The 71,279-nt window shown below is 40.6% G+C and overlaps 6 protein-coding genes across 8 annotated transcripts in view; 1 reads left to right on the top strand and 5 right to left on the bottom strand.

Annotated features, from left to right (window-relative positions):
- The window catches only part of LOC115677692 (uncharacterized), an 8,880-nt gene extending 3,374 nt beyond the window's left edge, over positions 1 to 5,506 (bottom strand). Inside the window, exons 1-9 of the mRNA XM_030600893.2 lie at positions 5,283 to 5,506; positions 4,375 to 4,614; positions 3,844 to 3,907; positions 3,582 to 3,711; positions 3,368 to 3,509; positions 1,798 to 2,046; positions 1,634 to 1,721; positions 402 to 504; positions 1 to 90 (exon numbers count right to left, since the gene is read on the bottom strand). The exon at positions 1 to 90 is cut by the window's left edge and continues 36 nt beyond it. Of these exons, the coding sequence (XP_030456753.1) occupies positions 1 to 90; positions 402 to 504; positions 1,634 to 1,721; positions 1,798 to 2,046; positions 3,368 to 3,509; positions 3,582 to 3,711; positions 3,844 to 3,907; positions 4,375 to 4,614; positions 5,283 to 5,481 (1,305 nt within the window). The 5' untranslated portion in view covers positions 5,482 to 5,506. The remainder of the gene's footprint in view (positions 91 to 401; positions 505 to 1,633; positions 1,722 to 1,797; positions 2,047 to 3,367; positions 3,510 to 3,581; positions 3,712 to 3,843; positions 3,908 to 4,374; positions 4,615 to 5,282) is intronic.
- A 19,440-nt stretch (positions 5,507 to 24,946) lies between these two features.
- Positions 24,947 to 29,788, bottom strand: LOC130138203 (heat stress transcription factor A-6b-like). The gene is made up of 2 exons (XM_056311583.1): positions 28,971 to 29,788; positions 24,947 to 26,369 (listed from the first exon to the last, which is right to left on the bottom strand). Exons 1-2 carry the CDS (start codon positions 29,280 to 29,282, stop codon positions 25,548 to 25,550), a joined length of 1,134 nt encoding a protein of 377 aa, XP_056167558.1. The 5' UTR covers positions 29,283 to 29,788; the 3' UTR covers positions 24,947 to 25,547.
- An 11,180-nt stretch (positions 29,789 to 40,968) lies between these two features.
- LOC115663762 (heat stress transcription factor A-6b-like) lies at positions 40,969 to 43,695 on the bottom strand. The gene is made up of 2 exons (XM_030585739.2): positions 42,878 to 43,695; positions 40,969 to 42,391 (listed from the first exon to the last, which is right to left on the bottom strand). The coding sequence occupies exons 1-2, from the start codon at positions 43,187 to 43,189 to the stop codon at positions 41,570 to 41,572; spliced, it is 1,134 nt and encodes a 377-aa protein (XP_030441599.2). The 5' UTR covers positions 43,190 to 43,695; the 3' UTR covers positions 40,969 to 41,569.
- Positions 43,696 to 47,524: 3,829 nt separating this feature from the next.
- LOC115677728 (acireductone dioxygenase 2-like) lies at positions 47,525 to 54,761 on the bottom strand. Its single transcript, XM_030600946.2, has 7 exons — positions 54,747 to 54,761; positions 48,916 to 49,027; positions 48,721 to 48,815; positions 48,324 to 48,438; positions 48,114 to 48,238; positions 47,952 to 48,022; positions 47,525 to 47,867 (listed from the first exon to the last, which is right to left on the bottom strand). The coding sequence occupies exons 1-7, from the start codon at positions 54,759 to 54,761 to the stop codon at positions 47,801 to 47,803; spliced, it is 600 nt and encodes a 199-aa protein (XP_030456806.2). The 3' UTR covers positions 47,525 to 47,800.
- LOC115677727 (protein TIFY 4B-like) lies at positions 52,600 to 57,138 on the bottom strand. Of its 3 annotated transcripts, none has more exons than XR_008816673.1 (9): positions 56,972 to 57,138; positions 56,653 to 56,801; positions 56,328 to 56,506; positions 55,644 to 55,734; positions 55,385 to 55,550; positions 54,152 to 54,215; positions 53,892 to 54,037; positions 53,331 to 53,406; positions 52,600 to 53,141 (listed from the first exon to the last, which is right to left on the bottom strand). XR_008816673.1 is itself a non-coding variant. In XM_030600945.2 (8 exons), exons 1-8 carry the CDS (start codon positions 57,075 to 57,077, stop codon positions 53,134 to 53,136), a joined length of 909 nt encoding a protein of 302 aa, XP_030456805.1. In that variant the 5' UTR covers positions 57,078 to 57,138; the 3' UTR covers positions 52,600 to 53,133. The 3 variants fall into 3 exon arrangements, 1 of the variants encoding a protein (XP_030456805.1); XR_008816676.1 differs by having other exon boundaries at positions 53,892 to 54,031; XM_030600945.2 differs by lacking the exon at positions 53,331 to 53,406.
- Positions 57,139 to 71,177: 14,039 nt separating this feature from the next.
- Positions 71,178 to 71,279, top strand: part of LOC115677599 (EPIDERMAL PATTERNING FACTOR-like protein 4) — a 1,141-nt gene continuing 1,039 nt past the window's right edge. The window contains exon 1 of the mRNA XM_030600785.2: positions 71,178 to 71,279. This exon is cut by the window's right edge and continues 1,039 nt beyond it. The gene's annotated coding sequence lies outside the window, so the exon portion shown is untranslated.

Genomic DNA, 71,279 nt, shown 5'->3' with positions numbered 1-71,279 from the left:
ACTGAGTATGAGGAGTATGATCAGAAGCATGTAGATATGATTGGAGCTCCTCCTTGAAGCATTATATAATGTCTCCAGGATGGGCATCAACTGTTATTCCATAACGGTCCATTAAACATAAAAGACAGCTGCAGCTCTCATACATCCAAAGAAAATATAATATGCCAAATTATATGCTCATATAGGTCTTTGAACATTTCTAATCTCTAGGCAGACTTCCAAAAGCGTGTGCACTATAATATCACCAAATCAGAATGCTTTTCAAGAACACAACTACCTAAATCCTGATACACATAACACATTGCACTATTTTCAAAAGAATCTTCCATGCTACTTATAATGTCCTCTAATACACAAAAATAACATCATTCTTCCAAGGATCATCGAACTACTATTCTTACCAGTGTATCAATATCCGTTCGCACCAAAACATATTCCAGAAAGCCGGAATTCCCTTGAACCAGTGAGTATAGCAAGAGAACAGCAGTCTCATCAGCCAAGCACCTGCAAAGGCCCCAAAAAAGGTTCCCCTAAGATACTAGAAGGAAAATGACAGGCATGTGGATTTTTTTTCTTAATTTTGATTTTTCATTGGAGGGGAGTCGGGGCAAAGAGATACGGAGAACCTAGAATTTTAAGATTTATCCCACACAAACAAACTAACAGAAAGCCACCTGAGTATATTGCTTTTCAAATTCAGAACAACCTTATGGACTACTCTAATCAAGAAACAAGACCAATACAATGGAACTTCAAAGTTAGTGAGACAGAAGTAACCGCAAAAGGTAAAGATTTTACATACCAAAAGAAGATAAAACTGGTAGTCAACTTCAGGGGACCAGTGCCATTACCTCTCCTTAAATCTTCCTTAACTATGAGATTATCTTCACACTTCAACCCCATAAGAGCAGAAGCTATTTGATTGCAGTACTACCCATATTTTTTTAACATAAATTCATCAGGTCCTGTTTGCATCATTGACTCAGAGATTACAATAACGTTAATTAAACAACCAACCACTCCCCCAGGCCCCCAAAATAAAAGTAAATAAAATAAAAACACCATGGGATCCAAACCATGATGATCAACATAGGTATTTCAATTTTCGCTCCAGCACGGAAAAGCACCAATCTAGAACAATTTATCATCATAAGTGAAACCTAACTTATTGTGTTTCTAAAGAAGATCTGACAGAAGGACATGCTGCCAAAATCTTGAACTTAGAGCTGAAATAACAACTGATACATATTGAAGAAATGCAAATCACAATACAGCTCTTAACCCTCATCTATTACGAGTACCCATCAAGTGAAAAGAATGACAGTATCTTCACGGGATCAAGATGCCAGAACTCATCGCGCAATTTGATCTACTCTCAAACTAGGTTGATCATGTTGGGAACAGAAGCGGCTCAACATTTTTTTTGACTAAACAAAGCATCTAGTCGCACGAAACAAATTCAATCAGTATACTTCAGAATAACTAGCCAGCTCTACTTCCTAAAAAATAAAAACTCCCAGCCTGATAATGGGTTTAAATATTGCCGCAGAGCCAGGCTTCTAAGAATAAGGGCATCCATCTAATGCACAAGGGTGAAATTATGTGTAAGAAGGAAGAATATCAATTTACTCACATCCCAAGAGTGTCAAACAGAGAAGCAAATGGAATCCTCACGAGCGGACCATTGAATGCATTTCCCTCGACATCCACTGAGCGGTCAACTGCAAGCAAAGGTTTACTTCACCACCAACATAGATACATAACCAGCATAAAAGTACAAAAGGGGAGTACAATTACATTCCACATCTCTTGCATTTTCTAAGGCCTTGCAATAAGGGTTGTCGCATAAATACGTATTTTCCTTTGACAGAGTATCAGTCGTGGCACTGTCATCACTTCTGTCTGTTACGGACTCGTCAACCAGAAGGCATTTACGGTAATGGATGAGAACAAGGAGCACAAGGAGACTACATTCTGCCAAAGGGCTTCTTGGTACCTCATCCCTTGAAGGGACCAAATAGCTAAATGGAAACAGGACAATGTTTGCTGCAAATTGAGAATAAATGACCCATTAACTGGTTCTCACTTGTATAATAGGAAGAAAATCACCTTCACAAAAATAATATTGCAGAAATCGCAAACAACCTGACTTTCACAAAATTATGTGATGGAGACATAATTCAACGCTAGAAGTTTTAGCTCAAATAAGCGGTGCCCTCTTTGATTGTTTTCCACTCCCAAAGCAGAGTCAACAAGGGCAGATATACCCGGACGCTTGGCACCATGAAGTTTAAGTAAATGTTATGCTCAACCAGCTGAGGCAAAACTTTCCTCCACAAACGGTTTTTTTAGACATACAGTAACATATCAGACACCTAGAGTGTAAGTTGCGTTGACAATATCAAACAAAACTTACGGTCTACAATCCAAGTGGAAGCATATAAAGAAATTTTGATAGACAAGTTCATGGTGGGATCAACCCGTGCACACTCTATTTAGCATATCCAATCTATCCGCCTGTTTACCACTGTCAATTAGGTTGCTTGTGCACTTTCTAGGATACTATACACTGTCCAATCCGTCTGCCTGTTTACCACTCTCCTCCTTTCTTAGATTTGGAGTAGTCCAATCTTCTATAGAAATAGGTACAAAAAGGCACTGCCGAATGGTGCCCTAGTCCCCTAGCTACATGAATATATCACACGGTCTCTGCAGCGACTGCTTAAAATAATTGGCATATAATGATCATAAATCATAAAAGAGGAAATTAAAATCATGAAATTAAAAGGATATTGTAATAGTTAGAGCACAATGGTGCAAAAGCAACCCAAATACTAACATCATTTGGTGGAAAAATGCCTACTTCTTCTTGTATTATGGCCACAAATCACATTAATTACCCACAAACTAATTATCTCATGCTGTTAGAATAATTAAATATTAAACCACGTCTTCGTCTAATAGCTTAAGCTTTTAGAACAGTGGGCAGTGGTCCAACAAAATCTCACACATGCACATGCATGGTTCTTTTCTAATGACAAGGAAGCCCACCTAAGTAGGCAAGCGCTAGGATCATGAACATGTGTGGTTCTTCTTGAAGCTTAAAATATGCTAAGTTATTAAGTACATTAATAAAAAAGATGCATTCTAGCAAAATTAAAAAAACATGACCAGACTAGCAAGAATAGAGCCAACCAAGGGGGCACACTTGTTTAAAAGAGAAAATTAGCTACTTAAAAGAGAAAATGTTAAAACACACCTCATAGAATGAAAATTATGCAAACAAATAAGCACTTTAATGAGCATATGAGGCATGTGAATAAAACAAAGATTAAATCCATGAATTAGCATGGCCAAACAACTATACCAGCTGCAGAGCCAACCCTCTGAAGAACGCCAGCCTGGCTATCATCAGATGTTGGATAAGATGCTCCACCAAAGGGAACACGTGGCCATATCATGTAGTTGAGTAGCAGTCTTTGGACCACCAATGAAACTAAAGATTTTTCCTGCAAATTGAGAAATGAATATGTATGTAATATGAAGAATGCAGACAATTGACCTATGCAATATTTACTAACCTGAGCCATTGCTGCGTCAATGAATGGGTTTGCATCTTTTGGTCCTGGAGACGGTCCGGCAAGAAGTTGAGTTGACATTGCAGCCAGCATGAACCTTAGCAGCTCCTGGTGTAAGAGGTATGTGCTGGGACTGGGACATAAATACAGAGTAAGACGACGGTGACGACAAGAAAAAAAAAAAAGCAGCAGCAGCAGCAGTGGCCAAAAAAGATGTAAATGATTACAGTTTGCACATGCATTGTCTCCAGCAGTCAGAACATACCTTACATCCACTGAGCCAATGAAACTGAGCACACTATGCATGACAAGACTTTCTATGTTTTGATCTGCAAAGAGCCAAGATAGTTCATTCACTTCTCTAACGATTGTAAAGCAGCAACCAAAATCACCACTGCCAACCACCCAGCAAAGATAGTCAAGTAAGTAGGCCTTGGGACAACTTGAATTACATCTGGATTTACACAAAGATTAGCCCCCTGTTCTGGACTGGTAGAATGTGAACTTAAAAGGAATTATTCACCAAGTCAGATTCCTTTGAATTTGGAGGTTCCCAATAACCCAAACATCATATGCAGACATTTCAAAAGAGATGTACAACAAGCACCACTCATCTAAAATCCAACCTCAAAGAAACTCCAGAGAAGCACTTAACTAAGCTTAGAAGAGGATTAGACAATTTAAAACATTCATAAAAGCCCTTAGTAGACTATGCATACAAGACCGAACATAGAACTATCAGTTCCAGAGAATCCATTATACAGGAAGAAAAGTCATATGAGCTCAGAATTTATACCTCTGGTAAATTGCAATGGAATAGGTTCACTTTCATCAAGTGATAGACAAAGCTCCTCAAGATTGTCACTTTTAGCATTTTCAATCAAGTGTTTCAAGAAAACTGATGAAATGAACAGCACATTGGTGGCCTTTAGAGAAACTGAGGACGTTATTCCAGAAGTGGATGTACGCTCTTGCAAACACCATGCCAGATGAATCAAAATCTTCGCCAGATGCCTGGTATAGCAATTGTTTTGCGCTGCACAAATAAAGAAAACAGGAAGAAAGCACAATGTATAGAGTCAAATACCGAAACTTATGGGGAAAAGAACCTGCCTTTGACAACATTTAAGAAGTAGAACTTGGAATGAGAAGCAAGAGCACGGCATAGGCGAAACTGTACCAGGTGCCACATTACCGCGACTTCAAGTATTGAGACATAAAAAAAACGGTTATACATGTACTCGCAAGCTCCTTTCGCGCCACACGTCGCGGTTGCTTTCTTCCTTAACTACTTCTTTGTCATCTCTAGGGGAAAACATCCGATGAAGTTTACTAACGGATAATTTCAGAACAGAGATCCACGACGAAGTGAATTGCTAAAATATTCATGCCCATGAAGCTAGAGGCATCCACGAATCATGTAATTCCATTCGCCAAATCCATAGTCGGCGGAAGACTCTTATCATCACAAATTAGCACGACAACAGTGTGTGGATTTCACAGATTGCAAGAAATCTAGATACCGAGAATCGTGCACGGAATCGACAATTCAAAACCGGGCAACACTTAATTACCTAAAGCCACCGCAAGAACTGAATCGTCGTTCGTTAAACGAAAAACAAAAAATCGCAGCGAACACCACATAATCCGCAAATCAAGCAACTCGAACGACCATTCCACGAATCAGCGTACGGCGCCACTCACCCAAGAGCTCGCAAGCTTGATTGACGCGCTGAGCAGGCCACCTGAGATCGAGCGGGAGCTCCAGAAGCTTCTGCCAGAAGTCGGAGCCCAGCGGGAACGACTTCTCGCCGACGAGCGTCCCGATCAGGTACTCCGCCGTCTCCCGCGGCGGCCGGGCTGTGGCGGCGCCGCTCCGCGGCGTCGAGGGGACAGCTCCCATTTGCTGCCGGAGGGGGAGGAGGAGGGGGAGGATGGGGGGGAGGGGCGTCGCGTCGTCGGGCGGGGTCAACTCCGATCAGGGGGCCGGGCTCGACCGGCTGTGGCGCGGCGGCGGCGGCGGCGGCGGCATTGCGGGGGCGGGATCTGCGCGGGGGAATGCTGCCGGGGGGTGGCGGAAGGGAAATCGGGGGGGGATTGGGGGGCTTTTGGAGTGCGAAAGTGGAGAGAGAGAGAGAGAGAGAGAGAGAGAGAGGGAGCTTAGAGATGAAGGTTTCAAGGAGTCCAGCAGAGAGAGAGAGAGAGAGAGAGAGGGAGGGAGGGCGACAAATGTGTCCGTTGAAGCGTCGTTTTTGCTCGTTTCCCTTTCGGACGGAATTGCCCCTCTGGATTTGCCCCCTCCGTTTTTTTTGTTTCACTCGTCATTTTTTTCCTTGCACCGAACGATCTCTTCGCTTTGGGACGACGCGCAACGCGGTCCTTAGGTCTCGGCCCGATGTGTAATATCATTCGTTAACTTTTAATTTATTCAGCACGATCTCTCGGGCTTTTGGTACTTATTTAATTTGGCTCCCGGACCCGTTACTTCAATTTGCTGGCAGGATTTCGGACCAAAAAAAAATATGATGGAAGGGACAACATTGAACATCTTAATACAGTTCGAGGACTGAATTGAACATGCACCGAAAAGTTCATGGACCATATTGAACAAATTAAAAGTTCAGGGGCGACGTTGCACATTGTCTTAAAGTTTGGGGACCACATTGAATAGATTTAAAATTGAGGGACCACGTTACACATTTAACAAAAGTTCATGAACCGTTTATATCATTATTCCTGTGTATTTTTTTTTTCTTTCTCTTTTTTTTTCATTTTTTTAGCTTGGAATTTTTATGTTTTGATAGGACGGTTTGTACTTTTTTTTTTTGTTTGTTCGTTTTTGTTTTCTGGCAAGAGGATGGATTGCGATATGTTTGTTCTTTAATCATCCTATTCATTCGTCTGCAAGCAAAAAGTTATGAGTTCGTCCTTGATCATACCAATCATCGTATACGTTTATAATTTCGCTTTTATGTACTAAGCTGAGAAACGAGACGGTATTGAAGCACCTCTTTTCAATCGAGAGTATAGGCAATGAATGTAGCTTTTTCGTAGTGTACCAAAAGAACGAGACGCTTAATAAAAGTGCCCACGACATGCCTATCTGTTGCGACACAATGTCGGTGCGTAAAGATGCTCCAGTCGAGAGAAAACGGACCTAATACGGGTGATTCGTACACAAGGAAGAAATTCGTAAAAAGGAGTACCACATCGGAACCCATGAGCCGTGAGTAATGGGGATCTGTTAATATATCAAAAGTCTAACTGAATAAGTCAATCGGTTCGGACCTCAGACTTTATCTCAGCGATCTCTTCAAAGAAAGGTATCGAATTTCTAACGCGTCGATCCATCACTCTTCGATGTCGAAGGTTACTAAAAACCGTCAAATTGTTCAATTGGCAGATGCTGACTTGGTCAAAATTGGACGTGTTGCCCGGGTTGGGAGAAACTATGGGGACTTAGTTGGGTTGAGCCTTGAAAAATCCACTAAATGGCAACATCCGGTGGCACTTGGTTGGAATTCGGCAACAAAACATTAATGACTATGAAGGAAACAGAAATAAGTTCACATGAAACCACATGTTTTGAAATTAAGCTGGTGCCAATATTGAAGTAGGGAAAATTATCGAAGATATCGTAAACTTATTATACGGATATCAATCAATGATAAATCTATCAATTTGATTAATTTAGTTTTAAATCTTTTGACGATTTGCCAATGTAGTCTTTTTGGCCAATTTTGACCGGAAATCGCTGATGTGGACACCCGCCGTCCTATGTGGCCACAAAGACTACAATGGCAAATCGTTATTAGGACTACATTGGTCAAATTTATAAATTTAGGACCGATTAGGCATCCGTACGATAGATTTAAGACTTTTATGGTAAATATCGCCGGGGGAGTGCAATCCGCAATTGGTATCTAATCAAAACTTTTACCGTGGCAGAGATAAGGCTTGAAACCCTAATTGTTCTTGTCAGTCGGGTTCCGAGCCCAAATCGACACCGCGTTTTAGGTGCCGAATGTTAATCACCATAGAACTAGAGTTTCCAATTGCCATTTTATGCGTGATTAGGGTTGTGAAATATTAATCCAGGCGATGGTCCCGAATGAGGCTATTGGATAAGAACTTGTAGCGGCGATTTCATAACCCTAGTTGTTGCCGAACATGATTTTTTTAACTCCGAGACGTAAATGAGAAGGTCAAGTGAATATCGACCCTCCAAGAAAATCACCAAGAGATATTCGGCTTTTCCAAGAGTTCGAATACAATGCGAAACTTTGGAAAGGTTCCAAGAGAATTTGATGTTCAAGTTCGACATCCTCAACCTCGTGATCTTAATTCCAACATCTAAGCCAAACCCGAAATGAATCAAGCTGAGCTCGACCCGTTATATGGGTATCATCCCGCCGTGCACCAGTCTTCTCTCTACTCTTTCGGCTTTAGATACAATCTCAATTCTCTGTCTTCCTCTCAATCGATAACTTTAGGTAAAACCTCATGGAGTGCTTCTGCAATGTATTATGCGAATCACAGCGCTAGACCCATCACTGTCGGCACTGAAATTGAAAACATCAAGTGGTCTAAAACCCTCACCGACACTTCATGTGTCAGCATGACAATCTTGCCCATAGCTTCTTCAATGTCCACTTTATGTGTATGGAGAAAAAGTCAGATTAGTGCTTATCTGCTGGCTTCTTGACGACTTCAAGTCGTCGCTAATGTTGAGTTAATCACCATCCAGAAATTGACTCAACTGCGATTGATTACCATTACCATAATATTGCGTTAGGCGCTAGTTTCGTGCGTTCAAGTCAGTTGCTTCGGCTCTCGCCAATCGAATGAGGTCAAAGCCCGATTTCTAAAGCAAACCCACCTTTTCTTCGACTCAAAGAAAATCTCTCTACTTCCATGAGTGTGTGACATTCTTCAATTGCATCCTGATTTAATCAGTCAATAATCATTCACTCGCTGTGGATATGATGTGTTCCTTATTTCTCCCTTCAAATTGGGGAAAAAATTCGAAAACACGCCGGTGCACGTGAGCCCGTCGAGGGAGGAGCGGTCCTCGTCGGATCATATGGATTCGAGGGATAGATCGAGTCGAGCCGAGCCATCGCCTCGGTCCTCTGGTCACTTGAAAATCGGGGCAAATCCTTCCATTGTGTCCTTTATAAGCGAGCTCGGAATGATTTCGTCCGTCACATACAATGTCAACATTTTAGTGGTCTTTTTGTGTTGAAATTTCTCCAATCATATGAAGCTTGGTGTTTGGATATAAAGCTATAATTTGAATGAGTTCTACTTCATTGTATTAAGCTTAATTATGTCTTGGTAGCCAGGGCTAGTTTGTGTGGAAATTTCTCGTTTATGTTAGCTGCTACAGCTTGATTTTGTTTGCAATAGTTTCAATGGGCTTGTAAATTGCAATGGAGTGTTTTTTGGACTTGTATTGGACTTTGATGGGCTTGTATTGGGTTTAGTCCACCCATTTCCTTGGTTTTGATTTAATTAAACCTTGCTTTGATCTTCTAATCTTCTTCTTAAGTAGCTTCACAAGCAACTCACCCACTTAAAAACAGTAACCACTCTTATGTTGCACTCGTGCACTTCTCGTATGGCAAAATCTTCATGTTAATGTCACTTTATTGGAGTACTATCAATAGGAATTTGTGAATGTCGACTAGGGAGATTGTAAGTTCATTGGACAACCAATAGAACGACCCACGATAACATTACATTGATAAAAAGAGATCTAGCGAGAAATTTCAACAATTATGCTACATCGAAACCGAGAATGTGGACACGAACAGTTCTTTTTGTAGGACAAGTATAAATGAGACAACTTAAGACAAAACGAAATAAATTCTTATACTCTTCAAAATGACACAGAAAAATGGTGATTAAGACCATCGTGGGGTTGGCAAAGTCTGATTGTGGGAAGAGAAGCTATAGAAAAGGAAGCCAGATGGAGAGTCGGGGATGGTAGGAAAATTAAAACTAGAGAGGATGTATGGCTCCCTATAGGGAAGATTGGAGGTCCAGCAAGGCAGAATGAACCACAACAGGTGGCTGACCTTATCAACCAGGAAACCCACGAATGGAAAGAACAAGAATTGAAAGAAATCTTTCAAGAGGAAGTGGTGAATCAGATATTGCTAATCCCTATCAGCACAACTCCAGTAGAGGATAAATTGATATGGGCAGGCACCAACTCAGGAGATTATACAGTCAAAGGGGGCTACAACCGCATCCGAATGACAGATAGCATGCAAGATAATAACAACCAGGCCTCATCATCATACCAGCCACCTAGAAACCTATGGACTTCAATTTGGCAGCTACCAGTTTACCCAAAGATACGTTTCTTCCTATGGAGCTTATGTCAAAATGCTCTCCCAACTCGGGAAAACCTCTATAAACGCAAGTGCGTACCTGACCCTCTTTGTCCCATCTGTCGCAACCATCCTGAAACCACAGAGCACCTATTCCTGCTATGTAAATGGACAACCCAAGTTTGGTCAGATTACAGAATTTGCATCAACATACAGCCGGCCCAAATTACCCGTATCGAAGCATGGCTAGCAACGTACCTCGCAATTGGTCTGAACAGTGAAACGTCCTCCCCACTGGCACGCATAGCGGACTGCTTATGGCAGATCTGGAAAGGGCGAAACGCCCTGATTTTTCGCAAGCGGAAGCCGAACCCATGGCTGGTGGTAGAGGAAGCCATTAATACCGGGAATAGCTACACAAAGTTCGCCATCATCAAAGAGAAAACACGAGGGCAGAAACTAAAGGAAGCCCCCGAAGTTTGGAAGCCACCGGAGAAGGGGAGCCGTAAATGGAACGTAGACGCGGCCTGGAGCGCCGAGTCGGGGAACGGATCTGTTGCGGGACTATGTCAAGATCACGAAGGGAGGATGATCGACGGGTTCGCCAAGGGTATCTGGGCACCGGACTACTCCGCAGCCGAAACCCTAGCCGTTCGAGAGTGCCTGCAACACGAGCTTAAGAAGGCGAAGCACAGAGACGTCCACGAACTAAAGAGCGGGAGGGCTAGTGGTGATGTGGTGTGAAGAAATCCAATTGGAGATCTTGGAGTGCTCGGCTGATTTTATAGATGTATCTTGTCAAGAGCCAATGAGTGGACAACACATGAGGATTGGCTTTGTGTATGCTTCAACAAACTATCAGGAAAGACTTACTTTATAGCAAAGGATGCAAAGAATTCATACTGAAAACGTCTATCCATGGGTTTGTATGGGAGATTTCAATGAGATCTTATACCACTGGGAGAAGATAGGGAAGAGAGAAGCGGACTACTACCGGCTAGTAGCATTTCGAAGGATGATGACAGACTGTGAGCTCATGGATGTGGAAAGTAAGGGTTGTGCTTTTACCTGGACAAATAATAGAGAAGGGGAAGAACTAATCCGAAAGCGGCTAGATAGAGTTGTGTGCAATATGAACTGGCGTGTCATGTTCGCGGAGGCGGAAGCTATTGCACTACCGGCTATTGGCTCGGACCATAGCCCTATCTTGCTATCGATACACCCCCAAAGAAGAAATCAGAAAAAAATTGTTCAGGTTTGAGGCTTTCTGGCTTGAAGATCCGGAATGTGATGAAATTGTTAAAAAAGCCTGGAGAGGCCACAGAACGAGCAACCAAAACATGGCAAGCAAATCAGATGCAGTGAGGAGGGCATTAATTGAATGGAGTAGGAGGAAGTTCTCGAATGCACATCTTCAGATTACCAACCTTATGGGCAGGCTCACTATGCTTACTAATAAACCAGAAGGGGAAGCCAAAAGAGAGGATATTCAGGAGACAAAAGAGAAAATTGAGATGCTGTGGAGACAAGAGGAAATGTACTGGAGCATGAGATCTAGAATTAAATGGCTGAAATGGGGCGATAAGAATACGAGATATTTTCATGCTACCACAATCCAGAGAAGGCAGAGAAACAGAATCACTACCTTAAAGATTGGGGAGGACCAATGGACCCGAGACTATCGAGAATTAAAAGAACATATACAGGCCTTTTATCTATCGTTGTTTTCCACTGAAGGGCCTACAAATATACATCCAGTGTTGAATCAGTGTCCGAATCTAGCTAAGGAAGGAATGAATGAGGCTCTAATGGCTAAGGTTACAATGGAAGAGATTAAAGCAGCGGTGTTTCAAATGGGGGCCACAAAAGCACCGGGACCAGATGGGCTAAATGGACAATTCTTCCAAAAACATTGGGAGCATGTGAACCAAGATGTGTATGGAATGGTGGAAAGTTTCTTTAATACTGGTCTTCTTGACAGGACACTAAATCGCACACACATAGTAGTGATCCCTAAAGTTATGAACCCGGAGAGCATCAACCAATACAGGCCGATCAGCTTGTGCAATTTCAGCTATAAGATTATTTCTAAAGTTATGGCTAATAGGCTTAAACAGTGGCTTCCCGACCTTATTTCCCCTGAGCAAAGTGCATTTGTCAGTGGCCGGCAAATACAAGATAACATCTTAATTGTACAGGAAGTCTTACATCAGCTAAGAGTGCGGAAAAGGGTAAAGAAGTTCCAAGCAGTCCTGAAGTTAGATATGCAAAAGGCCTACGATAGGGTGGATTGGGACTTCCTCTGTTCCAGTATGATTCAGATGGGATTTTGTGAGAGGTGGGTGAATCTTGTTAGACAGATCATATCCACAGTCTCCTACGGAGTTAGAGTAAACGGAGAAACTCTACCATATTTCAATCCTACTCGGGGCATTCGACAAGGTGATCCTCTTTCCCCTTACTTATTCATCATTATGGCTAACGCTCTGTCATCGTTAATGCACAAAGCAGTGGAGGACGGTACAATTAAAGGAATCAAACTCAATAGGTGGTGCCCGACCTTCCAATCGGTCGTCCAAGACTGCCAAAGCTTATTAGTCCAATTACCGCACGGATCAATCTCTTTTTGCGGCCGAGAAACGAATCAAGCCGCCGATTGCCTAGCCCGGGCCCATCAAAAAGGCCTTCTCAAACCAAACTGGCTCTTGCACCCCCCTTCTTTCCTTTTATCAATACTTTGTTCGGATATCATGATCTCTTGTAACGAACTATCTTTTAAGTAAATATAATTACAAGAGCTTTATGACCAAAAAAAAAAAAAAAGGTCCTCGAAAATAAATTTGGCATAAGGACGAAAATTTACTCCCTATAAGTACTTACTACTTTTATTTAATTTATGATTTTAAAATTGATGACTTGTCAACCCATTATTGGTCCTCAATAAAAAAAATTACAATACACACCTTTCCATGTTCATTACCCACTTCTGGAATGTGGTGGATCCTAACCAAACATGATCAATGGTTCGACAAGACATATTTGGTCGTTGACCCAACCCACAATTCTTTGGAAATGATTAGAAGGTGACAGTCTCCAAAAGTGTAAAAGCAACAGTGATGCATGATAGTGTATGTCAATCTAGGAGCCAAGCCCATAAATAAAAAATTATTATAAAAAAAAATCACCAAAAATCTCAAATTATACCCATTATAATATATTTACCTTAAATTTTTTTCAGTGACACAAAAAATCCCAAACCTGTCCTGTATGACACATTTCCCTATGTCAATATTTTGTCAATGAGTATCATTAAAAAATCTATTTACATAGACGTCGAAAGGCAAACGGTATTGATATGGCACCCACGTGGATTAAATAAAATAAATACGACGTTGTTTTGGCTGGAAAATCATCTAACCGAACCTTGATAGAGGTAAATGTGTCACATAGATATAAGTTTCGGGTTTTTTATGTCACAAGAAAAAGTTTAGGATAAATGTGCAATAATAGTCATAGTTTGGGGTTTTTGTTATTAAAAAATTCAAGATAAATGTGGCACAGTGGATATAATTTTAGGTTTTTTGTGGCTTTTCTAGATTACTATTATGTCCAGCGAAAATTAAAAAAAAGTCATGTTCATGTGGGATGCAAAGATTTCGACTGTTGGTCTTTCGAAATCTACTTTTTTAATAATTACATTTCAAGTAAATAATCAGATCATAAGAGTACTTGTGCAAATCATTTTTTTCACCAAGAGGACATAATATTTACTCAAAAGTGCAATATTCTAGAGAAAAGTGCAATGCCATGAAAGTTAAATTCGAATTGCCAATGCAACCCGGTTACAATTTATCAAATGTTTGCTTCAAAAAACACATATGACAAATTCTAATAGCTCAAGTCCAACAAAGAATGTATATATTATATCTTGCGTGATACCCACAAAAGTGACGTTTATGTGCGATACAGAGATTCGGGGACATTTGTTCAATCGAAATTTACTTACAAAATAATTACATTTCACGATATTAATCAGATCTTAGAGGGACTTGTGCAAATCAATTTTTCTCACTAAGGGGACTTAATATTTACTCAAAAAAGTGCCGCATTTTAGAGATCGATACAATGCCACGAAAGTTTAATTCTAATTTCCAATAGAATCCCGTTGCAATGTCTCTACTGAGTCCTACTCCAACAAACATATCCAGCATATTCTAACAGCTTGAACTTTCAGAGAAGATAGATGCACATTCAACTCTAAATTGACTTCGAAACCATAGGTCTCAATTTGATATGAGATTGTATGCTTATCGGATTGCATTCGCACTCAAATCTAAGAGATATGTCAGTTGTAATTTGCTGAAAACCGTACATACCTAAGATTACTATAAATGGGGCAGTATGCTCAAGATAAATCACGGAACAACACAATGAAATTTAGGTAACAAGTTGCAACTACAGCTTGCATGCTCAGTTGAAAAAAGTCAGATGATGGAACAACGTTGGTGCAGAAAAAATAACGATAAACTTAACCAATTCCCGTTGCGGGTGGGACCATAGTGAGTCGACAGCAAGCCGACACTCGTGCAGTTTTTCATGAACTTGGACCATTTAAGGCCGATCTCGTCCTTAAATTGTAATAGACTCCGCCCACCTTGTTTTTTATTACTGAGGATCTTGTGTAAAGAGTAACTCGGTGGTATGAGCACTGCAAAAACTAGGTGATATGAACACTGCAGTAACCAAGTGGAATCAGCACTGCCTACTTTGCGTACACTTTGGAAGCTCATCTACGAAGTTTGTCAGTAATCTCCGGTCAATAACAAGAATTGACACTTCCAACGAAAGGTCCTTGTAGCTGTATCCAATGGAAAGCTAAGGACTCAGTGTGCGTGATTCTTCGACAGATACTCGATCCATACAGCCCAAGAGAATGCAAACCATCCGCATATGCACTGCACCGACAATGTAAAAGCCGGCATGCATCTTGGTTTCCTCGAGTCGGGTAAATCGTCAATGCTAGGTTCACTCGTGAACAAAAGCTTAAGCTTCGCAAGCTCAAGCTATGGAGTAGAGCTTGAGTATCCCGCTTGCTCAGCCCAGACATCCACGTCGTCTCCATCCTCTTCACCTCCAACACCATGGAAACCGGTTTGTTCAATGCCCTCATTCCACAAATCTGTTGGAATTTTGGGTACAAATCCCTTGTAAAGTGAATAAGAGGTGTGGATGGAGGAGTCCCACATTGAATAGAAGAGATATGGAAGATGAGTTTAAATAGTTAAGCATCTCAAATGGGTTTGGGCCCCAAGGGGTACCCTACTTTTGTGGAAGAGAGAGGACCTATGCCAAACTGGATCGGTTTCCCCCCGTGCGCGAGCCGCCGGCTCGGATCAGGCCGGGCCCGGGTTCCCGTCAGTTTTATTTTTTCCTGAATTTATTATTTTTGTTTCGAACAAATATGTCTGTTCGTAGGTTCGGGTTCTACCATCTGTCCGAGAGTGAGAGTAACCGAACCGAACGAAATTGTTCGCTTGGTGACTCTTCATTTTCGTCCTTCTATATCCGAAATTCGCTTGGTGACTATTCATTCGCACATGACCGAACGAAACTCTTCGGTTATTACCAACTGTTCATTCCGGCTCTTTATTTTAAAAAATAAAATCCGTCAGAGAAAAATTCTCAGGTTTTTTTTTTTCTGCGAGTCATATTGCTGCACTCTCATTCTTCATCATTGTCATTTATTGTGCGATTATTTTGCGAAGTTGCATTCGAAGGAGTCCTCTGAATACGTACCACTTCAGAGGAACGAGATCCGTTCTATCCTGGGAGACGATTGTCCAATATCCTCGGGTACTGATTGAGGGGCCAAATTCGTCTTAAGGACACGACGTTACTTCGTTGGGCTCGGATCAACATTCTGTTTATTTATTTGTACTGCTTTCAGGTTAGTTTTCCTGATGTTTGATTTCAATTTCTGGTATACGAACTTAGCCGACAACAATCTTAAGACGAATTTGATTGAAATGTTATTCTGTTTTCAATTATCTTCGGTTCTGTTCGTATAATGATTTGCATGGTCTGCGTATTCTTATGCGTTGTTCATTGAGTTTTTCTATCGAATATCTAGATTGCCGTTCCTTTAAGTCGAACCTTTGTTGTTCGTATACTTCTGAGTTAATACAAGTATTTTGTATAGTTCGTATGTTCCTTGTCATAGTCGTATAGTATTTTTGTTGGGATTATTTTGTTATGTAGTTCGCTTAGTTTTTGACGAATTTCTATCACATCGTTCAATTCTGCTTGTGTCGAAATTCTATTACAATATTCAGAAACTTCGTATTCAGAATACGATTCTGTTCATACATTCTGCTCCTGTTACAATTTTTCAATTCTGTTCGAAACAAAATTTTCGTTTCTGTTCATATTAAAAAAATTTCAATTCTGTTCGTAGTCATATAATTCCGATTCTGTTCGTGAATATGTTCTGTTTTTGTATTTCAGAAATGGCTTTGGCTTCGACTCCGATCAACCCTATTCCGAATCACGGAGAAAAGCCAAAAAAGTTCAATGGTACGGATTTCAAGAGATGGCAACAAAAGATGTTGTTCTATCTCACGACCTTGAACTTGGCTAGATTCCTCAATGAGGATGGTCCTAAATTGGACGTTGGAGAGACAAATAAAGAAAAGGTTGCTGCTGTGGATGCATGGAAGCATTCTGACTTCCTGTGTCGCAATTATGTCCTCAACGGTCTGGACAATATTCTCTATAACGTCTATAGTTCACTGAAAACGGCTAATGAGTTATGGGATAGTCTGGACAAGAAATACAAAACCGAAGATACCGGATTGAAGAAATTCATTGTCGGTAAATTTCTGGACTTCAAGATGGTTGATTCAAAGACCGTCTTAAGTCAGATTCAAGAGCTTCAAGTGATTATGCATGATATTCATGCTGAAGGAATGACTTTAAGTGAGTCATTTCAAGTGGCTGCCTTCATTGAAAAACTGCCACCACCCTGGAGAGATTTCAAAATTATCTCAAACACAAGAGAAAGGAGTTGTCACTTGAAGACTTGATTGTTCGGTTGAGGATTGAGGAAGACAATAGGCTCTCTGAGAAGAAAGTTGGGAAGAACCTAGAGGTTTCAAAGGCCAATGTTGTTGAAGAAGGATCGAAACCCAACAAGAAGAGGAAAATGCCTAGCAAGTCTGGAGAGGGATTCACCCAAGGCCTGAAGAAGTTCGTTGGCAAGTGCTTCAACTGTGGCAAGTCTGGACATCGAGCCAAAGACTGCAGAGCCAAGAAAAGACAGAAAACTCAGGCTAATGTGGTGCAAGAGATTTCCAATGGTGTTGATGATATCAATCTGACTACTATGATATCCGAGTGTAATATGGTGGGAAACCCCAAGGAGTGGTGGATTGATACTGGAGCAACTCGTCATATCTGTGCAAACAGATCGATGTTCTGGTCCTACACAACTGTGGGGGGTGATGAAAAACTTTATATGGGTAATTCATCAACCTCTAAGGTTGAAGGTGTCGGAAAGATTGCTCTAAAGATGACATCTGGAAAGATTGTGACACTATATAATGTTTTGCATGTGGCAAATGTTCGCAAGAATTTAGTATCTGGATCTCTCCTTAGCAAGAATGGCTTCAAGTTGATTTTTGTATCTGATAAGTTTGTACTCTCCAAAAATGAGATGTATGTAGGAAAGGGTTATCTGAGTGATGGTTTGTTCAAGCTAAATGTAATGACTGTTGTAACCAAGGATGATTTGAATAAAGTTGCTTCTATTTATGTGCTTGAGTCTTCTAATATTTGGCATGCTAGACTAGGACACGTTAACTATAAGTCGATAAAGAAATTAATGAATATGGGACTATTGCCGAAGTTTGACTGTCCAAGTGAGAAATGCCAAGTGTGTGTTGAATCTAAATTTTCTAAGCCTCCTTTCCATTCTGTAGATAATAGAGTTACAGAACCTTTAGATTTAATTCACCGAGATATATGCGATATGAAATCAATATCGTCAAGAGGTGGTAATAAGTATCTTATCACTTTTATAGATGACTGCTCGAGGTATTGTTATATTTATTTGCTTAGCAGCAAAGATAAGGCTGTGAATGCTTTTAGAACTTATAAGTCCGAAGTTGAAACTCAGTTGAATAAGAAAATTAAAATAATAAGGAGTGATAGAGGAGGTGAATATGAATTTCCTTTTGAGGAAATTTGTACTGAGTTTGGTATCGTTCACCAAAGAACTGCTCCTTATACACCACAATCAAATGGTGTGGCGGAAAGGAAAAATCGATCCCTAAAGGAAACAATGAATGCATTGTTGAACAGTTCTGGTTTACCGCAAAATTTGTGGGGGGAAGCTGTTTTGACGGCGAATTGTATTTTAAATAGAGTACCCCACAAAAGGACATAACAAACTCCCCATGAGAAATGGAAAGACAGAATGCCTAACTTGAATTATCTCAAAGTGTGGGGGTGTTTGGCTAAGGTTGCGGTTTCTAAGCCTAAAAAGGTTAAGATAGGACCAAAGACTGTTAACTGTATTTTTATCGGATATGCTCAAAATAGCAATGCATATCGTTTTCTTGTTCACAAGTCAGAGATCCCAGATATACATGTTAATACGATCATTGAATCAAGGGACGCTTCGTTCTTTGAAAATATATTTCCGTATAACATAGTATATGAGCCAATTGATAATAATAAGAGGCCTCGAGATACTATATCTAGAAGCGATCCAATGGAGGATGAACCTAGACGTAGTAAAAGACAAAGGACTTCCACGTCTTTTGGACCTGATTTCTTAACGTATCTGTTAGAGAATGAGCCTCGGACATTCAAAGAAGCTGTGACATCGCAAGAAGCCCCGTTCTGGAAAGAAGCTATCAATAGTGAAGTTGAATCCATCTTGTCAAACCATACATGGGAATTGGTTGACCTTCCTCTCGGTAATAAACCACTACAATGTAAGTAGATTTTCAAGAGGAAAATGAAAGCGGATGGTACTATTGATAAATATAAGGCTAGGCTTGTAGTAAAAGGATACAAGTAACGAGAAGGTCTTGATTATTTCGATACTTATTCACCTGTTACTAGAATTACATCTATAAGGATGCTAATTGCCATAGCAGCGGTGAATAGGCTTGAAATCCATCAAATGGATGTGAAACGGCTTTCTTAAATGGGGATTTGGAAGAAGAAATATATTTGGAACAACCCGAAGGGTTCATTGTTCCAGGACAAGAGAAGAAAGTAGGCCGGCTTATCAAGTCACTCTATGGATTGAAACAAGCACCAAAACAATGGCATGCTAAATTCGACCAAGTCATGTTGTCAAATGGTTTTAAGATTAATGAGTGTGATAAATGTGTATATGTTAAGAACACTCATAATGATTTTGCCATTTTGTGCTTATATGTAGACGACATGCTTATAATGGGCAGCGATAGTGAGGTTGTTAAGGCGACCAAACGCATGCTCACAAGTAAATTTGATATGAAAGATATGGGAGTTGCAGATGTTATTTTAGGAGTTAAAATCCATAAGACATCTGGAGGATTAGCTCTATCACAGTCCCATTATATAGAGACGATTCTGAAAAAAGCAAGAATTTAGGCATACCACCAGTAAGTACCCCGATAGATGTTAATTTACATCTTTCAAAGAATACTGGTGAAAGTAAGGCTCAAAATGAGTATGCTAGTATACTAGGCAGTTTAATGTATGTCATGAACTGTACTAGGCCGGACATAGCTTGTGCGATTAGCAAGCTAAGTCGATTTACAGTTAGTCCAAATGAAAATCATTGGAAAGCTATGAAACGTTTATTGGGCTACTTAAAGCATACTCAAGATTATGCTTTGCATTACACAGAATATCCAGCGGTACTTGAAGGATACTGTGATGCAAATTGGATAATCGGCACTAAAGACACAAAATCGACAAGTGGATATGTATTCACACTTGGTGGGACGGCAGTGTCTTGGAAATCATCCAAACAAACTTGTATTGCTAGATCCACTATGGAATCAGAATTTATTGCTTTGAATAAAGCCGGTGAAGAAGCAGAGTGGCTTCGAAATTTCTTGGAAGATATTCCTAATTGGCCTAAACCAGTGCCCGCTGTTTGTATACATTGTGACAGTCAAGCGGCAATAGGAAGGGCAAGGAATGTCATGTATAACGGTAAGTCTCGACACATACATCGAAGACATGACACAGTAAGACAACTTCTTTCTAGTAGAATTATCACCATTGACTATGTGAAGTCAAAAGATAATGTTGCGGATCCATTGACAAAAAGCCTAACTAGAGAGATGGTTGCGAAAACATCAAGGGGAATGGGTTTAAGGCCTATAAACAAGTTATCATAGCGGAAACCCTACCTAGTTGACTGGAGATCCCAAGATCTAGGTTCAAAGGGACAACTAAGTTATGAAGACAGTGTAGAGTACTGTCAAATTTTTGACTCATTCCCGGATGAAGACAGTACTAATATGTGAATGTTAAGCAAAAGCTTTTAATGATTCTGAATTGAGTATATGATATACTACATGTTCAGAAATCTCGTATGTGAGTGTGAAGTGAGGGCCGCTTCTGTGAGAATTGAAAAGGCCGAATTCTCTAAAACACTCATGAGACCAGACGGTGTTCATGGCCAAAACGAACACAACAATGAGAACCAATTTTGTTCGAGAAACAGTTGTGTGATTTCTATTGTCTAGGCTTACACCAAAGGTCGACAGTTCAAAGACATCAAGTCTACTGATTGACCGAGTAAGTCCGATAGGTTTCACTAAGGAAAGTTCAAAGTCTCAGACTACTTATCCTGATGCAACGTTTTCTCATGGAATAATCGCACATTGCATCTTATGCATATATGAAGAGTCAGGAAAAACTGAATCTCTTATTCATGTTGGGGATTGTTGGAATTTTGGGTACAAATCCCTTGTAAAGTGAATAAGAGGTGTGGATGGAGGAGTCCCACATTGAATAGAAGAGAGATGGGAGATGAGTTTAAATAGTTGAGCCTCTCAAATGGGTTTGGGCCCCAAGGGGTACCCTACTTTTGTGGAAGAGAGAGGACATACGCCAAGTTGGGTCGGTTTCCCCCCGCCCCCTACGCGCCGCGGCCGGCCGTCCGGCCGGCTCTGCTCGGATCGGGCCGGGCACGGGTTCCCGTCGGTTTTATTTTTTCCCGAATTTATTCTTTTTGTTTCGAACAGATATGTCTGTTCGTAGGTTCGGGTTCTACCATCTGTCCGAGAGTGAGAGTAACCGAAACGAACGAAATTGTTCTCTTGGTGACTCTTCATTTTCGTCCTTCTATATTCGAAATTCGCTTGGTGACTATTCATTCGCACATGACCGAACGAAACTCTTCGGTTATTACCAATTGTTCATTCCGGCTCGTTATTTTAAAAATAACATCCGTTAGAGAAAAATTCTCTGATTTTTTTTTTCTTCTGCGAGTCATATTGCTGCACTCTCATTCTTCATCATTGTCATTTATTGTGCGATTATTCTGCGAAGTTGCGTTCGAAGGAGTCCTCTGAATACGTACCACTTCAGAGGAACGAGATCCGTTCTATCCTGAGAGACGATTGTCCAATATCCTCGGGTACTGATTGAGGGGCCAAATTCATCTTAACGACACGACGTTACTTCATTGGACTCGGATCAATATTCCGTTTATTTATTTATACTGCTTTCAGGTTAGTTTTCCTGATGTTTGATTTCAATTTCTGGTATACGAACTTAGCCGACAACAAAATCTTCCCAAAAGACCTCATCAAGTGCTCTGTGATTCTAAGGTATTTGGGACTGGAAATGCATATGGCTTCGGTTGGGGTTTCCAAGGATTACAAGCAAAGACAATACGTTTGGCATAAGTAGGAAAATGCACTCCCAAATTTCAAATTGGAGCGCATTCCCATGTTTATTGAGGACATGTTTCGTTGGGGACCAATAATGGGAGACATTGCAAAAGTGACGTTTCTGTGCGGTACAGAGATTCGGGGACATTTGTTCAATCGAAATTTACTTACAAAATAATTACATTTCAAGATATTAATCAGATCTTAGAGGGACTTGTGCAAATCAATTTTTCTCACTAAGGGGACTTAATATTTACTCAAAAAAGTGCCGCATTTTAGAGATCGATACAATGCCACGAAAGTTTAATTCTAATTTCCAATAGAATCCCGTTGCAATGTCTCTACTGAGTCCTACTCCAACAAACATATCCAGCATATTCTAACAGCTTGAGCTTTCAGAGAAGATAGATGCACATTCAACTCTAAATTGACTTCGAAACCATAGGTCTCAATTTGATATGAGATTGTATGCTTATCGGATTGCATTCGCACTCAAATCTAAGAGATATGTCAGTTGTAATTTGCTGAAAACCGTACATACCTAAGATTACTATAAATGGGGCAGTATGCTCAAGATAAATCACGGAACAACACAATGAAATTTAGGTAACAAGTTGCAACTACAGCTTGCATGCTCAGTTGAAAAAAGTCAGATGATGGAACAACGTTGGTGCAGAAAAAATAACGATAAACTTAACCAATTCCCGTTGCAGGCGGGACCATAGTGAGTCGACAGCAAGCCGACACTCGTGCAGTTTTTCATGAACTTGGACCATTTAAGGCCGATCTCGTCCTTAAATTGTAATAGACTCCGCCCACCTTGTTTTTTTATTACTGAGGATCTTGTGTAAAGAGTAACTCGGTGGTATGAGCACTGCAGAAACTAAGTGATATGAACACTGCAGTAACCAAGTGGAATCAGCACTGCCTACTTTGCGTACACTCTGGAAGCTCATCTACGAAGTTTGTCAGTATCAGTAATCTCCAGTCAATAACAAGAATTGACACTTCCAACGAAAGGTCCTTGTAGCTGTATCCAATGGAAAGTTGAGGACTCAGTGCGCGTGATTCTTCGACAGATACTCGATCCATACAGCCCAAGAGAATGCAAACCATCCGCAAATGCACTACATCGACAATGTAAAAGCCGGCATACATCTTGGTTTCCTCGAGTCGGGTAAATCGTCAATGCTAGGATCACTCATGAACAAAAGCTTTAAGCTTCGCAAGCTCAAGCTATGGAGTAGAGCTCGAGTATCCTGCTTGCTCAGCCCAGACATCCACGTCGTCTCCATCCTCTTCACCTCCAACACCATGGAAACCGGTTTGTTCAATGCCCTCATTCCACAAATCTTCCCAAAAGACCTCATCAAGTGCTCTGTGATTCTAAGGTATTTGGGACTGGAAATGCGTATGGCTTCGGTTGGGGTTTCCCAGGATTAGAAGCAAAGACAATACGTTTGGCATAAGTAGGAAAATGTGTTGGAAATATGGGATAAATTGATGGGTGAATGAGTGAGAAATTGATGCTCAAAGAACACCTTTGAGTTGGAAGTGGGATGTGGAAAAATACTAGTCCCACATCGAAAAAGAAAGAAGGCTATGGAGTGTTTTATATACAGTTACACTTATTTGAAGTGATAACTATCATAGCAGAAACTCTCTGCCTCGCGCGCAGGCGCAGGGGAGTGCAAAGCCCGACAAGATGTAACTTGGGCGCGAGCGCACATCCCGCGTACACGATTCCAGGATCGAAAAGTGGGCCTCGCGACGGGCCCAATTTTGCCTTCTGATTTATTTTTTTTCAACTGGAACAGTTACGAATTAATCGTTCGTTACTCGGTTATTACAATTTCGTTTCTTTACAGTTCTATATTGTTTGTAATATTTATACTGATGCCGATTTGAATTGTTTAACAAAATGCACTCCCAAATTTCAAACTGGAGCGCATTCCCATGTTTCGTTGGGGACCAATAATGGGAGGCAAGTCATTGATCATAAAATCAGAAAATATACACAGAGATAGCAAGAACAAAAAGAGGAAGCATATCCATTTTTTGTACAAGTCATGTCCACTTTTGGACAAATTGGCAGTTTGCACTTACTACTTCTGTATGTTTTATGATTTTTTGATTAATGACTTGTCTCCCAGTAATGTACTCAATAAAATAGTGCAATGCACACCTTTCCATGTTTATTACCCACTACTGAGCCTGGAATGTGGTAGATCCTAACCAAGCATAATCATCGTTCGACAAGACCACAATTCCTTGGAAATGACTGAAAGCTGGAAGTCTCTATAAAGTGGAAAAGCCGCAGTAATATATGAAAATAAAGTTTATGTCAATCTAAGAGCTAATCCCATACGCAACAAAAAATAAAATAATGATTATGTCCTCGCCTGATTCAAAAAAAAAAAAAAGTTATGTTCACGTGCGGTACAGAAATTCAGAAATTTGGTCATTCAAATTTACTTATAAAATAATTGCATTTCAAGCTCGAATCATAACGGTACTTGTGCAAAACAATTTTTTTCACCAAGAGGGCATGATATTTAATTGAAAAGTAGGGCGTTCTAGAGAAAGATACGGCGCAATGAAAGTTCCAAGTCTAATTGCCAAGATAATCCTGTTGCAATTTATCTATTCTACTTCAGCAAACATATACAGCATATTCTAATAGCTTAAGCCCATAAGAATAGAATTATTATGTCCAATGTGATTCAAAAGAAAGTTATGCTCATGTGCGTATAGAGATTCGGACATTTGTTCATTCGAGATCTACTTATAAAATAACCACATTTTAAGATACTAATTAGATCTTAACAGTACTCGCGCAAACCATATTTCTATTTCACCAAGAGGACATGATATTTACTCAAAAAAAAAAATTCAGCATTCTAGAGAAAAATACAATGCAATGAAAGTTCAATTCTTGCAATCGAGTTGCAATCTACTTCAGCAAACATATCAAGTATATTTTGATAGCTTAAACTTTTAGAGAAAATAGCCGCGCACTAAACTCTAAAATGATTTTATATACACCGGTCTCAATTTTGATATCAGATTGTATGTTTATTGGATTGCATGCGCACTCAAAATAAGAATGGTATGCCAGTTGTAATTTGCTGAAGACAGAAGACTACTATATATGAACAGTATGCTCAAGATAAATCACCCAACGACACAATGAAATTGGATGACAAGTTGCAACTACAGTTTGCACGCTCAGTTGATAAAAGTCAGAGGATGGAACAACGTTGGTAAAGAAAGATAACAATGAATCATAACTAATTCCAGTTTGCACCTCGTGCTTTTTTGTGAACTTGGAACACATAAGGCTGACGATCTCGTTCTTAAATTGTGATATACTCCGGCCACCTTGTTCTCTAAAACTGAGGATCTTGTCCAAAGAGTAACTAAGTGAAATGAGCACAGCTTACTTTGCATACACTATAGAAGTCATCTGTGAAGTATGCCGTAATCTCCTGTCAATAACAAGAAGAACTGGCACTTCCATAGAAAGGTCCTTGTAGTTGTATCCAACGTAACCAAAGACTAAGTGTGTGATTCTTCGATAGATACTTAATCCATACAGCCGAAGAGAACGTAAACCGAATGCACTAAACCAACAATTAGAGCCGGCATACAGCTTGCATTCCTTGAATCGGGTCAGTCATCTATGCAAGGATCTTTCATGAAAAAAGCTTTAAGCTTCGCTCAAGTTACGGAGTAGAGCTCAAGTATCCCAGTTGCTCAGCCAAGACATTCACGTCTTCCCCGTCCTCGTCACCTCCAACACCAAGTAAGCCGGCTTGTTCAATGCCCTCGTTCAACAAATCTTCCCAAAAGACTTCACCAAGTGCTTTATTACCTCTATTCTCATTCTCTTCCACTAATCCTATTTGATCTTCCTCTACATTATTACATTGACTTACACCAATTCCTCCAACCATGTCCAAAGCAATTTTCTCAAGCTCAAACCCTTCGAATTCATTGACATCTCCAAAATTTCGAGGTTCAACCTTAACAAAAGTAGCTATACCTGGTTCATTGTTCTGGACTAGTTGATCATCATCATCGCAGAGGCTCACGCTACTTGGCCCTTGATCAATCGAGCGCCTCCTCTTGTTCTTCCCAAACACTTCCTCGAGCTCCTTCCTCCTGTCCTTCTCTTGGACCAATTGCTGTAGAAAATCGGGATTCTTCATCGCTCTCGCCAAGAAGTTCATCATCTGGTGTTGCTTCCTTTCCGTCTTCTTGAGCCTTTGTTCCATCACTTGGAGACAAGTCCTGGAGGTCTGCTGTTGCTGCCTAAGCTTGATCAGCTCCATCATCAAGACCTGCTTGTCGCGCTTCAACCGGCCGATCTCTCCGTCGAGCCCAAATCTGCCTACTTCAACGCACGGGTCGAGCACTTGCCGTGAATTGTGGGGTACTACATGAGTGGTTCTTCTCCTCCTAATGGTTTTAAGGAGATATTTTTTCCCTCTTAGGAAACCTTCATTAGCAAACTCCCACCTATCTGGATCAACCTTTCTAAAGCCCTAAACCATCCAAAAATAGTATAGTCCAGTGTTTGAAAATCGATGGAGAGACTAAAATGTTAATATGCTATTGTCATGTCTAGAACTTCCAGGAAGAGCTTCACATGTGATAACAATTGTTAAATTAACTTTTGATATGAGAAAGTCTGACACTAATTGTGTCGCTGTGTGCGCTGCTTATATATGACGAAAGAAGCTAACACAAATTAAAGGCACGGACAGTCTGGATCTTTCTGCTTTTTACTCAATTAATTAAAGACACAAACAGTCCACTTTGGTGCTGCATGAAAACCATTCTGGTTCTGTTCAGAACTGATTTTTTGTTCCCAGAATCAGTTTTGGACCAGAAACCCGTTTGGTAACGCAATTTCATTTTTCTATTTCCGGGACAAGTTTGCTTCCAAAACTGATTCTGAAACCAGAAATGAGAACCAAAAAAAAGTTGGTTTTTCATTTCTGGAACAAAAGTGAGAACCATTTATGAGGAATTCATTTTCTTCAACACACATATTCATATGGAAATCACGATCTTTGAGGTAAGAAAAAAAAGTAAAAAATCAAAAATTTCAAAATTTAACAGAATGGTTTAGAATCTGTGGCTACCCACTTTCAGTGAAATTTAAATTTTTTTAGGTACCGAAAAAAATAAATAAAAATAAAAAAAATTCAAAATTTCACAAAATGGCTTAGAAAACCTATGGCCACCCACTTTGAGCAAAATTTAATTTTTTTAGTTGCCAAAAAAAAATAAAAAATTCTAAAATTTAAAAAATTCACAGAATATCTTAAAATACCTGTGGCCACCCAATTTGAGCGAAATTTTATTTTTTTAGGTGCCGAAAAAAATAAAAAAAAGCAAAAAATCAAAAATTTCAAAACTTCACAGAACGGCTTAGAATACTTGTGGCCATCCACTTTGAGTGAAATTTAAATTTTTTTAGGTACCGAAAAAAATAAAAAATTTCAAAACTTCACAGAATAGCTTAAAATACATGTGGCCACCCACTTTGAGTGAAATTTAAATTTTTTTATATGCCAAAAAAATAAAAATAAGCAAAAAAGTAAAAATTTCAAAACTTTACAGAATGGCTTAAAATACCTGTGGCCACCCACTTCGAGCGAAATTTTATTTTTTTAGGTGCCGAAAAAAATAAAAATAAAAAATAAAAAATAAAAAAATTTCAAAACTTCACAAAATGGCTTAGAATACTTGTTGTCATCCACTTTAAGCGAAATTTAAATTTTTTTAGGTGCCTAAAAATAAAAATAAAAATAAAAAATAAAAAATAAAAAACTTCACATAATTGCTTAGAATACCCGTGGCCACCCACTTTGAGTGAAATTTAATTTTTTTTAGGTGTCGAAAAAAAAATAAAAATAAGCAAAAAAGAAAAATTTTCAAAACTTCACAGAGTGGCTTAGAATACATGTGGCCATCCACTTTGAGTGAAATTTAATTTTCTTTAGGAACCAAAAAAAAAATCAAAAATACCATTTGGGCATCTAAAAAAAATTAAATTTTACTCAAAGTGGGTGGCTAGAGGTATTGTAAGTCGTTCTGTGAAGTTTTGAAATTTTTGATTTTTTATGTTTTTTTTCACCTAAAAAAATTTAAATTTCACTCAAAGTGGATGGCCACATGTATTCTAAGTCATTCTGTGAAGTTTTGAAATTTTTGATTTTTTGCTTTTTTTTCACCTCCAAAAATTAAAATTTCACTCAAAGTGGGTGGCCACAGGTATTCTAAGCCATTCTCAGAAAGTTTTGAAATTTTTGAGTTTTTGAATTTTTTTGGGCACCTTAAAATATTTAAATTTCACTCAAAGTGGGTGGCCACATGTATTCTAAACTATTCTGTGAAGTTTTGAAATTTTTGATTTTTTGATTTTTTTTGGGCACCTAAAAATTTAAATTTCACTAAAAGTGGGTGGCACTGTATTCTAAACAATTCTGAAGTTTTGAAATTTTTATTTCTTGATTTTTTTGAAAAATTCAATAAATTTCCTATTTTCCCGAAATCTAAAATTTTTTTATTTTCTCGACATTTTGATGATTTTTTCTGGAATTTTTCAATTTTTTGGGATTTTCTGAATTTTTTTAAAGATTTTTATGAATTTTTCGGATTTTTTATTATTTTTATTCCATTTCTAAAAAAATGGATTTTTGTTCCTGGAAATAGAATTTTCTGTTGTTTATCAAACGGGTTTTTATTTCAGGAAATAGAAATTTTGTGCTGTTATCAAACGGGTTTCTGTTCTAGAAATAGAAATTTTTTGTCATTATCAAACGGGTTTTTTTTCTCAGAAACTCATCCAGGAACCAGAAATAGAAAAATCTATTTCTGGTTCAGGAACTCATTCCGGAACAGAATGGTTATCATTCGCTACCTTAGAGAGCAAAAGGGCTTTACTTAATCATTATAATATTCAGAAAAGTACAAATTTATACTGTGTTCCAGGAGCTTCGTGAACATCAATGAACAACGGGAGTAAATTTCTAGTCCCATCTAAGACCAACCCTACACCCTACACAGCAAAAAAAAATCACCCTACATCACTTCCAATGAATCTTAAATGAAGCAGATTAGATCAACAAACTTACATAGGTATTGAGCTGCCTGATGAAGCTAGAGAAGTTGTTGTGCTTGAAGTATCTGGGCAAGAGGGACATGGCAAAGGCCTGAGCATCCCACACCACAAAGCTGTTGTTGCCCTTGCTCCAAGAGACTATGTGGTCGGAGGTCGGGTCATCCACAATCTCATATGTCTTGGTGAGGAACGGAGGCGGGCCCAAATCATGGAGGCCCTCCATGGGCCGAGGAATTGCATTTGCAGTAGTAAATGGAGAAGAAGATGAAGAAGAGACGACTCCTCCCGAACGCTCCTTCTTCTCTTGAACTTGAGGGTTATTCATGATTGATCTATTTGCTAGTGTGTTGATTGCATGAGCTAATGGAATTTTGTCTCCAGCGGGTCTTGATTTTTGAGCACCCAAGAAGGAAGAACTGCAGCTTTGGCTCAAGATCTTGTGCTTCTTTGGTGGGGTTATTCTCAGATCCTCTCAAATGGGTGCTCGAAAATGCAGGAAAAGATCAGAAACAAGGACTGCATGTGGAGGATCTTGACAGATGAGTCGAGCCAGAGCAAGAACATACTAATCCAGTGAAGACCCATTTCCTTTCATCTTTATTCAGGTTTTAAAAAGTATATATAGGACAAGAATCTTCCCAGATAGTATAGGAATTGAAGATGAAGAGAAAAAGGGATTGGAGACAAGGTGAGATTGAAGATGTTGGAGTGAGCTTTTGAGCCAAAAGTGGAGGAGGAAGAGTTTGAGCTGCTGAGGTATGGAGCATATGCTGTGTTGGAGAAGGAAGGAAGGCTGAGAGGAAAAAGGGAAACAGAAGAAGGGAGACCAAAAATGAGAGAGCCAAGTGTGAAACTATGGTCTTTTAGCTATTTATACATACCCAAGTTTCCTTTTTTTTTTCTTTTTTTTTTTTAATCATTTTTCTCCTGCCCTTATTAAGAAAAGTATTTGGCTCCTTGGTCTTGCTTTGGAAATTTTTTTTATTAGTTTTTATTCATCAAAATTTTCCTCTTTTTTTTGGTTAATCACTCACTTGACAGTGAATTTTAAGGTTATCACTCGATAAAAGTCTGATAGGAAAATAAATAGGGTAACTGAGTTTTACAAGAATGCTTCAATCTAAATTATGAGAGAAACTCCCCCCCCCCCCCTCCCCTTTTTAATTTCTAATTCAATGGAAAATCGGAGAAATTATCCATTACGAGAGTTCTTACAAATAAAATTTGTATTAAAAGGAGACTGAAAACTTGGACTAAAACATGGCTTCAATATCTACTTTTTACTTAACTCTATCATGCGGCGGAGGGATTTTGACTTTTTCTTAATCCGAGAGTTCCGAAACTTTCAATCCATACAAATATCGATATGCAAACACACACAAGCGGCTTTTCAGAATCTTTTGAAATCCGAAATGTGTCCTAAATTTTGCCCTCACACCATGTCTTGGCAAATATTGAAAAAACAAACCAATTGCTGTGCTTTTCGTGATCCCAAATTTTCAAGAAAATTTAGAGATGGGAATGCGTGGGGCAACAGTGATGGAGGGTCCAGTGTTTGGGAATTCTCTCTTTAATTGATGATGATGATGATGAGGACGACGACCTTCACTAAAGTTGTGATCTTTTGTGCAAACAGAAGACAAAAGTGGCATCAGATATTTTTTTGCCCTTTCTCCTTTGGGAAAAGTAGTGGGGGATGCCTTCCCCTTTTCGTTTTAGTTTTTTGCAGCATTCAATCCAAGCCCTAGATTTGGCTAGAAGCGTACGTGGGAACCCTTGATTTGCCCAACACACGGTTCTTAGACAGATAGACACGTCTCCACCGTTTGTCATTATATATGTTTACATATCATTTTTCCTCAAGAATATGAGACAATATATTGGTGTCTTTTTCAATCTCTTTTCTCTCCCCCCCACGTAAGCAAAAGGAGCTACAAAAAATTCCCATTTTTAGACATATCTTTACCCAAATCTACTCTTGTAGATTAGCATTTCATAGATAGAAGGGAAATGACGCAAATGACCCATGAATTTTAATTTAATGTGCAATATCGTCCCTAAATTTTTAATTTGTTCAATACATTCTTTGAGTTTTTAAATATTTTCATATGATTTAGAGAGAATATTGAGCATTTATCGATAGTTCAAAGACCATATAGGAGAAAATAAAAGTCCAGGAATGACACTATACATTGACTAACGTTGAGGGACTTCATTGTACAAATTGAAAGCTCGGGGATGATATTGTACGTCAGACCAAAGTTCACGGACCATTTATGCTATTATCCCTCGATACAAAGTATAAACGCAAAATTGCTATTTCGAATATAATTCTCGACTTCACAATCTAAGTAATCTAGTCATTGAACTCACGATCGACTTGTTTGTCGGTACTCTAAAAGTTCGGGCACCATATTACTTAAATCACGAATCACGAGACCTTCTTCGAGAAAACAGGATAAGTCTTAGAAGTTGAAAGTGCGCCTCGTACTTAACGAACGAAATGAGTTTTTTCGGGATAATATTTATCAGCTCGATTTATCGTATGACCAATGGATTCAAAGTCGGCTGCAATGTCAATTTCTCTTATTCTATATGAGACGACCGAAAAGAGGAATTGATTAATTAAACCGAGAGATTCGAACTTTGTGGAATGCAGCACGAACGGGTCCCTTTCAATTTTATAATATTTGTCGTTCTTTCTAATAATAGGCCACTTGGAAATATCTGGTGCACCCAAAAATTGTTTATGCCAAAAGAGGCATGCGCTTTATGCCGTGGCACCGTCTGATGGGTGCAGATCCTTTCTTTTTTCAGACATCATGACTCACCAACATGGGTACACGTGCCGCGACCTTGGCTCCCCGATAAAAAAATATTAAAATATTATTGACAATTAACTTATGATGTCGGTAAGTTCAGACTTTAGAGGCGTGCTCCACGCTCGTTCGACACACCGATCTGTTCGAAATCGAATGCGAATTCGACCTCTAAAACCGTCGGGTAGACTCGTTTTCGCAGAAATTCTTCGATTTCATCCAATAGTACTGCCCTTTTCCCTAGAACGTCAGAAGGGCGAGAGCTAGCCTGACGCTCTCCCGATTGAATCGACAGAAAGATCATTCGTGTCGGTACTCGTTCGCCGATCGGGCCGGTAAACCCAGTTCAAGAAAAGGCTGAGCAGGTAATCAAATCGGTAGCTAGTTGAACCGGCTTAATATGGCTTCGGAGAACGTAAAATTAACGTTGGATATAAATTATGATTTATGATATGATTCAAAGGCCAATGTTGTCGAAGAAGGATCGAAACCCAACAAGAAGAGGAAAATGCCTAGCAAGTCTGGAGAGGGATTCACCCAAGGCCTGAAGAAGTTCGTTGGCAAGTGCTTCAACTGTGACAAGTCTGGACATCGAGCCAAAGACTGCAAAGCCAAGAAAAGACAGAAAACTCAGGCTAATGTGGTGCAAGAGATTTCCAATGGTGTTGATGATATTAATCTGACTGCTATGATATCCGAGTATAATATGGTGGGAAACCCCAAGGAGTGGTGGATTAATACTGGAGCAACTCGTCATATCTGTACAAACATATCGATGTTCTCGTCCTACACAACTGTGGGGGGTGATGAAAAACTTTATATGGGTAATTCATCAACCTCTAAGGTTGAAGGTGTCGGAAAGATTGCTCTAAAGATGACATCTGGAAAGATTGTGACACTAAATAATGTTCTGCATGTGGCAGATGTTCGCAAGAATTTAGTATCTGGATCTCTCCTTAGCAAAAATGGCTTCAAGTTGGTTTTTGTATCTGATAAGTTTGTACTCTCCAAAAATGAGATGTATGTAGGAAAGGGTTATCTGAGTGATGGTTTGTTCAAGCTGAATGTAATGACTGTTGTAACCAAGGATGATTTGAATAAAGTTGCTTCTACTTATGTGCTTGAGTCTTCTAATATTTGGCATGTTAGACTAGGACACGTTAACTATAAGTCGATAAAGAAATTAATGAATATGGGACTATTGCCGAAGTTTGACTGTCCAAGTGAGAAATGTCAAGTGTGTGTTGAATCTAAATTTTCTAAGCCTCATTTCCATTCTGTAGATAATAGAGTTACAGAACCTTTAGATTTAATTCACCCAGATATATGCGATATGAAATCAATATCGTCAAGAGGTGGTAATAAGTATCTTATCACTTTTATAGATGACTGCTCGAGGTATTGTTATATTTATTTGCTTAGTAGCAAAGATGAGGCTATGAATGCTTTTAGAACTTATAAGTCCGAAGTTGAAACTCAGTTGAATAAGAAAATTAAAATAATAAGGAGTGATAGAGGAGGTGAATATGAATTTCCTTTTGAGGAAATTTGTACTGAGTTTGGTATCGTTCACCAAAGAACTGCTCCTTATACACCACAATCAAATGGTGTGGCGGAAAGGAAAAATCGATCCCTAAAGGAAACAATGAATGCATTGTTGAACAGTTCTGGTTTACCGCAAAATTTGTGGGGGGAAGCTGTTTTGACGGCGAATTTTATTTTAAATAGAGTACCCCACAAAAGGACACAACAAACTCCCTATGAGAAATGGAAAGACAGAATGCCTAACTTGAATTATCTCAAAGTGTGGGGGTGTTTGGCTAAGGTTGCGGTTCCTAAGCCTAAAAAGGTTAAGATAGGACCAAAGACTGTTGACTGTGTTTTTATCGGATATGCTCAAAATAGCAATGCATATCGTTTTCTTGTTCACAAGTCAGAGATCCCAGATATACATGTTAATACGATCATTGAATCAAGGGACGCTTCGTTCTTTGAAAATATATTTCCGTATAACATAGTATATGAGCCAATTGATAATAATAAGAGGCCTCGAGATACTATATCTAGAAGTGATCCAATGGAGGATGAACCTAGACGTAGTAAAAGACAAAGGACTTCCACGACTTTTGGACCTGAATTCTTAACGTATCTGTTAGAGAATGAGCCTCAGACATTCAAAGAAGCTGTGACATCGCCAGAAGCCCCGTTCTGGAAAGAAGCTATCAATAGTGAAGTTGAATCCATCTTGTCACGTCCCGAACCCTAACGAGCTCGCGGCATCCCCTGCTCCGGTCGAAATGATGCGACGTCCCAGGAACGTCGCCGACCCAACCCAAACATCAGAGCCACATGCGGAAGCGAATAACAAAACCCCGGACAAATAATGACGACAACGGGGTAGAACAACAGAACAATCCAAAGAACCACATATTCATACAACACCAAATATACAAACATCATATTACGACATAAATACGGACTAACATCCTCGGTCACCGTTTAAACAAAAGTTCAGGGGTTTGGTTATCTTAATTTCACTATCGGATAACCCAAGTTATACAACCACTAAAACCTTAAGGAAAAACCTAAGGATTGCCCTCCTCCAGTCTGCTTCTGAATCTCTGGCTTGAATCTCTAGAACTCACCTGCAGCTCCACTGGGCACCAACAGCAGCTCCCCGGACTTCCAAAGAGAAAAGGCGCACTTCCCGGGTTTAGGGCCGGGGGTCTGAAAGTGGCGGTTATACAACCGTGAGACGAATCTCAATAAGTGTACAACCCCAAATCCCACGTAGGCACTCACGTACCACCAGACGAAAACACACATAACACACAACGATCGGCCAAACTAACAATCACATGCGACCCTACCTGGAATCCATTACGCACGTTCCCGCACGTTAGACAATAACACAGCCAACACATCACAAGAAGGAATCACAGACGCGCGTGCCTCAATTATAAGATAGAAACCACTTGGGCACGTCCCATACCGTGCCTAGCAGTTTCTACCCCATAATTAAGCATCACATCACGCGATACAAACACACTCGCACGCTACTCACACCATGCGTCACTTTCCACAATCCTCTCGCTTGTCTTGCCAAATCCCACTCATTCTCAACCTTTCCACCACTACCGCGCCTGCGTAAAACGCATCAAGCCAACGGTCTTCTGACCTCGTCAGGCATCGTCACCCCGTCGGGCCGGGCATCGTCACCTCGTCAGGGACGGCATCGTCCCGCGTAAACGTACACGCCTCAGGACGGAATCCTACACACACTTTCCTTCTACCGCGCCCGCGTAAAACGCATCATGCCAACGGTCTTCTGACCACGTCAGGCATCGACACCTCGTCAGGCCGGGCATCGTCACCTCGTCAGGGACGGCATCGTCCCGCGTAAACGAACACGCCTCAGGACGGATCCTTTCCAACCAATCCCACATTTCCAAACCTTCGTTCCACACTCTCCACACGTACCACGCCACCACACAAACACACTGCCAAACATACACACTGCCAAACATACACACTTCACACACATTCCATAATTTCGCATTCTCGTCACACGAACACGCACCATTTAACCACACGCTGTCGGCACGCGAATTCAATGCACATTCACATCACCATATCACCACACTTCACGGCTACATAAACACGGCACGCCACCACACACATTCAGCCCAATGCACAAACCAAATCAGCCCACAACGATTTCCAAGCCAACCAACAAGCACAATCACACAACCACGCACAAATTTCCATTCAAGGCACAATCCCATTAATTAATCGCACAAATTAATTCCGATCAAACCCCAACATCACAGCCCTAATCCAAGCTCCCTAAACCTCAAAATTCTTCGCCTAATCATCCGCAACCACCAAATAATCAGTCACTCAAATCAGTCCCGAACAGCCCTAAAACAGTCACAAATCGCCTAAACCGGGTCCTAAATGAGTCTAGAAATACCCGAGCTCCTAGGCAGTTTTTGGGGGAGACACTTACCCAAAAAGGCGAGACAGAACGGGGCTGGAACGGGCCGGGACAGCGGCAGCAGCGTCGCCGGCGATGTACGGACGGGGTGAACAGTGTTCCGCACGGACGCGATGAACAGTACCACTCCGTACGGACACTTGTACGGACGTAGTGGACGGTGGCGGAGAGGTGCCGTGGCACCACGGCCCGACGGCTCGGCGTGAAAGTGATCCGTACGGACGGTGAATGCACCCCGTCGGGGACACTTACGGACTGTGGCTTGGACGGCAACGTACGGAGAGGGCTGGACGGCCGGGTGTCGACGGACCAGCGATCGGAGCTCCGGCGAAGCTCCGTGCGATCTTGTTTGCGAGACAGGAAAGAGAAAAACAGAGAAACAAGGCATTTTTGGACAAAAACTGGGCTGTGGTGGCTGCACGAGGTGGAAATGGTTGCTTTGGTGATGTTGGCTTGGTGGGGGCAAAGACTACCGGGTCTGTTCGGCGTGAATGCGATCTAGAAAATGGCGAAAACGGATGCGGAACCAAAAACGTGAAGAAGAAGAGGAAAATTCTGGGGAAAAAATGGCTGAATGGGTCTGCACGAGAGAGAGAGAGAGAAGACTATCTGGTCAAATGGGTCAAAGATAGCTTAGTGGGATCCAAGTGTCACAATCTAGTGCCTTAGGACAATTTTGCCCTTGATCCAATGGCTTTCTTTCCTTCTCATCCAATAATTTAGGGGTAGAATGGTCATTTGCTCTTAACCATGGTTGACCAGACCTGAGTTAAGCCTAACTCACCTTGGTTAATCCCAAAATTAATCCAAATTTCGGAATTAATTAAAAATGGCCTAGGGGTATTTTCGTAATTTTCCGATCCCGAACCAAAATTCCAATTTTCGCACATACGTGTTCCATATGTGCGTGGCCAACATAATATCGCGTCGGAATCGCGAAATTCACCGCGCAAGCCCTCGAAAATCCACGTCAAAGTCTCGGGAATAAAATAATATTATTTTTCCAATTTTTGTCGAAATTCCAATTTTTGGCCAAAACGACTCCTGGTATGCGTGGCCACCCCAAAATGACACTAGCCTCGAAAAATAACCTCAAACGACTTCAGAATCGCCATCGGTGACCAGAGGGGCAAAATCGTCATTTTCCGGGTCCCGGACCGAAATCCATTTTTTTGCAGAAATGGGTGGCCCCAAGGTTGGCCAAGCCAAAAACGTCATCGGCTGTCCAAAATTGTCACTTTCAAAATTCTCGATTCCCGGGCCCGAATTCCAAGAAATGACTAAAATCGAGCAATCGCAACTTTAGCTTATCTCTGGCTAACGGGTGGCTCATTGGGATTATGCGCTCTCGACCCGTGACCGATACTAAGTCAAATCACTTTTAAGTTTACTCCACCCGAGACGACCTCGATTGTCATATAATTGCGAGGGTCTGTCACTAGTGCCCTTTGGACACGATCAATCAAATAGATCGGTCTCGGTTGGCTCAAAACATTCCCTCGTCAATCGATATGGTCGAAGATCGAACCCAGGTCGAGTTCTTTGGTCGTGCGAACTCAATCCCGTAATAGCCCTACCCCTAAGGTTAGCATCCCGTGAATGCGCATTTCCGGGTGAGATCTCACTATAAGTGCATTGATCAAATTCATTTCATGAATCCCGGGAAAAGGATCGAAAATTCAGACTGTTACACATCTTGTCAAACCATACATGGGAATTGGTTGACCTTCCTCCTGGTAATAAATCACTACAATGTAAGTGGATTTTCAAGAGGAAAATGAAAGCGGATGGTACTATTGATAAATATAAGGCTGGGCTTGTAGTAAAAGGATACAAGCAACGAGAAGGTCTTGATTATTTCGATACTTATTCACCCGTTACTAGAATTACATCTATAAGGATGCTAATTGCCATAGCAGCGGTGAATAGGCTTGAAATCCATCAAATGGATGTGAAAACGGCTTTCTTAAATGGGGATTTGGAAGAAGAAATATATTTGGAACAACCCGAAGGGTTCATTGTTCCAAGACAAGAGAAGAAAGTATGTCGGCTTATCAAGTTACTCTATGGATTGAAACAAGCACCAAAACAATGGCATGCTAAATTCGACCAAGTCATGTTGTCGAATGGTTTTAAGATTAATGAGTGTGATAAATGTGTATATGTTAAGAACACTCATAATGGTTTTGCCATTTTGTGCTTATATGTAGACGACATGCTTATAATGGGCAGCGATAGTGAGGTTGTTAAGGCGACCAAACGCATGCTCACAAGTAAATTTGATATGAATGATATGGGGGTTGCAGATGTTATTTTAGGAGTTAAAATCCATAAGACATCTGGAGGATTAGCTTTACCACAGTCCCATTATATAGAGACGATTCTGAAAAAAGCAAGAATTTAGGCATATCACCAGTAAGTACCCCGATAGATGTTAATTTACATCTTTCAAAGAATACTGGTGAAAGTAAGGCTCAAAATGAGTATGCTAGTATACTAGGCAGTTTAATGTATGTCATGAACTGTACTAGGCCAGACATAGCTTGTGCGATTAGCAAGCTAAGTCGATTTACAGTTAGTCCAAATGAAAATCATTGGAAAGCTATGAAACGTTTATTGGGCTACTTAAAGCATACTCAAGATTATGCTTTGCATTACACAGAATATCCAGCGGTACTTGAAGGATACTGTGATGCAAATTGGATAACCGGCACTAAAGACACAAAATCGACAAGTGGATATGTATTCACACTTGGTGGGGCGGCAGTGTCTTGGAAATCATCCAAAAAAACTTGTATTGCTAGATCCACTATAGAATCAGAATTTATTGCTTTGAATAAAGCCGGTGAAGAAGCAGAGTGGCTTCGAAATTTCTTGGAAGATATTCCTAATTGGCCTAAACCAGTGCCCGCTGTTTGTATACATTGTGACAGTCAAGCGGCAATAGGAAGGGCAAGGAATGTCATGTATAACAGTAAGTCTCGACACATACGTCGAAGACATGACACAGTAAGACAACTTCTTTCTAGTAGAATTATCACCATTGACTATGTGAAGTCAAAAGATAATGTTGCGGATCCATTGACAAAAGGCCTAACTAGAGAGATGGTTGCGAAAACATCAAGGGGAATGAGTTTAAGGCCTATAAACAAGTCATCATAGCGGAAACCCTACCTAGTTGACTAGAGATCCCAAGATCTAGATTCAAAGGGACAACTAAATTATGAAGACAGTGTAGAGTACTGTCAAATTTTTGACTCATTCCCGGACGAAGACAGTACTAATATGTGAATGTTAAGCAAAAGCTTTTAATGATTCTAAATTGAGTATATGATATACTACATGTTCAGAAATCACCTATGTGAGTGTGAAGTGAGGGCCGCTTCTGTGAGAATTGAAAAGGCCGAATTCTCTAAAACACTCATGAGACCAGACGGTGTTCATGGCCAAAACGAACACAACAGTGAGAACCAATTTTGTTCGAGAAACAGTTGTGTGATTTTCATTGTCCAGGCTTACACCAAAGGTCGACAGTTCAAAGACATCAAGTCTACTGATTGACCGAGTAAGTCCGATAGGTTTCACTAAGGAAAGTTCAAAGTCTCAGACTACTTATCCTGATGCAACGTTTTCTCATGGAATAATCGCACATTGCATCTCATGCATATATGAAGAGTCGGGAAAAACTGAATCTCTTATTCATGTTGGGGATTGTTGGAATTTTGGGTACAAATCCCTTGTAAAGTGAATAAGAGGTGTGGATGGAGGAGTCCCACATTAAATAGAAGAAAGATTGGAGATGGATTTAAATAGTTGAGCCTCTCAAATGGGTTTGGGCCCTAAGGGGTACCCTACTTTTGTGGAAGAGAGAGGACCTACGCCAAGCTGGGTCGGTTTCCCCCCGCCCCCTGCGCGCCGCCGCCGGCCGTCTGGCCGGCTCGGCTCGGATCGGGCCGGGCCCGGGTTCCCGTCGATTTTATTTTTTCCCGAATTTATTCCTTTTGTTTCGAACAGATATGTCTGTTCGTAGGTTCGGGCTCTACCATCTGTCCGAGAGTGAGAGTAACCGAACCAAACCGAACGAAATTGTTCGCTTGGTGACTCTTCATTTTCGTCCTTCTATATCCGAAATTCGCTTCATTTTTGTCCACTTTTGGACAAATTGGCAGTTTGCACTTACTACTTCTGTATGTTTTATGATTTTACGATTAATGACTTGTCTCCCAGTAATGTGCTCAATAAAACAGTGCAATGCACACCTTTCCATGTTTATTACCCACTATTAAGCCTGGAATGTGGTAGATCCTAACCAAGCATAATCATCGTTCGACAAGACCACAATTCCTTGGAAATGACTGAAAGCTGGAAGTCTCTATAAAGTGGAAAAGCCGCAGTAATATATGAAAATAAAGTTTATGTCAATCTAAGAGCTAATCCCATACGCAACAAAAAATAAAATAATGATTATGTCCTCGCCTGATTCAAAAAAAAAAAAGTTATGTTCACGTGCGATACAGAAATTCAGAAATTTGGTCATTCAAATTTACTTATAAAATAATTGCATTTCGAGCTCGGATCATAACGGTACTTGTGCGAAGCAATTTTTTTCACCAAGAGGGCATGATATTTAATTGAAAAGTAGGGCGTTCTAGAGAAAGATACGGCGCAATGAAAGTTCAAGTCTAATTGCCAAGATAATCCTGTTGCAATTTATCTATTCTACTTCAGCAAACATATACAGCATATTCTAATAGCTTAAGCCCATAAGAATAGAATTATTATGTCCATTGTGATTCAAAAGAAAGTTATGCTCATGTGCGTATAGAGATTCGGACATTTGTTCATTCGAGATCTACTTATAAAATAACCACATTTTAAGATACTAATTAGATCTTAACAGTACTCGCGCAAACCATATTTCTATTTCACCAAGGGGACATGATATTTACTCCAAAAAAAAAATTCAGCATTCTAGAGAAAAATACAATGCAATGAAAGTTCAATTCTTACAATCGAGTTGCAATCTACTTCAGCAAACATATCAAGTATATTTTGATAGCTTAAACTTTTAGAGAAAATAGCCACGCACTAAACTCTAAAATGATTTTATATACACCGGTCTCGATTTTGATATCAGATTGTATGTTTATCGGATTGCATGCGCACTCAAAATAAGAATGGTATGTCAGTTGTAATTTGCTGAAGACAGAAGACTACTATCTATGAACAGTATGCTCAAGATAAATCACCCAACGACACAATGAAATTGGATAACAAGTTGCAACTACAGTTTGCACGCTCAGTTGATAAAAGTCAGAGGATGGAACAACGTTGGTAAAGAAAGATAACAATGAATCATAACTAATTCCAGTTTGCACCTCGTGCTTTTTTGTGAACTTGGAACACATAAGGCTGACGATCTCGTTCTTAAATTGTGATATACTCCGGCCACCTTGTTCTCTAAAACTGAGGATCTTGTCCAAAGAGTAACTAAGTGAAATGAGCACAGCTTACTTTGCATACACTATAGAAGTCATCTGTGAAGTATGCAGTAATCTCCTGTCAATAACAAGAAGAACTGGCACTTTCATAGAAAGGTCCTTGTAGTTGTATCCAACGCAACCAAAGACTAAGTGTGTGATTCTTCGATAGATACTTAATCCATACAGCCGAAGAGAACGTAAACCGAATGCACTAAACCAACAATTAGAGCCGGCATACAGCTTGGATTGCTTGAATCGGGTCAATCATCTATGCAAGGATCTTTCATGAACAAAGCTTTAAGCTTCGCTCAAGTTACGGATTAGAGCTCAAGTATCCCAGCTGCTCAGCCAAGACATTCACGTCTTCCCCGTCCTCGTCACCTCCAACACCAAGTAAGCCAGCTTGTTCAATGCCCTCGTTCAACAAATCTTCCCAAAAGACTTCATCAAGTGCTTTATTACCTCTATTCTCATTCTCTTCCACTAATCCTATCTGATCTTCCTCTACATTATTACATTGACTTACACCAATTCCTCCAACCATGTCCAAAGCAATTTTCTCAAGCTCAAACCCTTCGAATTCATCGATATCTCCAAAATTTTGAGGTCCAACCTTAACAAAAGTAGCTATACCTGGTTCATTATTATGGACTAGTTGAACATCATCATCGCAGAGGCTCACGTTACTTGGCCCTTGATCAATCGAGCGCCTCCTCTTGTTCTTCCCAAACACTTCCTCGAGCTCCTTCCTCCTGTCCTTCTCTTGGACCAATTGCTGTAGAAAATCGGGATTCTTCATCGCTCTCGCCAAGAAGTTCATCATCTGGTGTTGCTTCCTTTCCGTCTTCTTGAGCCTTTGTTCCATCACTTGGAGACAAGTCCTGGAGGTCTGCTGTTGCTGCCTAAGCTTGATCAGCTCCATCATCAAGACCTGCTTGTCGCGCTTCAACCGGTCGATCTCTCCGTCGAGCCCAAATCTGCCTACTTCAATGCACGGGTCGAGCACTTGCTGTGAATTGTGGGGTACTACATGAGTGGTTCTTCTCCTCTTAATGGTTTTAAGGAGATATTTTTTCCCTCTTAGGAAACCTTCATTAGCAAACTCCCACCTATCTGGATCAACCTTTCTAAAGCCCTAAACCATCCAAAAATAGTATAGTCCAGTGTTTGAAAATCGATGGAGAGACTAAAATGTTAATATGCTATTGTCATGTCTAGAACTTCCGGGAAGAGCTTCACATGTGATAACAATTGTTAAATTAACTTTTGATATGAGAAAGTCTGACACTAATTGTGTCGCTGTGTGCGCTGCTTATATATGACGAAAGAAGCTAACACAAATTAAAGGCACGGACAGTCTGGATCTTTCTGCTTTTTACTCAATTAATTAAAGACACAAACAGTCCACTTAGAGAGCAAAAGGGCTTTACTTAATCATTATAATATTCAGAAAAGTACAAATTTATACTGTGTTCCAGGAGCTTCATTAACATCAATGAACAACGGGAGTAAATTTCTAGTCCCATCTAAGACCAACCCTACACCCTACACAGCAAAAAAAAATCACCCTACATCACTTCCAATGAATCTTAAATGAAGCAGATTAGATCAACAAACTTACATAGGTATTGAGCTGCCTGATGAAGCTAGAGAAGTTGTTGTGCTTGAAGTATCTGGGCAAGAGGGACATGGCAAAGGCCTGAGCATCCCACACCACAAAGCTGTTGTTACCCTTGCTCCAAGAGACTATGTGGTCGGAGGTCGGGTCATCCACAATCTCATATGTCTTGGTGAGGAACGGAGGCGGGCCCAAATCATGGAGGCCCTCCATGGGCCGAGGAATTGCATTTGCAGTAGTAAATGGAGAAGAAGATGAAGAAGAGGCGACTCCTCCCGAACGCTCCTTCTTCTCTTGAACTTGAGGGTTATTCATGATTGATCTATTTGCTGGTGTGTTGATTGCATGAGCTAATGGAATTTTGTCTCCAGCGGGTCTTGATTTTTGAGCACCCAAGAAGGAAGAACTGCAGCTTTGGCTCAAGATCTTGTGCTTCTTTGGTGGGGTTATTCTCAGATCCTCTCAAATGGGTGCTCGAAAATGCAGGAAAAGATCAGAAACAAGGACTGCATGTGGAGGATCTTGACAGATGAGTCGAGCCAGAGCAAGAACATACTAATCCAGTGAAGACCCATTTCCTTTCATCTTTATTCAGGTTTTAAAAAGTATATATAGGACAAGAATCTTCCCAGATAGTATAGGAATTGAAGATGAAGAGAAAAAGGGATTGGAGACAAGGTGAGATTGAAGATGTTGGAGTGAGCTTTTGAGCCAAAAGTGGAGGAGGAAGAGTTTGAGCTGCTGAGGTATGGAGCATATGCTGTGTTGGAGAAGGAAGGAAGGCTGAGAGGAAAAAGGGAAACAGAAGAAGGGAGACCAAAAATGAGAGAGCCAAGTGTGAAACTATGGTCTTTTAGCTATTTATATATACCCAAGTTTCCTTTTTTTTTCTTTTTTTTTTTAATCATTTTTCTCCTGCCCTTATTAAGAAAAGTATTTGGCTCCTTGGTCTTGCTTTGGAAATTTTTTTTATTAGTTTTTATTCATCAAATTTTTCCTCTTTTTTTTGGGTTAATCACTCACTTGACAGTGAATTTTAAGGTTATCACTCGATAAAAGTCTGACGGGAAAATAAATAGGGTAACTGAGTTTTGCAAGAATGCTTCAATCTAAATTATGAGAGAAACTCCCCCCCCCCCCCTCCCCTTTTTAATTTCTAATTCAATGGAAAATCGGAGAAATTATCCATTACGAGAGTTCTTACAAATAAAATTTGTATTAAAAGGAGACTGAAAACTTGGACTAAAACATGGCTTCAATATTTACTTTTTACTTAACTCTATCATGCGGCGGAGGGATTTTGACTTTTTTCTTAATTCGAGAGTTCCGAAACTTTCAATCCATACAAATATCGATATGCAAACACACACAAGCGGCTTTTCAGAATCTTTTGAAATCCGAATAATGTCCTAAATTTTGCCCTCACACCATGTCTTGGCAAATATTGAAAAAAACAAACCAATTGCTGTGCTTTTCGTGATCCCAAATTTTCAAGAAAATTTAGAGATGGGAATGCGTGGGGCAACAGTGATGGAGGGTCCAGTGTTTGGGAATTCTCTCTTTAATTGATGATGATGATGACGACGACGACGACCTTCACTAAAGTTGAGATCTTTCGTGCAAACAGAAGACAAAAGTGGCATCAGATATTGTTTTGCCCCTTTCTCCTTTGGGAAAAGTAGTGGGGGATGCCTTCCCCTCTTTTCGTTTAAAGTTTTTTGCAGCATCCAATCCAAGCCCTAGATTTGGCTAGAAGCGTACGTGGGAACCCTTGATTTGCCCAATGCACATGGTTCTTAGACAGATAGACACGTCTCCACCGTTTGTCATTATATATGTTTACATATCATTTTTCCTCAAGATCATGAGACAATATATATACGTGTCTTTTTCAATCTCTTTTCTCTCCCCCCCACGTAAGCAAAAGGAGCTACAAAAAATTCCCATTTTTAGACATATCTTTACCCAAATCTACTCTTGTAGATTAGCATTCCATAGATAGAAGGGAAATGACACAAATGACCTCCTGAATTTTGATTGAATGTGCGATATCGTCCCTAAACTTTTAATTTGTTCAATTCAGTCTTCGAGTTTTTAAACATTTTCATATAGTTTAGAGAGAATATTGAGCATTTATCGATAGTTCAAAGACCATATAGGAGAAATTAAAAATCCAGGAATGACACTATACATTGACTAACATTGAGGGACTTCATTGTACAAATTGAAAGCTCGGGGATGATATTGTACGTCAGACCAAAGTTCACGGACCATTTATGCTATTATCCCTCGATACAAAGTATAAACGCAAAATTGCTATTTCGAATATAATTCTCGACTTCACAATCTGAGTAATCTAGTCATTGAACTCACGATCGACTTGTCTGTCGGTACTCTAAAAGTTCGGGCACCATATTACTCAAATCACGAATCACGAGACCTTCTTCGAGAAAACAGGATAAGTCTTAGAAGTTGAAAGTGCGCCTCATACTTAACGAACGAAATGAGTTTTTTCGGGATAATATTTATCAGCTCGATCTATCGTATGACCAATGGATTCAAAGTCGGCTGCAATGTCAATTTCTCTTATTCTATATGAGACGACCGAAAAGAGGAATTGATTAATTAAACCGAGAGATTCGAACTTTGTGGAGTGCAGCACAAACGGGTCCCATTCAATTTTATAATATTTGTCGTTCTTTCTAATAATAGGCCACTTGGAAATATCTGGTGCACCCAAAAATTGTTTATGCCAAAAGAGGCATGCGCTTTATGCCGTGGCACCGTCTGATGGGTGCAGATCCTTTCTTTTTTCAGACATCATGACTCACCCAACATGGGTACACGTGCCGCGACCTTGGCTCCCCGATAAAAAAATATTAAAATATTATTGACAACTAACTTATGATGTCGGTAAGTTCGGACTTTAGAGGCGTGCTCCACGCTCGTTCGACACACCGATCTGTTCGAAATCGAATGCGAATTCGACCTCTAAAACCGTCGGGTACGCTTGTTTTCGCATAAATTCTTCGATTTCATCCAACAGTACCGCCCTTTTCCCTAGAACGTCATAAGGGCGAGAGCTAGCCCGACGCTCTCCCGATTGAATCGACAGAAAGATCATTCGTGTCGGTACTCGTTCGTCGACCGGGCCGGTAAACCCAGTTCGAGAAAAAGCTGAGCGGGTAATCAAATCGGTAGCTAGTTGAACCGGCTTAATATGATTTCTAAGAACGTAAAATTAACGGTGGATATAAACTATGATTTATGATATGATTCTTTTGCTTATTTAATTAATATCCACAAGAATTTAGAGGCGTGCTCCACGCTCGTCCAACACACCGATCCGTTTGAAATCGAATGTGAATTCGACCTCTGAAACTGTTGGGCATGCTCGTTTTTCGCAGAAATTCTTCGATTTCATTCAGCCATACCGCCCTTTTCCCTAGGACGTCAAAAGGGCGAGAGCCAGCCCGATGCTCCTCCGATTCAATCAATGGAAAGAGCCATTTGGGTCGGTGCTCGTTCCCCGACCGGGCCGGTAAACCCCGGCTCGAGAAATGGCCGAGCTGGTAATCGGACCGGCAGCTAGTCGAACCGGCCCAGTATGGTTTCCGAAAACGTAACATGAACGTCGGCGATATAAACCGTGACTTTAATGATCCGATTCTTCTGCTTATTTAATTAATATCCGCCAAGATATTTATGCACTTTTCTAGGGAAAAAGAAAAAAGAGGAAGAAATGCGAAAAAGCGCATCACGGACCCAAAAAAGCACGGGGCGCACGGGGCCCACCATTCAACTGACAGGTGGCATGTCCGAAAGCGAAACGGCAGGCCCAAAGAAAAACCCCCAATAAAAAAAAAAAATTTTGGGGGTAATTGCACCAACGCCCCCCTGAACTTTTGATTTATTTCGACGTAGTCCCTGAACGATAGCACAATCGATGTGCGATGCCGGTCCTTTGGGCTTTTCATTCGCTCGATGCGGTCCTTGAATTTTTTTTTTTTGTAAATGTTCGATCTGGTCCTTAAACTATATGAAGATATCCAACGTTGCCCTTCCAGTAATTCGAGTTCATGGACAATACTGAACATTTCCATATAGCCCGAGGACCTAATCGAACGTGTGCCGAAAAATTCAAGGACTGCCTTGAACAAAATAGGAGTTCGGGAACGACGTTGCGCATTGATTGGGCTATTGTTCAGGGATCGTATCGAACAAATTTATAATTTAGGAACGACATTGCACGTTGAGTCAAAGTTCGGGGATCATTTGCGTCATTTTTCTAAGGGAAAAAAAAAAAAACGAAACAGGAAAGGACTCATCATTCAATGATGTAATGGAGGACCATCCTACAAGAGGACCACACAGGTGGAGAAGGCGACCACAAATCCTTGACATGCGGTTGAAGTCCGCAAAGATCCAAAGTGGGATTGGAAAATTGATACAGAAAGCGTCCACGCTGTAATTTGAACTAAGAATCTCGAACTCTTTCGTAACGGATTAAGAAGCCATTCGATTCGAAAGAAAACTAGGGTAACACTGCCTATGTGCAGTTAGGAGTCTGCGCGAATCAACCGATCGAACCGAGGCGGTTCGTGAAAAGGGTTCGAATGCCGATAGGATGCTGGAAGAATGGACGGAATGCAAAGCCGCGACAAGTAGAGCTTTTCGCGAGCTCGCCATTCATGTAAATGAACTTGCTGGTGCAAGCTTTCAATCAGACTCCACACACGTTATGACAGAACTAATGTTCATACCAGAATAAAAAGTGATGACCATGGACTTAGACAAGATCGAGATCGAGTTAAGAAGACAAATAGGCGGGCAACGACCTGGATGCAGATGCCCTGCGATCCGGTAGGTGCATTTATTTAGTAATCGTCGAAGGGTCTCTTGTTTGTCACTCTGTCATGCTTCGTTTCATGCCGCGGCATCGCAAGCGCGATTGCCCGCTTCTTTCCGGCCAAAAGCTTCCAGGTACGCCTTCCTGCACCGTGGAAGATACCGTATTCACAACATGCGAGCTAGCGGAAAATGCACTTCATGTTACGAGATTAAAACGGGAGCGGACCTAGCCAGCAGATGATCGTGAGGACGATAGTAGGGGGTCCAAATGGGGCTGCCAGCAAACAATCGCATCGCCTGCACGGCCATAGTTCTGAGAAACAGATCTCGACACAACACGAGCATCGCCGTTGACGTAATAACCGAACTATTGCATACGCTAGAGTACCTTGATATAGTTGTCTGAATCGAGGGTGAACCGGTGGTAGATTCCGGCAGGGAAAACTATCATTCCTCCCTTCTTCACCCAAACCCGAATCCAAACGTCATCCTGGTCCCTCAAGTCAAAGTAACCTGTAGCAGGAGCAACAGCATTAGGAGGAGTGAATTGGTTGCAGAAGTTGCATCTGACAAACCCCTTCAAGACCAGCAAGCTCACCACTTCCGGCCAGACAATAGCGGATCTCCTCATCGGAGTGAAGATGTTCTGTGAAGAAGTTTTTGATCATCTCCTCGTAATTCGGCAGCTTCTCTGGACAAACTTCACAGAAGTCCTGAAGACGGTTTATTCAAGGAACTCGAGAATAAGTTAAAACAGAAAAGAGTGGGTTTGTACATGCTTGCAGTTGCAATGCATAGCAACATGTACCAAGCAGAGCTTTTGGCTACATGGGGCAAACATAAAATTGGGAAAGTCGAGGATTCAACGATCATTGGAAGGTTTCCAGAAAGATAATCGATTCCGTAATTTAGATGCAATAAACAAATAGACGAATTAAGGCATGAATAGTCCTGATAGAAGTCAGATTCAAGGATCGATAGGGACTGTCACAAACCATATAGGAATATCCGCGCTCTTCACATATATTCTTCAACTCATCATCTGTTTCATGGTTATCTGCATCAAGTCTCCAGCTAAGTACTCCGAGTGCTGCAAATCAACATGTTCATACAATCGGCTTAGTATACCGAACTACCCATTTTGATAGTCCCAACAATGGAGGACAAAAGGAATTTTCCGCAAATCCAACCAGCAAGTTGCTCCAGGGAAACGAATTCCTTGGGCTCACGATGATGCGGGAGTCTTTGGTCCTCATCGCTGTCGTCTATGTACCATGCTTGAATGACTTCCTCTCTTGGATCCTATAAAGAGTTACAAAAGAGACGCTTTTGTCAAACATCATCATTCTAAGTATTCAACATGCTAGAGTAGTAAACAGAGCAAAACATCCTTGTTAGGATAGACACATAGATTACTCACTTAGAAAAAGCAGACTGATCATTGCCTAACCCTTGCTATTATCAGAGATCTACAATAGAGGCCAAAGTACAATGGCAAGGGATTATACTGCCGACATGTGAATTCACATTCGAAACCAACTCTACAATTGTTGATCCACCAAAAGCTTAAATCAATTCTTCCTGACATTTGTAATCCCCTGGCCATGTCGGCATCATGGTTCTCAGACCTTAATACCTTGGAGCTGCCCAATACTAGAATGATATAATCACAAAGTCATTCTGTCTTCAGTTACTCAGTAGCTTGCAGCAGCTATACTGTTTTAGAACGTTCAAGCAGCGCAAAGGCTCATTCGAGCAAAGATTCCATTAGTCACGAATGTCACGGAACAACAGAACAGTGAAAACTATAATCGCGGCACAACATCCGCATTCTGTCCAGACAGCGATCAGAAACTACACTGGATTTTAGGAATGTTCAAGCAACAGAAAGAAGGATCATTCAAGCCAAGAATTCAACGAACATAACAGAACAAACAAATCAGTTACAAACTAGGGTGCTGGGTCCCCGATCGGTCTCGAATGGCGACGGAATTTTTTTGATATGTTTTTTGATTTCCTTACGAAGTTTCAAACACAAAATTTGAGAGATCTTTATGTATCATCTACCTAATTTAATGAAGCCCCTGGCACTTCCCTTACATCAGATATTGCCTGCACAAAAGTTTTCACACCTGCTTCAGAAACTACAAATATTTGAGTTGTGTGTTGAGCTGAACATATTATTTTGTGGGCTAAGAACCCAATGGGCTCAACCCTGATAAGGCTTGAATAGAGCAGCTCACAAATCTAATGGTACAGTCGCCCATGTCTGAAACCATAGATCATAAAGATTGGAAAAAGTTATCGGTCATTCCCGACCACTGATGATGAAGGATTCCTCGAAAAGTTGAGGATTCATAGTCGAATCCCTTTTAATCGAGTTGAGCTCGACCATAAGTAATTCTTGACTCGACCTTCTTGCAAGCGTAATTAACAGAATTATGTAAATTTCGGGGCCGTATGAAAAACTATTTCCGAGAAATTGTTTTTTGGACTTTTCGGCATTCCAATGACGAAAAGTAAGCTTTTTTCCATAGACTAAAAACAACTAACTTAGATTGGGGAGAACAACTTCACCTTTTGGTAATAAGGAAATCAATGTCCTTGATTTCTTGTTGCACGTCCAAGTGAGAAGAGTAAGTTTTTTAATTCCTATCTCTCATCAAAAATTTTTTCTTTTTCCTTTTTTGCCATTAGTCTCATCTGTTTTTTTTTTTCATTAATGCTCGTGTTCTTCTCTATTTCCAGAAAAGCACTATCATATATAATATTATACAAACAAAATTCACAATATATTTCCTAATTTCATTGTACCGCTTGCTATTTTGATAATTACTGAATAAACGAAAAAAAAATTGATTTCAATTTGGTAGTCATTACATGTCATTTTTAACAACAGAAGCTGCCTTTAGCAGATTTATTTATTATCAAATATCATGAAACCAATTTTTTCAACTCGTTTTCGGCCCAAATAATAGAAAATGGTATAATTTCTAGCAACAAGAAATTTTCGGTGAAACAAACAGACCCAAAACTACATACAATTTACACATTTTCATTGGGCTTTGAAAACTCGAGATGGACAGGAGCTCAAGTTTTACCTTGAAACTCCGTTTTCCAATGACCGAGTCCATTGAGTTTAAAACCCAAATGCATAGAGTACCGTATTAAATCGAGCTCGAGATCAATAAACCGAGTTTGGCTGAACTAAGAGTCTATTGTTCAAGCGGCACATCACATCACGCCGACTCGACTCGACTCGACTAGACCGCACTGCTATATGTTAACTATAGCTCTTTCTTTCGTCGTCCCTCGTTGACAAATTCGTTCAAGCTCTGTCCTAGCTCCGCATACATCTAAACAAATAGCAAGCTAGAAGCTTTCCTATGATCCCACTTCAAACTCACCAGCTCCTATCTAAAACCAACCCCAAGCAGAAAGAAGATCACAAACAAAACACGTGCATGACCGAGGGGAGAGGAGTGCTAGTCTTGCCATTACCTTGATCTCTGGGGCCGCCATTTCGTTCCCTCCGATCGCTCCGCACGGACTTCGCCGGTGCTTCGCCGATGGTGGAGAGTCGACGAAACTTCCCTTAGTGTACTAGGGTCTTTGATAAACCATTGTCACGAGATGGTTAGCTTTATATAAAGGGTCGAAACCAGCGGGATTGACTCGTAAGTCTCTTTTGCTTTAGAACAAAGCCACAGCTGTTAGAAAATAGTGCTCAACTCTTCAAATCGTGGAATTTTGCAAAAAGTTAGAGAAGCAGCATACAAAGCCACAGCAGTTGGAAAAGAGAGTATTCGATTCTTTCTTCAAATCGTGGAATTGTGCAATAAGGTTGAGAAGCACACAAAGCCAGAGCAGTTAGAAAAAGAGTAATCAATTCGTCAAGTCGTGGAATTCCACGAGGGTTTAAGATTAGGGTCGGTCATAAACTACTGCGTCAGGGCGAAAGACAGAAAGGCTTGTACTTTCTCTCCAAAGAAAATGGGTTTTGCATTAGCGTGTGAATTGGCCGCCACGATTTGATTGCATCGCGTCTAGCGGAAGTATCTTTTAGCATTCAAATGTGGAATTCGTAGGGATACAAGTCCCGCGAACAACGTGATCGGCTCGCTCCACCACCACCTCCTTATTAACCAAAGCGATCGATGCTTAAAGTCCTCTTTCGCTACGGGAGACCTTCGTGCTATGGTAAATGAGTGCATGCATTCGTCAAAATCAGAAGTTTTGTTTAAGCAAATATCAGTTCTAATCATAAAACTTCTCTCAAGTCGCTCGCTTTGTAAAATCTCTCTTGTTTCTTTGCCTCCTGGCTCATCAAAACAGTGGGCTGTCTATGGTTCTTTGGCAGTGCTGTCCGAAGGTGCTATGAAGAAAACAACAATGTCCGACACCGACAGAGGCGGAGGCAACCTAAATATGGTCAGGCTCGAGATTCCAAGAATTTTTCGTGGCTAAAGAACATGGCCGGCCTTTGTACTAAGGCTAAAAGTAAACATAAAGGTCAAGAATAAACAAGGGCTGCCTCGACAATCTCAAGCCCTGCCCCTCTTTTCTAATCTTTTTCCCTTTTCCCCCCATCTTCGGGGTACAATGTATTAAGCCCTCCTTATGAGTCAATGAAGATGGAGAAGTCAAGGCCATATCCTTTGTTTACTACAATCATGAGTTAAATCAAAATGTTTAAGCTCCAAATCCCCAAACAATGCCAAGCTATAGAGTATTCATCATGTGATCTGTTTGACCATGAGGGTCATTCTTTAAAGATTTTGTCGTCGGGAAAGCCAGTAAAATGACTAGACTTCCCACTAGGGTGTAGCCAAATCCACACTACTCCTTGTTGGCCTACAAAAGACATGCAGAGCTCCAAAAGGTATTCCAATTCGAGCGATAGAATAGCCGTTTTTGTTCGGCATCATCGGCTTCAAGACAAATGCTCCAACAGCCCTCAACTCAATCACTGTGAGAAAAGGAGTACAATCATCGAGCTAAACCTAAACTAGCATAAGCTATGCCGATACCGGCAGATGGCGTAGCGCATCTTTTACATATGGATATTGCTTACATCGTGGCACGTAAGGGGAGAGAGAGCGTGGAAAAGCTTCTCTCGATTAACTAACCTCAGCATCATCAATCAAGATAGCCTCGAAGATAACATTGAACTTCTAGAATATACAAAATTTGATCCGACGACGAGTGCGAAGACATGCGATCCAAAGCCGGTCCTCCTCTAGAGATCTCTAACGAGAACGGGCAGATATATGTCCGCAGATGCAGAACACATCGACTGCAGTAAGACCAGTTCCATCATTTTGCCATTTATTCGAGGTATAGCTATTATCTCAACGAAACTACCATCATCGGCTCCCAGGGCCACGCCCTTACATAATATCTCCATATTAGGGACCTGCATTAAAGACAACAAAAGGCAAAATATAAGTTATGATCATAACAGTTGAAGAACTGAAATCGCCAAAGAGAGCAGAGTTGAAGGTCCCAAAAAACTGTCTCAGCTAAATAAACTCATATCTTTGAATTATTAGTCAGACCTATCAATGCATCTCAACAGAAAATAACACAGAAGAACCTTTACAACCTTAAGGTATTCAATCAAGTCTGTAGTCCCCTGCAGACCTATTGATCTATCTATGGCAAAAATAAAATTTTGAACCCTGGTACATTAATGAGCAATAATAGAAGAATAAATGACAGAACAATTGTATGGTCTTTTTAATCAGGACATCAATAATGGTACACAATCACTCACAGACAAAAAATAGATCAGATACATTCTATAAAAGGAAGAACTGATTCATAAGCTCTTAGCTTAGTAAAGAATATGACCCAGAAAAAAGGAATGAAGTATGAATAGCTGCAGACTTTTTCCCGCAAAACTTGTCACACGGGAAGTTTGTTCGGGTTCAACTGATAGCCTGTGTCATTGACTTCCAAAAAGTTGACTTATATGCAGAGGAAATATCGAAGAACCAGAGAATGGATAAAGGTAGCAGGACTTGTGTTCACGCACACGCTACAGACTTCTCTACAATCTGACAACAGTGGCTATATTAGTTTATCAAATTTTATGAACCTAGTGGTGAGCAGGGTACTGCAAGATAACAGAAAAATTAACCCAAAGATCAACAGAAAGACTGACTGTTTTTCCCGTGAGCCATCCCAGGTTGTGGTGCACAGGTCCTTGCATTTTTGCTTAATTGTCCATCTGGAAAAGGCATCCTTATTTGGAACATCTCCAAGCCTGAAGAGGCTGGTCCAGCATCTTTCCTGGATTTAAATCTGCCCGACAAAATTTCAAGCCAAGGAAGTAAAACCAAAATGAACGCATCTTGATATCTATTGTTTGAGAGGACTCTAAACAGAAAGAAAGTAGAGATGTAAAACGATCATGTCACTCACCTGTCCTTTCGCTTGTCAAAGTACTTCTGCAGCCTAACTTTCCGATTCATATGACCTTCCATGTCTGAAGAAATACAATCATTAACCTCATATTGATAGACGACAATCACAAAAGAAATCTAACTTTCGAATCAAGAGAGTATTGAGGTTAAGGTCACTTAGCCTATGGCATATTTTAACTCAAGTGTTCAATGTTCATCCGTCTATAAGGTAACAATCGTTTAGTCTCAGAAAAGGTTAGTTTCACTGACCCCGCACAACGTAATGCTTGTTTTTTTTCATTGGATATCTTAGAAAATTGAATTTCAATGCTCTGAATATTCGATATTGGATGCCAAAACAGAGTAGAAATAGCGCAAAATTTTGACTTTATTTGATGAGCTACCCGTTTGTCGCACCTTCACCCTTAAGTCCATTAATAGACGATAGAAGTAAGTTGTACAATTTCACACTACAAAAAGTGTCATTGCCAAACCCAAGTACTTTAAGAATGCAACAAATCACCCCCAAGTTCCTTCTAGGTTCTGTCACAATCTCTCTTCCCTGCTAGGCAACCTAAGCACTGTGTATACGGGTAAAATTAGCAAGCATCTACCTTTATATTTCCCATATTAGATAGCTCCAAGTGAACTTCATGCAATACAGAATATACTGCAGATTCGACATGTGTAGGACTTCCCCATTTCATTGAGGAAATTCAATCTTCTTGATTAAAATAAATAACAATCAACATCTCAGAAGGCCCCACCAAAGCATGCAATTTGAACAAATGCTTGAAGGATATTATTCTTGTACAAATATTTGTACTACTTTGTTTTAGCTTAAGCTTTTGAGATGAAAAATTGACTTTCAGATATTCATTTTAAATCACAGTGCTTCCATATTTGACCAATCTAGCTTTTCCTCCCATTTATGAATCCCAAGCTTCATATCAAATATTAGTCCGATTTAGATCATTTTTAGCTTTTGAAATAGTACTGCCATATCAGTGTCACTCCCTCGTCACTTGGAATGGGAGGCCATTAGAAGAGGAATCTGGTTTTACAGACAGCAACACCACTGATGCTCTATGAATGGGAAAAGATTCATATTGAGAATTTTCATTAAGCCTACCACTCACTAAATCATGCTAAAGGTTTGCAAGCGCATATTGAATACAATAAGCTGAAGCAAGATCCATAAATAAGATTAATCAGATTAACCAATTCGACATACTGTTAACGTCAATCACACCTGTTTGTGTTGTATGAGAGACCATTGCTCTCGGAGGCAATAGGCACGAGTTCTCACTTGTGGCCTGCATATGACAAGGGAATGACCAAATTGCCGCACTTCCGTTTGATGAATCATCCAGCGGCAAAGGGATTGGACTAGCTGCAAGTTGCATGATTGCCCGCGCCTGCAAGACCATGCATGAATGTGATCACAGGCCATCAGCTGTGCAGGTAAGACTTGAGAGGAGATATCTGTGCACTGTTGAATAGTTCATTACCTTGTCAGGAGACACTCTGTCATATACATTCACCTTGCCACAGTAGAAAATTGTCATTTGCCCCAGCGTAACCTCTCCAGCACCAACATTTCTGCAAAATGTTGTCGAGCACTGCCTGTTAAAACCTTGAACTGAACCTTACTCTTGAGCTCAGAGCTATGTCTCAATCCCATGCTTCCAATGCGTAAGGCAAATTCCTTTCTATATGCTCCATGAGACAGTCAGATATCATCTCAAGGAACATAACGACTAGTCAATTGGCAACGCTGCAAAGCCTATCGTACACCAGAACAGTACTCATACCTATGATTGTTGTCAATATATATATATGCATTTCCAAGTTTAGACGCTTGTGGCATATAAACCCAGTAGATACATCAACATTCGACAAAGAACGGACTACTCCACCCAAGATAAATAGATACATAATTCAGCAGAGAGAATCGTCCCGACACATCTTGATCGGTTCATCTGTGTAGGAGGAGAAGGACTAGGCTATAATGTCCTGACTCCGCAGCAATTTTCACCATAAGAGATACAATCCTTCACTAGAATCACTAAAAAGCCTACGAATTTCGCTAACATGCAAATGGTCGCCTTAAGCATACCAGTCAGTGACATCACAGCAGACAACCAGAACGTAACAAAATCGACCAACGCCGAAACACCGACTCAATCACCAACCTGGGACTAACCGCATTTCTCTCCAGGTCCGCCCCGGCCAAAGCCACATCTCCTCCGTGAGGCGCCGACTCCGGCGGATCTTTCCGCCGGTACGGGACGGCTTCGTCCGCGAATTCCGAAACGCTGGCGCCGGCGCTCAGCTCCTTCGCCGAGTCGGGCGAGTTCGAGTTCGAGTTCGCCTGCAATTGCCGAATCAAACAACTCCCCCCGGGCGAAAGACTCGACCGAAAAAAACCCAGGGCCACGCGACACGCTCCTTGCTACTGTCTCCCGCAGAAAAGCGAAGACTACCAAAATTTATAGAAACGGTAGCGAGAATCCGTACCCGCGGCGCGGGGTCCTCCGCGGACGAGGCGACGATCTTCCTCAGCGTCTTGGCTCCGGCGTCGTCGTCCCCGTGGCCTTCGAGCAGCGCCTTGAGCGAAATGACCTGCTGGATCGCCTGGGATTTGTTCCACGACGGCCTCCTCATCCCTGCACCGCCCCCCGCGCGTCAGCTCCGCCCCCCCCCCCCCCGGAAAACGGACCGAGGAATCCGCCTCCCGCCGCCGCCGCCGCCGCCGCACGGCCAGCCGCGGCGACGGAAGAGGCGGAGAATCACACACACACACAGAGTGAGGGAGAGGGAGAGGGGGAAACGAGACCTTTGTCCTTGAGGAATTTGCGGCAATCCTCGCGGGTGAGCTGCGAGATGTCGTCCTCCGTGAGCTGGTCGAGGGGCTTGTCGAGGATGCAGCCGAGCGACGCCATCCCGGCGGCCGATTGCGCCGGCTCCCGGCGGCGGCGGCGGCGGCGTCGCGCTAGAGAGAGAGAGAGAGAGGAGAGAGAGTGGGCGGTGGGAGTGAAAGAGAGAGAGTGAGAGAACCTTTTTTTTTTCCCTTTTTCTATTTTTTTTTTGTTTTTTATTTTTTTATTTTAATATCTCCTTGGGGTTTTACGGAGGCTGAAAATGCACCCTAAGCTGCCACGTAAGCAGGCGCCGGGGAATTATTAGCGTGCGCCAAATCACCTGCGCCCTCTGGATTAGCGAGGCGGAGTTAGTTTAACTTAACCGGCCCCCGCATTATTATTAATTATTTCTTTAGGCCTAATTCCCTAAAAAACCCTCCCAACTTTAAGTCAAGTTTCAAATCTGCCCCAAACTTTTTTTATCTCTGAAAAAAAACCCCAAATTTTAAGTCCAGTCTCAAATCTGTCCCAAATTTTGTTTTGTGCAAAAAAAATCATCAAAATTCAATTTATTTTCAAAAATATACTCCTGTGTTCCAGTCTCAACTTGACGTAGCACTTCCACGTCGATAACAAATCCACATTAACAAAGTAATGGGGCTTTTTTTTAGACAATGAAAAGTTCGGGGCAAATTTGGACTTAATCCTAAAAATTGGGTTTTTTTTAATATTAAAAAAGTTTTTTTTGGGTGGATTTGTTATCGTCCCTCACTTTCATATCCTAGATCTATTAACAATTTTTATTAGGTTGGATTTCTTATCCAACTAGAAATACGACGTCGGCCTGTACCTATCGCCTCATTACTTTGCTGATGTTGATTTGTTATCGATGTGGAAGTGCCACGTCAAGTTGATACTAGATAACGGGGGTATATTTTTTAAAATAAATAAAATTTGCTGAGTTTTTTACACAAAATAAAATTCGAGACAGATTTGGGACTGAAGTTAAAGTTTTGGGTCTTTTCAGAGACAAAAAAAGCTCGGGGTATATTTGACACTTAGGTTGTGGCTATACCATTTATAGGAAAATATTTGCACGAGCGCACTTGGGCTGCTGAGCTCTCGCGGCAAGATTTTAAGTCTGATGGTAATCGAATCCATGTCGATGTTGCTCGGTGCCGTTTAATGCGGTCTTCGAACTTGTAATCCGTACCGGTTAGGATCTGCAGACCGATAACGACGTGAATAATCTATTTCGGCATGAAGGCGGAACCCAATGTTTGTCGAGTTACAAACGTAGAAATTGCTCATCTTCTCTTTGGATTACTTCGTGATAAAAGCCTGGCTTTGCGTACATACATTCGTGTGCGCGGGAGAGGAACGGACGACGGGGCTCCCGACCATGCCTCTCGCCCTCGTTGGTGTCTTTAAATACATTAACACGGGATGTTTAGGGAGAAAGGCCTCGACAGCTATCGGGATTCGCCCACGTGTCGGATAGTGATTGGTCCCTCGGCACGCTTAGCACCCATTTCGTTTATTCATGTGTACATATAAAATGTTGCGACGATATGGAGTATGTTATTCGCGGAGCCTATATAAGATTGATATTGTGAATCAACGGTTACACTTCGTAGCTGCTAGCCAAAGCCCACGACGCCACCTCCGCCCCGCTAACCGCCGTTGCCTTGGACATGCTGCCTCGGCTGTTAGGGGTATCAATGGGTCCGATCGGTACATGTTTGCAGGAGACCCCTATCCGACCCGAAAACGAGTCTAGAGAAGCCGGATTTCGAATATATTGGGAATGCACACTTCATGGAGGCCATCGCAACCATTCCTTAAATAGTTCACCATGGAGATTTCTATTTCAAATGCGGGGTGTCTTAGATAGAGAAGAGCTGAGGAGGATGCAGATCGCGTTTCTCCTTGGAAAGTAGGTTTTTTTTAATGTTTCCGGGTCACGGTTTCGATTCTAGTTCTCAACCAAAACTCGAACCTAATGGGAGATTTTTTCTTTCTCTTTTGGTTTAATGACCCAAAACTAGAATGCAATTAACTCGGCTCGATTCGAACTTCAAAAATTGTTCCGGCCAAGCGCTTTCGGTTGGGTTCTTGGCTTCTCGGGCCTCTCGAGTTCTTTTGACAGCCTTATCGGATGTTGCTAAACCACCTAGGAGGCCATCTCTCACCATGTCCGCTATTTTGTCATCTCCTCTTCCACCCTCCGCCTCCGCCGCTACTGGTACCACCGCTGAGACCACTCCCACCAACTCTCTCTCTCTCTCTCTCTCTAGACTTTTGACTACGATACCCAAAGAAAAACTAAGTGTCCAGTCCAAATCATAGACAACGACATGTGATGTCAATGTCCAAGTTGTAGGAGCTAAGGGCCTGTTTGGCAACTTGCCAAATAGTGATTAATTCTGTTCTTTTGTTCTCAGAATCAGTTTGGGAACAGAAATTCGTTTGTTGAATTTTTTGTCCCGAGCACAATTTTTTAAAAAATGGTGCCCAGAATCAGTTTTGGAACAAAATCAAGAATAAAAAAAAAGTAGCTTCTTGATTCTGGAACAATTTTTTCAAAACTGATTCTTCTTGGTTTTTTTCTTTTTTTGGGTTGTTGTTCTTCGGCCCCGCCACCTGCCGGCGAGGGCGTCGCGGCCCTCATCGGTGGTCGGCGAAGGCGGCTCACGGCCTCGCCCAGCCAAGGCGAGGCCGACCTCACCATCGCCACCCAGGTCTGTCGCTTAGGTGGCGACGGCGAGGTTGGCCTTGCCTTGGCTGGGCGAGGCTCGACCTCGCCGTCGCCAACCCAGGCGAGGCCGGCCTCGCCAGATCTGGGCGAGGCTCGACCTCGCCCAGCCAAGGCGAGGCCGACCTCACCGTCGCCACCGGCGAGGGCGGTGGTGAGGGTCGCGACACCGGCGCCGGCCATGGCCAAGAAAGGAAGGGGAAAGAAAGAAAAAAAAGGAGAAAAAAAGAAATAAATATTAAAAAATTCAAAATATTATTAACAAAAAGAAATAGTTACCAAACGCATTTTTGTTCTTTTTCTATTCTAAGAACAAAAATTTTGGGCAGTTATCAAACGCATTCAAATGCTTAGAAATTGTTTCGGGCATAGAATAAAAAAGAATCATTTCTGCCCGAAATCATATTCTGGGTACAAAATGGTTGCCATGCGCAACCTAAATATTTCTCATTTTAGAGAGAGTTTAGATTCGAGCCATTTGTAAGAGAAGATCTTTGGTGCATCTTGGTTTATATAACGCATCTAGCAAGTGTTGGATATTTCAGATTTTTCCAATAATAAGAATATGTCGATTTATGCCTCTGATGATGGACAGCTCTTAGAGATCAAAGTTAGGAACTACCACATAACCCGAGTTACAATCGTGACTAACTCGACTCATTCGTGCACGGTCGATGTCCGACTTCATTCACCTCAATCATGCTGTACCAACATTATCTTTGTTCTAACATTCCCACACAAGAAAATAATTTTTCCTATCCATAGACTATAGTATAGAGTAGAGAGAGAGAGAGAGAGAGAGCTATTCCAATGCAAATAAAGTTACATCTTGTGGACAAAAGATAGTAAAGTAATACAACTATGCCTATGCCGGGCCTTCCAAGAATCATCCCCTATGTTATCTTGAATATGAACTGGGGCAATGTCTCTACACTTTCCTCACGAGGCCCCCAAAATTCATACTCTTGCCCCTGATCTGAATCGCACGAGGGAAACTTCCATCAGATCCACTAAACAATGCACACATGCATTTCTCTGTCACGGATGCAGGATCCAGTACAATGACGCAGAACAATTCAATGGGTGGTTTCAGCTCTGGCGCAACAAGACACGTTGTAGAGGACCTGATAGAATCCTCCATATCATTCTCTTTTAAGGGTCGTGTAGATCTACACTATACTGTCTCTCTCTCTCTCCTCCTGCATCTTCCATGGCACGGCACAGCCTCAAGGAACCATCAACATACGCATCGAAGCAAGTACTTCGCGAGCTTAGCTTTCATCGCCCATGGAAAGTGAAACCTCAGCCGGCAAAACTGAAACCCTAGCATGCAAGTTTCTTTATCCCACCTTCCTTTGTCCTTTGCATTGTCTCTCGACTTCAACATCCCTCTGTAGAAATACCCACACGCACTTGGCGTATTTCATGGACTGGCCTGGGACTTCTCCCCCCCTGCCCTCGGATTCATTTGCCCACACGAACTGCCACTGAGGAAAGATTCGTCTCTTTGTCTTCCTTTCTTCTTTATTTGACCCCTTTGTCAGAAACCTAATCCTCTCCTTTCCACATTATTGCCCAAGAACTCATACCCACACGCATTTTTTCGCAGCATATATGGACTGACTAGTGACTAGCACCAGTGCTAGGCCACATTATTCCCCTCCGAAATGAATTTCTCGCGACTTTCTTTTTCATTTCCTTGCCCTCTTTTCCCCTTGCTCTGTGCAAGAAACGGAAGGCGTGTGTTGACAGTGCTCTGTCGTTATCTTTGAGAATTCTGCCTGCGGGACAAGCATGAGAATAGCAAAGAATAGCAAGAACGAACAATGAAATGATGGTAAAGCCTTTTTCCTTTCTCTCTTCTCTCCTCCCTTCTCTTTTCTTTTGCTGTTGTTGTTGTTGTTTTTACATGGGCATAGGAAGCTCTCTCTCTCTTCCTCATCGATTTCTGGTCTCGCCTTTCTGGTTTCTTTTCCCCATCAGTTACTGTTGCACCCAGCACCTGCCATCATGCAAGTTTTTTTTTAGGGAGTGCGTGGAAGCAAAAACCTAAGAATTATGCATCATGGCGTAGGTCCCTGCTTGTCAGCACAATCGTACAAAGAAAAAGAAGAAGATAAATTATAAATTCAAATTCAAATTCACTCTTTATGAAGGATTCATTGTGTTTTCAATACATATTATTCAGGATAAAAATTATAAATTGATACATCTATGATAATTTTATTTCGAATAAATTTTTTGACCATAAAAAATTTCAAACCGGTACACCTGTGACAAATTTATCTCGAGCTATTTTTTTACAACAAAAAATCTCAAATTTGTACACTTGTAATAATTTTACCCTGAACTATTTTTTTTACCACCAAAATCCTCAAAATGGTACATCTATGATAATTTTACCTCAAACTAATTTTTTGACCACTAAAAACCCCAAACTATTACATTTGTGACAAATTTATCCTCATTTAGTGTCCGTTAAATTAGATTAATATCATGAAAAATCACAAATTGATAAACTTGTGACAAACAGAGGGGTAAAATCCCAAACTGATATACCCGTCAACTACCACGTGTCATCAAATTTAGTAATTTGACGGTAAAATTTAACGGAAACTAACAGAGGGTAAATTTGTCACAGGTGCACTAGTTTGGAATTTTTTGTGGTTAAAAAATTAGTTCGGGGTAAAATTGTCACAAGTATACCAGTTTGGGGTTTTTGGTGATCAAAAAAATAGTTTGGAGTAAAATTGTCACGGGTGAACCAGTTTGGGATTTTTCGTGGTATTAACCCTATAATTCGCCTTTGTTAAATGATACGAAGTTGTAGGATTTGGTCTTTTTAATATGGTGAAGTAGGAATGTGCAAAACGAACCGCCCAAATTGGGAATCGGACCGAATCGGATCGACTACATATATATATATATTTTTTTTTTCAAAAATTTTAGTGAAATGTGAACTAAACCTTAAGTGAACTTCATTGACATAAATTCATTAACAAAAATTAGTTAAATGTGAACTAAACATTAAGTGAACTTCATTGACAAAAATTAGTAAAATGTGAACTAAACCCTAAGTAATCGGTTTTTGGTCATAAGACCAACTGGTTTGGTCCCTATTGGGAACCGGACCACCCAATTTGATTCCTGATTCCACCTTAGAATCGGATTGGACCGAGAACCGATTACCTCTAAGGTGAAGTGTGGTTGTTAATACTTACATGTGCATAATCCGATCATCGACAGCTCTTTCCACACGAGATATGAACAACTTAATTACTACTTCAACCCGTTTGACTTTTACATTTCATTTCTATATTTTCTTTCCGATCAATAAAGAATATAATAAAGAGGCCTCATTTAATGATTAGGAATAAAACCAGGGTACTTCCAGTCATTTACCTAATGCTTGGATGAGCTTGCGGTAGTTGAGTTTTTCTTTCATCCTCGTGTTCTAGAAGTCATAAAATTTATCATGAAAATGCAATTAAATCCTAAAATTTTTAAAAAGTGTAATCAAGTCCTAAGCTTGTCAAGTTGATACAATCAAGTTCTAAAAATTATCAAGTTAGTACAATCAAGTCCTAAAACTTGTTAGTATTTTCCATTTGTCAAGTTGAAATGACTTGATTGCACTGCTTAAAAGTTTTATGACTGAATTACACTTTTGTGACAAGTTTTAAGACTTGATTGCACTTTTTGAAAATTTAAAGCTCAATTGCACTTTCGCGACAAGTTTTAAGACTTTCGATACACTTATTCACTGTATTCATATTTCAAATTTCCTTTACTTATTTTACATATGGTCCAAAACAATATTTTAACAAAAATATTTGCCAAGGAAGAATTATAGCTATGTAGATATATACTTTCCATCCACATCTAGAAGGCGTCTTTGTATCTATATGTAGGCACAAACTTTTTTTTTTCTTTTGGGTCGAAATAGGCACAAACTTGAATGAGGGAATATGGCCTAATTCAAAAAAAAAAAACACAAACTCTACCTTGAATGACAATTTTGGCTCAAACTTTTTTTTATCTCTTAAAAAATCACCAACTTTCACTTAAATCCCAAATCTAGCCCAAATAATTTGAAAATTTCACATCACGGGATCAGATTTGGGACTCGAGTAAAAGTCGGTGCTTTTTATCGAAACAAAAAGAAGTTTAAGTCAGAATTGCCACTCAAAGTAAAATTTGTGCTTTTTTCTTGAATTAGCCGGAGGGAATACTAGCTGCGACAACAACCATTTCTATGGGAAGAATTTTATTGTTTTTGTTCAAAAGAGGAAGATCAACGAGTATATAAAAATGTACACTAAATCTCACGCATCGGAAAATTTACAATTCGAATTGGTAGTCTAAGCATGATTTTTTTTCTCAATATTTTCAGCAAGAAAATTAGAGAGGTGCTTGAAAATAAACCCTTTTTCAATTTTCTGAAGCAAGTGTACGTAAAAGTCAGGTCATCATCATCATGATGCTATTATGATTTTGGGTCATGAAATTCAGTGAAGGATAGAACAAAATTTGGATAAACACGAGCGATTTTCACTTGCAAAATCGTTATTATCAACAAAAAAAATATATGATTACTGCCTATATATCAACATTATATTCCAATGACACGGGGCTGGTAAGATTCGATCCATTACAAACCGCAGTAATCTCAACTATTTCTATGATACGTGAAGGCCATACCATTCAATGATCGTGTTCATGTAAGATTATCTTTTTTATACGCTAGAATACGAACTTTATAGCCTCTTCTTTTAGTGCAAGGAATTTCTCTAACTTTTATGGCTTCATGAGTAATTTGTTAATCATCTTCCTAATTCATCATTTGTATGTAATACATATTATATATAGCTTTCTTACAATAGTCTACAAACTTGCGGTCCTTTTAAATTTAACTCTATCTATTAGCTTCGTTCTCTATTTCTTTTATGTGCGAATGAATTCTCCGAATTTTTATGGCATGGTACAGTATGATCTATTTTCTTAATCGGTCGATCCTTCCCCTATCACAACGTCGATACAATATTACCATCGCGACTATTTAACAACCAACGCATATGCCGGTCGGAGTGACACCCACGAGCCATGTCGACAAACACCCTAAAGACGAGAACCGACGAGAAATCAATCTAGCCGCCGCACGCTTATTTGTCGAGGAGAAACCGGAACCTGATCCGCCAGCACACAGATATCATCGAAACACGATTGAATCGAGGGCCGTTTTCCATTTAGGTGAATCTAAAGTAGATCGATCTAGAGCTAAGTAAATTCCGGATGCATGTGCGCGCGCGAGTGCGCGTACTGCATACTGCATACTGCATACTGCACAGCCCTTCCACTCGATTGATCGAGACAAGTTACGCTTTATAGGCTTGCTTTCTGCGATCTTTGCATTGCAGATTCCGGGAAAGTTCCAGGGGGGGCTCTTACATCATCGCAGCTCCTGCATATCTTTTGGATCCCTCCTCTTATCTTTTTCCTCGCAAAGGAAACTGCGAAGCCTCCCCTTTCCAACCTTGTTACTATTCCTCATTTGACCCAACCAAAACCTCTTTCTTTCTCAGTCTTCATCAATGCCCCGACGAGTCACATGCATTAAATGCCACCAAACCCCTTCCCCCCAAACGAATAGATAGACGAATCAATAAGTCCAAAGATGCATTGCTCCATTTCAATGTGATACTATCCTCTTTACTAATGAATTAAGCAGTAATCCCGGTCTGCTAATTGCGCACGCTAAGTAACATGACACACTGAAAATGGGTCATGTCCAATTTGCATGAGGAACTACCACATCGTTTATTGTTTTAGGGTTAATTTGATCAAAGCCTCCCTAAACTTTGGCAACATTACACAATAGCCTCGAAATTCGAAAGTTATAGATTGACCCCCTCAACTTTGGAACGATTACACGATAAATAGTCATGAATTACACCCATGAATTATGATTTGTATTGCAATAACTAGTTTTTCCGCCGACATAGCTGTTAAGTATTATCTGAAAACGGAACTCATTTTCCTTTCACCAAAATAACCTTAGCTGATTTTTTTTTTCACTTCATCAACCATGCATCCTCTCTAATCTTTCTTTACCTTTGTTAGCTATGGAATTGAGGCTCTGTTGGCAGAAAAAAGATGAAAGCTCATAGATCTTCGCGCCTCAATTATCGGGTAATTTCTTCACATCTATCCATTTTCAGTTTAATTTTCACAGCCATGCAGACAGGAAAATTCAGCGACCACATAAAAAATCAAAGTTTCATGTGTGTAATCGATAACTTTCTCAAAGTTTGGAGGGTTTTGCGTAACGGCATCGAAATTCACGGGGATAACCCGTAATGGCTCAAAGTTAGGAGATTATTGCGCAAATATGTTAAAGTTGGAGGATCTTGAGCAAATATTTTGTTCTTCTTTCTCCTAACAAAAAGGAACTTGCTGGTGATTATAGGAGTGAGTGAGGAGGGGGAGGAGGCACGAGGCCCGCACCATGCCGAAAAGATCATGGTGGGGTTCATTGAATGGAACTGATGAACTCGCTCCTGTTTGCCCAACTTTCATCACGGTGGCGCATCACATGATTGTATTGTATCGTCACCATCTTTTGCGAGAGACATCGTATCTATCCTCTCCTTTTGAGATGTTCTTGTTGGGGTTCTTCAAAGAGGGTTTGATCTTGTCTCTCCCCTGTCTATCCTACGCATGTGTCGTGTCTTCTCCACCTGATAAAAGGGGGACCCCACACCTCGAAAGGGTCCTTTGGGATTGACCGTTGCAATCGCCGGTCTAAAAGCATTTTTCGGAAAAATATTTTTTTCAATTTTTGGTGTTTGGTTAGTTTAGAAAAATGAGTCCATGGAAAATATTTTTATAGTTAATAGAAAATCTATACTTAAAATTAGGAAAATGATTTCCTCTTTAAAAAATCGGAAATCATTTTCTAAAATATGACTAGGTATTGGCGCTTTGACCCAAAACTCTACGCTCGGATACAGAGACTCCAACATTGATCCCTGAGTCTCCAGAATCCAAGACTAGGTCTAGCGCTCGGTCCCGGGTCCATTGAGGGCGGGCATGTGAACCCGGCGCCCGCACTCGGGTCCATTGAGGCCTAGCTCGGGACCCCAATGCCTAGGCCTGGGGCCCTCGTGCCCCCTTTACCTAGGTTCATTGAGGCTGGACCTAAAGCCCCACGCTTGTACTTGATGCCCCGGCAACCGATCCTAGGTCTGCAAAGGCCGAATGCAGGATCCTGGTACCCAAGCTTAGATCCTCAACACTTGGGCTCACGTCCACAAAGGCCATACTGGGTCTTCGGCACTCGGGCTCATGTCCTTAATGCCCAAGCCAAGGTCTATTAGGGCCGAGGCCCGGGACCCCGGTGCCTGTGCCTAGGTCCATCAAGGCTCGGCACAGGACCCTAGTGCCCGCGCTTGAGCCCATCAAGGCCAGGCTTGGTACCTAGCGCTTGCTCCCCGATCCATGAAGGCTAGGCCCAGGACCAAGCTGCCCATGCCTCGATCCCTGGTGCTCAAGTCGGGGTCCATTGAGGTTGGATCTTGGACTTTAGTGCCTGTACCCAGTTCCCCCGTCGCCCATTCACAAGTTACTAACACTTGAATAGTGTATATCTTTTAGAAAAATCAAATCAAATTTTCATAGTAAACAACGGAAAATATTTTCCAGCTCATTTCAGATTTCAACCAAATATCGAATATATTATCATTTTTTGAGAAATATTTTCCAGAAATATTACAGTTTTTGCGAAACAAACAGAGTTTTAGATAAGTGGATAAGTATCGTATCTATAGATAACTAGTTTATTGGCCTGAGCCTTGCACGGGCATGTTTGTATTTGGAATAGTGCGAGTATGTCTGTATCCGCAATCTCGAAAACTCCCAATATCGAATTATAATAAGAGGTGAGCTGGGGTTTTACATGATACATACTCAAAAAAAAAAAAAAGATGCCATAACGTCATGGACCATCAGCAAACTCAGATAAAAGATACTTGAATATTCATTTAAATTGTCATGTAAAAGATAAGGAGCTATAGTCCTACAAACTAAAGCTTTTTTATTTAATTTAAAATGGAAATATTGATCGGCTTTGTTGGATCATGAAAGCTATATTAAAAAGCGTGTTTGGAAATGATGCACTAAAATCATAGAAAACATACACATGGTACTATAATAGGCCTCATGGTGGCTCCTCTGGAGTCGTGGTTAGGCCTCAAATGCTCTATTTGGCTAAAATGAAAATTTCAAATTGCACATATATATATGTCATAATTTCCATCGTTGAGCTTTAAAGTTTACAATTTTTGCATCATCTACTTTCAAGACACTAATTGTGCTATACATTGCAGAAAAAATTCATTGAAAGTTCTTAATTTTGCGTCCTAAAATGCATTCTGCTGAGATTTTTTAATGACTGTCTAATCGAGTCTTGAAGTTGTTCTGATAAGTTTAATAATCACTTTTTTCGATTTTGTCATGCATGATAATCCTTAAAGAACACAGTAGCTTTTTCTAGTTGTCGTGTCAGACGTTCCTTGTCCACAAGAGAGAGGCAAGGCAATTAATTCTTGAAAAATGTTAAAGGAGAGCTACTCGACACTTGCTAAATTTTAGGGAAAATTCTAAATAAGGACATGAAGTGTCCTCATTTTCTTAAATAAAGGCCTGAAGTGAACTTTGTGTCAAATAAAGTCATAAAGTGTTCTTATTTTTTCAAATAAGGATTTGAAGTGGATTTTGTTTCAAATAAGGGCTTGAAATTGCCATATCTGTTTCAAAAAAAGACATAGCTTATTGGATGGTCAGGGTATTTTCGTCTTTTACTTTTTTGAATTTTTTTTCTTTTTTCCTTTTCCTTTTTTCTTTCTTTTCTGGTTTTCTTGTTGTTCTTCGCCGATGGCCGGCGGCCGGTCAGCCACCGGCGAAGCCCAGGAAGGGCTGGACGACCCTTGGGCAGCTCGATCTGGCGAGGGCCACCTCGCCGGCAATAGGCGAGGGATGGCCTCGCCTGTGCGAGGCGACCCTCACCCTGGGCGAGGCAACCCACGCTGGCCATGGGCGAGGCGAGCCCTCGTCAAATCTGGGCGAGGGTCGCCTCGCCGGCAACAAACGAGGACGGCCTTGCCTAGGCGAGGCGACCCTCACCCTAGGCGAGGCGGGCCCTTGCTAGATCTGGGTGAGGGTGGCCTCGCCGGCAACAGGTGAGGACGGCCTCACCCACACGAGGCGACCCTCGCCCATGGCCGGCGATGACGGCCTCGCCAGCAACAGGTGAGGACGGCCTTGCTAGCAATAGGTGAGGACGGCCTCGCCTGTGCGAGGCGACCCTCGCCCATTGCCGGCGAGGACGGCTTCGCCCCTGGCCGACAAGGGTCGCCCTCGTGTAGCCCTTCCCAGGCTTCGCCGGTGGCCGATCAGCCATTGGCAAAGCACAAAGAGAAAACCATAAAAAGGAAAAAAACAAGAAAAAGAAAAGACAAGAAAATGGTTTTTTGACGAAAATACCATTGATCGGTCGGAATATTTCGCCGGTCGGCGAGCAACCGGCGAGGTCAGGTACTTATTTGGGACTCTCATAGCGACTTCAAGTCTTTATTTGAGACTCACATGCCACTTCAGATCCTTATTTGACATAAAATCCACTTCGGGTTCTTATTTGAGAAAATGATGGCACTTCAGGCCCTTATTTGAAATTTTCCCTAAATTTTATTAGTTGTACATTTTTTTTTGGGTCGGAATTATTAGTTGTACTTTGAAATTTTAGAATTTGCTATTTGAAGAAATGACTTTCATTAATTTGTGTAATTCCTTTTGTTTTTAAAGTGTCTTGACAAATGTTATTTTTTTTACTTTTTAGTTAACTTCACTAGTGTCCTAGAAACACTTATTAACAAGACCCTTACTACTTTACTACCATAGCATGATATGGCAACCAAGATGGCATCCTCACAAGTATATAAAGTTTACTTTTTCGTAAGCTCGCCTAGATCAAATTCTACACTTATTTTTTGTTTAAAACATTTTGCGGTTTGTGCATATTGATTTTTTTATTCGAAAGCACATAAAACTTTTACAAGTCACAGACGTTGACAGCTTGACATGTAGATATATATAATTTTTCACAAAGATATAGCTTGACTCGATTTCTAGAAAAAATTCAATTTATTTGGAAAATATAGCTTGCCTCTATTTGTTTTCACAGAAAATGAATGATTTGAAAACTTCCTAAAAACGGCCGCTTGCATCGCTTACAGAAATGAATGAACAAAAACTATTTTTCATAGCTCGCAACAATGTTTAAATATAAATTGTTATCGATAATGACAACAATTTGTATCACTTCCAGAAATAAATGAACAAAAAAATATTTTTCATTGCTCGCAAAAATGTTTAAATATAAATTATAGTTGATAATGGAAACATTTTTCATCAATTAATTATTTTTTTTAGTCAGATCAACTAATTATTTCAAGCGATACAAATAATCATTTTTGGAAAAAATAAACGTAGCCCATTTTTATTCAATTAATTTGCCTTGTGTGGAACTAGATTCGGATTATTTTACGTCAAGAAAAAAATCCAAATTTGTGAGCGCCAAAAACATTGACTAGAAGGGGGAAAAGAAGAACTTGTTCAAAAGAAAAAGGGTTAATATCATAAAAAACCTCAAATTAGTATATATGTGACAATTTTACCCCAACTTATTTTTTTGACCACAAAAAACTCCAAACTAGTACACTTGTGACAAATTTATAAAAAACTAATATTTTCACCACTAAAAATCCCAAACTGATACATTTGTGATAAATTTACCCTTTATTAACTTCCGTTAAATTGAATTAATACCACAAAAAATCACAAACTGGTACACCTGTGACAAATGGAGGGTAAAATATAAAACTGGCACATCGGTTAACTGTCACGTGTCATTTAACAAAGCAATTTGACAGTAAAATTTAACAGAAATAAATTGAGGGTAAATTTATCACAAGTATATTAATTTGAGGTTTTTGATAATCAAAAAATTAATTTGAGGTAAAATTATTATACATGTATCAGTTTAAGGTTTTTCGTGATATTAATTTAAAGAAAAATAGAGGGAGAAAAAAAAGTAAACTAATAGAGAATTAGAGAGAGGTACAAAACGGAGAAATAGGCACTAAAAATAATGTACGACGGAGAATGGCACTGTAATATTAAATACGAAAGACCATGGAGGAGGACGAGATTCAACCCAATCAATCAGAAGGGGGTCTCCCGTAGTAGACCCCACCCACACCCCCCGTGGTGCTTAGGGGTCATTTCTTCTGGTTTTCTGGCTTTCTTGATTAGAGTTCTTATATAATCTTGGATCAGATCTTTTGATGGACGATGATGGATGATGGATGATGCTGATGCGTCTTCTTTACGGTCTTTTTGACTTCAATCACCGCAACCCCCCAAGCGCACGCTCGCCCCCTCCTCCTGCAATAATACGATACCTCCCTCTCTCT

This window comes from Syzygium oleosum, unplaced genomic scaffold (assembly GCF_021117445.2).
Source record: "Syzygium oleosum isolate NSW1041296 unplaced genomic scaffold, Sole_v2.1 Sole_v2.01, whole genome shotgun sequence".
NCBI lineage: Eukaryota > Viridiplantae > Streptophyta > Magnoliopsida > Myrtales > Myrtaceae > Syzygium > Syzygium oleosum.
The sequence above is the reverse complement of the archived record's forward strand: the minus strand, read 5'-3'. Positions and strand labels throughout refer to the sequence as shown.

Bases quoted from the DNA above. Each gene is read 5' to 3' on its own strand.
- LOC130138203 (XM_056311583.1), bottom strand. From the start codon at position 29,282: ATGAATAACCCTCAAGTTCAAGAGAAGAAGGAGCGTTCGGGAGGAGTC. The intron at 26,370-28,970 runs GTAAGTTTGTTG...TGGATGGTTTAG, and splicing joins TCAGGCAGCTCAATACCTAT to GGCTTTAGAAAGGTTGATCC.
- LOC115663762 (XM_030585739.2), bottom strand. From the start codon at position 43,189: ATGAATAACCCTCAAGTTCAAGAGAAGAAGGAGCGTTCGGGAGGAGTC. The intron at 42,392-42,877 runs GTAAGTTTGTTG...TGGATGGTTTAG, and splicing joins TCAGGCAGCTCAATACCTAT to GGCTTTAGAAAGGTTGATCC.
- LOC115677728 (XM_030600946.2), bottom strand. The intron at 48,239-48,323 runs GTGAGCTTGCTG...CTCCTGCTACAG, and splicing joins CTATTGTCTGGCCGGAAGTG to GTTACTTTGACTTGAGGGAC. The intron at 48,023-48,113 runs GTACTCTAGCGT...ATGGCCGTGCAG, and splicing joins ATTCAGACAACTATATCAAG to GCGATGCGATTGTTTGCTGG.
- LOC115677727 (XM_030600945.2), bottom strand. From the start codon at position 57,077: ATGGCGTCGCTCGGCTGCATCCTCGACAAGCCCCTCGACCAGCTCACG. The intron at 56,507-56,652 runs GTACGGATTCTC...CGGCAATTGCAG, and splicing joins CGGAGGACCCCGCGCCGCGG to GCGAACTCGAACTCGAACTC. The intron at 55,551-55,643 runs GTAATGAACTAT...ATGGTCTTGCAG, and splicing joins ACAGAGTGTCTCCTGACAAG to GCGCGGGCAATCATGCAACT.